At 34.3% G+C, this 57,297-nt stretch overlaps 4 protein-coding genes and 1 long non-coding RNA gene across 6 annotated transcripts; 3 read left to right on the top strand and 2 right to left on the bottom strand.

Moving 5' to 3' along the window:
• Positions 1–1,907: 1,907 nt before the first annotated feature.
• LOC132645853 (uncharacterized) lies at positions 1,908–10,561 on the top strand. The gene is made up of 5 exons (XR_009584191.1): positions 1,908–2,685; positions 3,179–3,229; positions 4,519–8,410; positions 8,904–8,954; positions 10,244–10,561. It is a non-coding gene; the product is annotated as an uncharacterized LOC132645853 (long non-coding RNA).
• Positions 10,562–32,153: 21,592 nt separating this feature from the next.
• On the bottom strand, positions 32,154–34,707 carry LOC132645851 (probable purine permease 11). Of its 2 annotated transcripts, none has more exons than XM_060363087.1 (2): positions 34,440–34,707; positions 32,154–33,417 (listed from the first exon to the last, which is right to left on the bottom strand). In XM_060363087.1, exons 1-2 carry the CDS (start codon positions 34,444–34,446, stop codon positions 32,318–32,320), a joined length of 1,107 nt encoding a protein of 368 aa, XP_060219070.1. In that variant the 5' UTR covers positions 34,447–34,707; the 3' UTR covers positions 32,154–32,317. The 2 variants fall into 2 exon arrangements, with proteins under 2 accessions (XP_060219070.1, XP_060219071.1); XM_060363088.1 differs by having other exon boundaries at positions 32,154–33,414.
• A 2,226-nt stretch (positions 34,708–36,933) lies between these two features.
• LOC132645852 (ras-related protein RABH1b) lies at positions 36,934–42,716 on the bottom strand. The gene is made up of 6 exons (XM_060363089.1): positions 42,314–42,716; positions 41,219–41,289; positions 40,622–40,710; positions 40,376–40,487; positions 37,747–37,837; positions 36,934–37,375 (listed from the first exon to the last, which is right to left on the bottom strand). The coding sequence occupies exons 1-6, from the start codon at positions 42,428–42,430 to the stop codon at positions 37,229–37,231; spliced, it is 627 nt and encodes a 208-aa protein (XP_060219072.1). The 5' UTR covers positions 42,431–42,716; the 3' UTR covers positions 36,934–37,228.
• Positions 42,717–46,022: 3,306 nt separating this feature from the next.
• On the top strand, positions 46,023–48,899 carry LOC132600075 (vesicle transport protein GOT1-like). Its single transcript, XM_060313202.1, has 5 exons — positions 46,023–46,109; positions 47,198–47,326; positions 48,282–48,373; positions 48,479–48,559; positions 48,666–48,899. The coding sequence occupies exons 1-5, from the start codon at positions 46,079–46,081 to the stop codon at positions 48,765–48,767; spliced, it is 435 nt and encodes a 144-aa protein (XP_060169185.1). The 5' UTR covers positions 46,023–46,078; the 3' UTR covers positions 48,768–48,899.
• Positions 48,900–50,409: 1,510 nt separating this feature from the next.
• Positions 50,410–55,370, top strand: LOC132645849 (acyl carrier protein 1, mitochondrial). The gene is made up of 2 exons (XM_060363085.1): positions 50,410–50,697; positions 55,061–55,370. The coding sequence occupies exons 1-2, from the start codon at positions 50,506–50,508 to the stop codon at positions 55,235–55,237; spliced, it is 369 nt and encodes a 122-aa protein (XP_060219068.1). The 5' UTR covers positions 50,410–50,505; the 3' UTR covers positions 55,238–55,370.
• Positions 55,371–57,297: the final 1,927 nt, after the last annotated feature.

Below are 57,297 nucleotides of genomic sequence, written 5' to 3'. Positions count from 1 at the left end.
CTGAACAAATGGAAAATTTGGTTCAATTATTTTTCCGAACATCCTAATTGAAAATCCTTGATCCGCCACTGTTTGTTGAATGAACCGAATAGTTAAAATTGGGGATGTGTTATTTTAGACCGAAAATTAAATGAGAGATATATTTAAACTATTTTTGTACTACAGGGTATATTTGTTTCTTTTCTCCCCACAAGAAGTTTTACTTTTAAGACCAAAAAGCACAGATGTATATATAGGTCATATTACTATTTTGATGTTCCAAGAGCTCAAGTTTTCATTTCATTCTCATCTTTTTTCATTTTAGTTTTGCACCCGATATTTATAAGGGTGAAGGAGTACTCACCTTTCTTTTCTTCTGCTTGTGAGATCGTATATTGTGGTTTGACCTTATAAGACTTCATTTAAGATATTCATTTAATTTCCAGTTGTAACTTCTCTTGATATATTTATTTATGTGCTGGGGTCGCATACTTGCATTTAACTTACAACGTCTAAGTAGTGCTAATAAGTGGGAGGATCGGATCAAATAGAAACAGATTGAAAACTGGTTATAAGATTATAAAACAAATGAATTATTTGATTCGCTCATATTTAATACAGATAAAAAAAATAAAAATTATATCACTTCTTCACCCTTAGTCGTAAAACGCAATCAGTATCATTCAAAGAAAAAGGGAGTGTGATACAAAAATTGAAACGTAAAATCCCTCATATTTTGGAAGTCCCAAATGTAGATTGCGTGCCACTCTAATAGAGTGTACAAAGCAAGATGGTACCACTTTGTTTTGCTTTGCGGTAAGTGACAGAAGGTGTAAATGGAGTGAGCTGTATTCTGCACTGTTATAAATGGTTTGGTTCCACTTGTTAACATGAATCCAAATATTGACAGCCGACCTGATTATGCATTTTTAAATCTTTCTAATCCAATAATAAATAAGTAAATGAATAATGATAATAAGCGTGTCCACAAAAAAAGAATATTGATACACAAAAATAGGTTCTACTAATTAATCCGTCACTTTTTTTCTCCTTTTAGGAATACAACATCAGAAATTTACTAGTCCAGAATAATTCATAATTGAACCTAGTAATTAAGTTTATTAAAGGGGATAAAATGTTTCAGCAAAAGATTTGTAAGTCTCAAGCTCATGACACGTAATTTAAGCTTCTGGCTAGATAGGCCTCACAGATTTGTTCTTTGATACGCCATCATTGAGTCCAAAGGTTTGTATTAGTCCTTTAGTGACCATGCAAGATATAAACGGTTGACTGGTAGGTTGAATTAGCTCACAGTAATTTGGGATGATATTGCCCTTCTGGTGAATGTTGTAAGCTAGTTTATATACGGATGCGTATCATGTGTGTTTATCCCTCGAGCTATGCTATCTTCACTTTCTTCTCTCATACTGATGTGAGACTGGCCTGTCTTGTGCATTCTTTTTACAAAAGTTCGAAAGGCATTTAATTCGACCCGCCTTCATCAAACCGCACTCTGGCATGGGCATCATATAAAAGGTTTTCCATTCCTATCCCTAGCTAGGGCTCAAATTTTAAATAACTGGTCAACGGATCTAGTAGAATTCCGACTATCCCTACCACCACATCCCACGGTGGTTATACTTGATCTCATCTGAATTACTTGATATACTCATTTTAATTACTTCCTTAGTTTTCAAAAAATGGTGTTTTAGGCCTTTTATTTTGTTTCAATATAAGTGATGCTTTAGAATTTCAAGAAGAAATTGATCTTATTTTTTCATAATAACCCTTTACATAATCAAGAGTCATTAAGTAGCTTTTCTTTTTCTAAACATTTAATTAGGGGTAAGTTGGTAAAAACACTCATAATTTTATAGGAGTGAGCACTGTTACATCCCGTAATTTCGTACGTGGAGTAGCATCGGAAGATCGTCGTCATAGGATTGAAGAATGAGTTTTTTTTTCTCATAAGAAAAGAAGTTATCTTTTTACCATTTTGAAAATGTATAGCACAAAATTTGTACTGTTGAGATAGATTGAAAAAAAAATTGTAATTTTGGTAAAAATATATTTTCTGGATGTTTTAATCATTATGCAATATTAGTATACGTGTTAATTTTATAAATCCTTTTTAGGATTTGGGTATTTCATATAATAATAGCATATGATAAACCTTATCTACGGTCAAACTAAGTTCCCAATTATGGTAGAGAACAAAAAACATTGTTGCCTAAATTTTACTAATAAAGTAATATAAATATGACTATAGTCTAACCTATGTTTGTGTGCTAGATAACATTTATTCTGAATAAAAGTTGTCCACCGCCATTAGACTTTATCCTTAATGTTATCAGCAATCAACAAGTGTCTTTCTGGAATAATACCACCGCCTACTTTTTATGTTACAATAGATAGATGTCCTTTTCTTTATCATCAAATATCTTTTACGTAGGCAGGCAAACATAATTGTTGGTCTCTCTCTTTTCGTTTTAAGAATACCAATGCAGCAACACTAGTTCATGTTCTCGTCTTCTCCAAGAAATTCATTCAAGTCCCTCAAAGTAAATTTTAATTCTAAGTTGAAACATGGCTATTCCTCCATCAATTTCATAATTATAACGTCAGTTTCTTCCGGACCCTAGCAAGTCAGAGAGTTACTTCATAGTGAGGGTAAGGTGGAAGGAAGATTAATTCCTGGCATACAAGGTAATAATTCTCCTCTCCTATAAATATTTAAATTCGTCCAAGTCATAGTTAAATTGTGAGATGAGAATTACGGAATTAATTGCGGGAAATCGGATAAATCTTAATCTTTATTGTTATCATATGGACGGTTTGGTGGTTGTTATAAATTGTTTGGTGTGCTGGAATATTGTGGAATTGGCTGTGGTTGTTGTGGTTGTGCTTGTGGTTATACTATGTATATACGAAAATAAAGAAGTGTATACAAGTATCGGTATAGGAATGTATATTGGGCTGTTTTGGAGGTGAGTTAAGAATGGATTTGATTCTATTGGGATATGTATTTGTTGATATCGTTATTGGTATTGTGATCGATATTTTGGATAGATTGAAATCGTGAGGATTATTATGTTTTTTTTAAGGGAGATGCTGCCCAAATTTTTGTAGAAAAGTGTTGATTTAAGATTTAGGTCCTAAAGTCTTATGGTTAACATTTGGTAAATGTGACCAATTGTAGATTTTGGGCGAAACGGGAATTGAATTTGGAAAGGCGTAAAGAGCGTATAAGGTATGTAAAGCTACCCCTATTATTCTTTTGGCATGTCCTAGGTGTACTAGGATCGGATTTGAATCTCGGGAAGCGTTCTATTCATCGGAATCAGCGTTCGAAAATGCCCTTTATCATTTAATGGAATTGAATCCTTTAAGGATATTTTGGTTGAAAGAATTATGTGAACTTTTACAAATTGTCTAGAAAGTTATGGAATGTCCCTAGGACCTCTATAGGTGATTCCATAGGCATAATATACGTAATTCGAGCCCTTCGCTTCGGTTGTCCCGAGGTGGACCACTATTTCCGATTTTACCCTTTTGTATCTATGATTTGTCTTCGAGCGGTGCTAAAGAAAATATTTTAACTACTCTTCTAACTACTAAATAAAAATTGTTTTAAATGCTCCCTTAAGTCTTATAAACTATTTTGGAACATGGAAACGATCGTAGAAAGGTTATTTCTCCGTAATCCATTATGACATCCGAAATACACTCACTATGATTCTGTCCGATTTCATTATTTCGATTTGTCATCCGATAGGTCTTATTGAGTCTCTGGAAATATATGACATTCGTTTGAATTATTTTGCTAAGCCCCATAATGTATTTTGAAACATGAAAATGATTACAAAAAGCTTATTTTGACATATGCTATTGGGGTATCTGAAATGCATACACTATGATTACTGCTCCGCTTCTGTCATATGGTTTGTCATCTGAATTATGCTACTGAGTCTCCGTAAATGTGCTATATTTTATTTTGCATTAGTTTCTCACTACTCCATTCGTGGATGCCTCAACGTTTCCTTCACTGAGCCCGGGCCAGGATATGTTCTCAAGCGTATTCCACTGCATTGTTCGCCGTGCCTCGATGTGAGGGGGCAGGTATACATGTACATGGGTTGTGGAGTATGCTGTGCCATGTACACACATTCTGATATATGATGATATAATATGATATGGCCATCTGATATGTTTGACATGTGCACATTCTGATATGATATGATATGATATGTTACGGAGTTATTCCCTACTCTGGAGTTATGCTGTGTTGTGGCGCCAGTGTCGGGGTGGCGACCACGTTCTGTTTACCCAGTCCCGTAATGGGACCAGATATGACATATGTTTTCTGAATGCACTATTTATGCATTATGATCAACATTTTGCTATTCTGGATATTCCGTTCATTTTCTGTACCTTCTGTTTCGGTTATGACTTTGTCTACTACGTTCCGTGCTTTACATATTCAGTACATTTTCCGTACTGACCCCCTTTTCTTCGGGGGCTGCGTTTCATGCCGCGCAGGTACAAACGACAGATTTGCTGATCCGCCTGCTTAGGACTATATTCTGCTATCTTGGAATGCTCTATTGTTCAAAGCATACGTTTTGGTACAGTCTTTTGCCATTGTACATATGCATGCTATTCAGGGGTATGACGGGCCCCTGTCCCGTCTTATGATTCTAATGTGTTCTGTAGAGGTCTGTAGACATACATGTGGGTTCTGTATATGTTTTGGGTTGATATGATCTGTGATAGCCTTATCGGCTTCCACGTGCTATATCTGTTCATCTATGATAACTAGTAACGCCAACTGACTTTTATATTGATACATTCTGCTAATATGATGATTTGGGTTATTGGGTACGTATGGGTGTCCAGCACGGACACTAGTCGCGGCCTACGGGGTTGGGTCGTGACAAAAGTGGTATCAGAGCGGTTTGTCCTCGGAATGTCTACAGGCCGTGTCTAGTAGAGTCTTGTTTATCGGTGTGTTGTGCACCACATCTATAAACAGGAGGCTACAGGACATTTAGGGTGTTACCTTTCTTTGGATCTTAGATCGTGCGATAGAGCCCAGCCATAAGAAATGAAATTCCTTTCTACTAACCTTTAATTTCAGCTGGAGAACGGTATCGACATAAGAGAGTGGCTGATTATATTGGAAGCTACACAGTACACATGTAAGCAATGGTATGAAAGATGTATGTCGGGTAAGGTATTTTGAAGTACGATTGAAACATAAATTTGAAAATTGAAAGGGAAAGTAAACAGGAAAGTTTAACAGGTGCAGTTTGAGTTGAACATGTGAGGTAAGTCTCGACATCTTTATACTTTTATTTGAAATTGTTAGCCCTGTGTGTGGCTATGATGCGATATGATATGATATATATATATATATATATATATATACGTATGTGTGTTGGCCCTGTGAGGCGCGATTGGTATTTCCTGTGTGCAGGTTTTGGGATAGTAAGAAATACAGAGGAACCTCTGCCCAAATATTTCCAGAAATATAAAAAGGAGAACGAGATATGAGTTCTTAATATGCCTTGAAAGTTGATACCGATAGGGTAAATCTATTATGTTGGATTAAAGTTTAAGAAATTTCCTCCATGTCATTCGTAAGAAGCATCATCCTTATTTGGGAAATCTTATTTCGAGAAAGCATATATGAGCAGCAAATTCGTAATTCATTTAAATGGACCAGAATACGTTCCAACCACATTTTGCTTTAGAAAAGCCTATGTTGAAGGGCAAAAATGTCTGGCGATTAAGTTTCACCTTATTGGAAGGATACAAAGCGTATGACAAGAAGTTGGGAATTAAATGATTGTCTCACGGCTCAAAAATAAATATGGAGGTAAACTATGTGAATCAAGCACTAAGAAGATCTATGGTGCTTGTCGGACTTTAGTTTTCTTCTGCTGGTGGTTGGAGAATGCCTCATAGTAACATTTTATCAGTTCTCATCGACTAATTAGAGATGGAATTTGTGGAAGAAAAACTTAAACTTGTGGGCTGTCTAGGATCGTATATTTCATGTGTTGTTGGTGAAATACTAAAGATGATCTAGGAAAAGGTGGCAACTAGTAACAGAACATTTTATTGAGGTATCGAGTGAAACGATAAGCAGGGATAAATTACGACGAGTTACAATTCAAAAGAGTAACAATATGATTGAGATAAAAGTAAAGAAGAGGAAGAGTTATACCAAATCTTGAAGGTGTTGATAAGACAGCTTGTGAGATATTAAGGATAGGATTGATCAGAAAGGGCGAAGGGTCAAGCACACCTAGTCCGCAGAGTGCAATTAAAACATAGAAGAATCATGATTAAGATTTAGAAGTATTACATTATAGGATATATTACGAACAGGATGTACTGTGAACACCATAAGGATTGCTATAGAAACGAGTAAAACCTAGCAAGAAAGTGACTAAAGGAGATGGTGTAACTAGTGTGAAATGGTAAAGCAGATATAGAACGAATAAGGAAGAACTTACAAGGTCCTACAGGAAAAGTTCAGAATAAAAGTCAAGTGGTAACAAAAGTGAAAGCGCGCACAGGAAGAGAAGGGGTTAATAGAAGGAAGAAGATAAGAAGAAAGCGAGCGAGATTACAGTGTAGCAATGTGTTATGACGTGTATAGCTGAGAAAATGAGTTATACAAGCGACAGAATTGTGAAAGACCGAACCAAAGGAAGATGAGCAACAAGACAGAACAAATACCAGAAATGACTGGTGTGATAGGAATAAAAAAAAGAGATAAACAGAATATGATTTGAAAATGAGAAAGGGCTTGTGTAGAAGTTGTGTTTTCTGAAAGATACGGGAATAGCATGAGATTCCTCGTGCAGAAAATAAAAGATGGACGTAGACTAGAGAAATGAGAGGAATACTAAAGGAATTACCCAAGACATACGTAATTAATTGAGTATGAGTATAGAATAAAAGGGAAACATATAGTTATGGACTTAAAGATGTAGTGCGACGAAATGATGATAAGACAAGACCACTATTAAGACAAATTCAACATGATTCGAGTAAGTTAGAAGTTAGCATTTGATATACAACAAGAGAGAAAGAGTATGAGGCATAAAAGAGTACTGCGTATATGTGACTTGACCTCGGGAATAGTGAAATCTTTAAAGGACAGTGATTGTGGGTTTGCGAAACAACTGACGTATTGTGAATTTATTAGAAGAAAGAGATGATATTCGTTGGGATAAAGATAGTGTTATAAGAAAATCTGGGACATTTATCATTAGAATATAAGTGCTACCTAATGGAGAATTTGAAATGACTATAAGTACTAGCTAATTACTGATCGGAATAAATGGAATGTGGCCTCGGATAAATTGCTACATTAATTACAATGCTTGAGTACCAACCATCAGATAAGATTTTGTACTATATAATCGAGAGTTCTCATCGCCTCGTGATTTTGTTAAGGTCTCGTTCGAAGATAATCAAGTTATAGATTATAAAGAAAAGGCATGGATATGATATTAAGTTAAGCAAAGAGAGGCACAACATGAACGAGTACGGGTGCATGACCAACATTCGAGGACGAATGTTCCAAAGGGGAGAGTGATGTTACATCCCGTAATTTCGTACGTGGAGTAGCATCGGAAGATCGTCGTCATAGGATTGAAGAATGAGTTTTTTTTTCTCATAAGAAAAGAAGTTATCTTTTTACCATTTTGAAAATGTATAGCACAAAATTTGTACTGTTGAGATAGATTGAAAAAAAAATTGTAATTTTGGTAAAAATATATTTTCTGGATGTTTTAATCATTATGCAATATTAGTATACGTGTTAATTTTATAAATCCTTTTTAGGATTTGGGTATTTCATATAATAATAGCATATGATAAACCTTATCTACGGTCAAACTAAGTTCCCAATTATGGTAGAGAACAAAAAACATTGTTGCCTAAATTTTACTAATAAAGTAATATAAATATGACTATAGTCTAACCTATGTTTGTGTGCTAGATAACATTTATTCTGAATAAAAGTTGTCCACCGCCATTAGACTTTATCCTTAATGTTATCAGCAATCAACAAGTGTCTTTCTGGAATAATACCACCGCCTACTTTTTATGTTACAATAGATAGATGTCCTTTTCTTTATCATCAAATATCTTTTACGTAGGCAGGCAAACATAATTGTTGGTCTCTCTCTTTTCGTTTTAAGAATACCAATGCAGCAACACTAGTTCATGTTCTCGTCTTCTCCAAGAAATTCATTCAAGTCCCTCAAAGTAAATTTTAATTCTAAGTTGAAACATGGCTATTCCTCCATCAATTTCATAATTATAACGTCAGTTTCTTCCGGACCCTAGCAAGTCAGAGAGTTACTTCATAGTGAGGGTAAGGTGGAAGGAAGATTAATTCCTGGCATACAAGGTAATAATTCTCCTCTCCTATAAATATTTAAATTCGTCCAAGTCATAGTTAAATTGTGAGATGAGAATTACGGAATTAATTGCGGGAAATCGGATAAATCTTAATCTTTATTGTTATCATATGGACGGTTTGGTGGTTGTTATAAATTGTTTGGTGTGCTGGAATATTGTGGAATTGGCTGTGGTTGTTGTGGTTGTGCTTGTGGTTATACTATGTATATACGAAAATAAAGAAGTGTATACAAGTATCGGTATAGGAATGTATATTGGGCTGTTTTGGAGGTGAGTTAAGAATGGATTTGATTCTATTGGGATATGTATTTGTTGATATCGTTATTGGTATTGTGATCGATATTTTGGATAGATTGAAATCGTGAGGATTATTATGTTTTTTTTAAGGGAGATGCTGCCCAAATTTTTGTAGAAAAGTGTTGATTTAAGATTTAGGTCCTAAAGTCTTATGGTTAACATTTGGTAAATGTGACCAATTGTAGATTTTGGGCGAAACGGGAATTGAATTTGGAAAGGCGTAAAGAGCGTATAAGGTATGTAAAGCTACCCCTATTATTCTTTTGGCATGTCCTAGGTGTACTAGGATCGGATTTGAATCTCGGGAAGCGTTCTATTCATCGGAATCAGCGTTCGAAAATGCCCTTTATCATTTAATGGAATTGAATCCTTTAAGGATATTTTGGTTGAAAGAATTATGTGAACTTTTACAAATTGTCTAGAAAGTTATGGAATGTCCCTAGGACCTCTATAGGTGATTCCATAGGCATAATATACGTAATTCGAGCCCTTCGCTTCGGTTGTCCCGAGGTGGACCACTATTTCCGATTTTACCCTTTTGTATCTATGATTTGTCTTCGAGCGGTGCTAAAGAAAATATTTTAACTACTCTTCTAACTACTAAATAAAAATTGTTTTAAATGCTCCCTTAAGTCTTATAAACTATTTTGGAACATGGAAACGATCGTAGAAAGGTTATTTCTCCGTAATCCATTATGACATCCGAAATACACTCACTATGATTCTGTCCGATTTCATTATTTCGATTTGTCATCCGATAGGTCTTATTGAGTCTCTGGAAATATATGACATTCGTTTGAATTATTTTGCTAAGCCCCATAATGTATTTTGAAACATGAAAATGATTACAAAAAGCTTATTTTGACATATGCTATTGGGGTATCTGAAATGCATACACTATGATTACTGCTCCGCTTCTGTCATATGGTTTGTCATCTGAATTATGCTACTGAGTCTCCGTAAATGTGCTATATTTTATTTTGCATTAGTTTCTCACTACTCCATTCGTGGATGCCTCAACGTTTCCTTCACTGAGCCCGGGCCAGGATATGTTCTCAAGCGTATTCCACTGCATTGTTCGCCGTGCCTCGATGTGAGGGGGCAGGTATACATGTACATGGGTTGTGGAGTATGCTGTGCCATGTACACACATTCTGATATATGATGATATAATATGATATGGCCATCTGATATGTTTGACATGTGCACATTCTGATATGATATGATATGATATGTTACGGAGTTATTCCCTACTCTGGAGTTATGCTGTGTTGTGGCGCCAGTGTCGGGGTGGCGACCACGTTCTGTTTACCCAGTCCCGTAATGGGACCAGATATGACATATGTTTTCTGAATGCACTATTTATGCATTATGATCAACATTTTGCTATTCTGGATATTCCGTTCATTTTCTGTACCTTCTGTTTCGGTTATGACTTTGTCTACTACGTTCCGTGCTTTACATATTCAGTACATTTTCCGTACTGACCCCCTTTTCTTCGGGGGCTGCGTTTCATGCCGCGCAGGTACAAACGACAGATTTGCTGATCCGCCTGCTTAGGACTATATTCTGCTATCTTGGAATGCTCTATTGTTCAAAGCATACGTTTTGGTACAGTCTTTTGCCATTGTACATATGCATGCTATTCAGGGGTATGACGGGCCCCTGTCCCGTCTTATGATTCTAATGTGTTCTGTAGAGGTCTGTAGACATACATGTGGGTTCTGTATATGTTTTGGGTTGATATGATCTGTGATAGCCTTATCGGCTTCCACGTGCTATATCTGTTCATCTATGATAACTAGTAACGCCAACTGACTTTTATATTGATACATTCTGCTAATATGATGATTTGGGTTATTGGGTACGTATGGGTGTCCAGCACGGACACTAGTCGCGGCCTACGGGGTTGGGTCGTGACAAAAGACTTGATCTCATCTGAATTACTTGATATACTCATTTTAATTACTTCCTTAGTTTTCAAAAAATGGTGTTTTAGGCCTTTTATTTTGTTTCAATATAAGTGATGCTTTAGAATTTCAAGAAGAAATTGATCTTATTTTTTCATAATAACCCTTTACATAATCAAGAGTCATTAAGTAGCTTTTCTTTTTCTAAACATTTAATTAGGGGTAAGTTGGTAAAAACACTCATAATTTTATAGGAGTGAGCACTTTCTCAAGGGGTGTGCATAAGCTAAAAACCCCACTTATATTACGAAACAAAGGTAGTCTATTGTGTGACCATTTAAGAGAACTTGGCACAAGGATCACTTCTAAAAATCACTATTTTCTCATTGAAATTTTCCCTGGAAAATGTTCTGCGGCTATTCCCACTGAATGTCGGTGAAGAAAACCTAAATAGTAGTGTTTTGACATGAAAAAATTAGACAGTTTTCCAGCGTTTCAATAAAAATTTGTTTCCAATCATGCATTTTAATTCGTAGTGAGCTGATTTCGATAAGAATGAGATGAAAAATTTATATCTTATAGCACAATTTCCTAATGAATGTCAGTAAAAAAAAACCTATGTTTTTAGTAGTGAGTATTCCCACCTAAAAAGGGAAGAAGCTTTGACTAGAGAATTGGCTTTTGGGAAAGAGGGGGAAAGGTGATATGTGATAAGGATATTTCTTGGACTCCATTAGAAAATTTTAGTGCTTGGAACTTTTCTAAGATGTGAACCTAATTTTGGTCTCTTTGTTCAGATGCAAGGGCTCTAAACATATGCTGCGGTGGTTGTATTGGATTTTCTTATGATCTAATTTATAATCATTGTGGTTGAAAATATTGTTAAGAAGTTGGCGACTTCCTATTTGTCCTTTATGCACTTATATTGGTCGCTTTCTCTCTTTTTTCTTATTGAATATGTAACATATACTGACCCTGTATTATGTGGATTTAATGATTTTTTTCGGGGTTAAGAGTCGTGGAGTCTCAATGTAATAAGTTCCTTATTTTTGAAATCTACAACAACAACATACCCAGTTGAATCCCACAGTGTGAGGTTTGGGAGGGTTAAATGTACGCAGACCTTACCCCCACTTTGGTAGGGAGACTGTTTCCGAAAGACCCTCGGCTCAAAAGAAAACAAGAAAACAAGGGGAGAAAAGTCAGATACCGATAGGCAAATTAAAGCAATGCGAAAATGAGAAAAAAACAAGGGCAAAGAAGTCATGATAAAACAGCATGGAGAGACAAAACCCAACACATAAAATCAGGAAACATAGGGCAATAAAAAGTAGAGCAAAGCTACGCCTACTAGTGTGACAGAAAAGCGAGACTACCTACTAGCCTTCTACCCTAATCTGAGCTCTCCACAACCTCCTATCTAAGGTCATGTCCTCGGTAATCTGAAACAACGCCAAGTCCTGCCTAATCACCTCTCCCCAATATTTCTTTGGCCTTCCTCTACCTCTCCTAAAACCGTCCAAAGCCAACCTCTCACACCTCCGCACTGGGGCATCTATGCCTCTCCTTTTCACATGCCCAAACCATCTCAACCTCGCTTCCCGCATTTTGTCCTCCACCGATGCCACTCCTACCTTGTCCCTGATGTCCCCATTCCTGATCCTCTCTCTCCTAGTGTGCCCACACATCCACCGCAGCATTCTCATTTTCGCGACTTTCATCTTTTGCACGTGAGAGTTCTTGACTGGCCAACACTCTGTCCCGTACAACAGAGTCGGTCTAACCATCACTTTGTAGAACTTGCCCTTAAGTTTTGGTGGATATTTTTGAAATCTACAATTGGTGGATATTTGACAATTACCTTTCTTCTTTGGGAAAATTTCAATAATGTACAATCTAGCATACAAAATTACATTTGCGAAGCCATAGTTTTAAATTACACCCACATAGCCACTTCGTCAGGGTATACAACATTATACAATAATATACAACTTTATATACCCGGAGTAGAAAATGTATCAATCTTGTATAAAAGTGTATAAGACGTGTTTATACACACTTTTACACTAGGTATACAAGATTACACAAATCTACACAGAGGTGTAAAACACTTTTACACTAGTATACACTAGTATACAAACTTATACAAGAGGTGTTTATACATAAGAGGGGTTTATACATAATGTATAAGAGGTGTATATACACACTTCTACACCGTATACAAGTGTATAATTATGTATAAGAGGTGTTTATACACATTTTATCCTTTTTTTTAGCAACCGCTAAGAAACTTAGTGGGATTATTTATTAATAATAAACAAAAGCAAAAAAAAACATAAGTTCAAAACAAATAAAGGAACAAAAAAGTCCAACAGTGCCGACACAACAAAAAAAACCAGGTGAAAGCCTAAATTATGAAAGTAAAGACACCAGTGCTCGTCGGCTAAATAACGGCTAACGTGCGTAAAAAATAAAAAGTGGGCTAAACCGTGTAACTATTTTCTGCTAATTGTCATACAGTGTTATTTTCCCTTCTTTATTTCCATCACTTTTTAAAGCAAACCCGAAACAGATTATTAGTAGTATGATACCGACAGAAATCAAAAGCCAAGTCAAATATGGCTTATTGTTAAAACTGCTACTATTAGGTACAACTTGAACAATTTGTCCTCACAAGGACGGACTCATGATTATTCAAATCATAAACTACGTGTTACGAGTTTAAATTCAATGATCTTTTGATTACTGCTGTTCAATTAAGTTTTTTCTACTTTTCGTTTTTACTATGTTAAAAATATAAACTTAACCTCTTGACCAACACAAAAGAAAAAAGAAAAGAAAAAACATACCAAAAATATTAAAATTTGAAATCTTAGAACGCCATTTAGGGATATGATGTCAACGCCTGTTGCATTCCCTTGATATTTTTTATACGGAGCCACAAGGAAAAGTACTACAACTTGAGGGACATCTATATTTCTAATTGAGTCGGTCAACATTTCAATTAATATTCAGAATTTTCTAATTTTTATTGGTGTTGTAAAATGAACCGCACTTAAAATAATTCAAAGTACCATGCTAATTAAATTGTTTTATAATCCTTAGACAATTTTGATTGGGGATATTCTTGGTGGATAACACATTCTTTTTATTTATGAAATTTTGTTTTCGAAGCACAATTCTTCTCCAATGTCATATATTTATTGAATACCAAGTCGTCGATGTTTTAAAATATAAACTATTTCAACTTATCCATGTGGCCATAAGAAAGTTAGGAAATAGCGACAAGTGAAATAACCTAAGTTTCTTTGAATTTATATCTTAGGCTCCAGCTTTTCAAGAATAATGATGAAGTGACCACAAGTTTAAATGTCAAATATTGCTGTAAGGAAAACATTGAATTGCTTGCTTGAAGTTCCACATGCATTAATAGAGCCCTTCATTTGCATAGCATTAATTAATTATCATTGACCATATAGCTCGAGTTTCTTTTTTATTGTAAATAAAAAAGCAAAGTGCACCAGACACGTTGTTAACTTGTCAAAATTTAGGTATTCTTCACCCGTGGAAATATCAAGAATACAAATGATTTGTAATTTATAAAAAGTTAAATCGTAAAGAAATATTTACTTGATTGTGTGTCAACTATATGTAAATGCTTACATTAAGCATGAGTTAACATTTTAAAAAGTAGAATCTATTTTGTTAGTAATTATACTATCTCCGATTCATATCATACGGTGCTTTTAGCTTGACACACCCATCCACTCACCTCTAAAAGAAAGAGGTATTTTCATTAAATTACCCTTAAATAAATAAGAGTCTCTATTTAATATGATTTTTTAGTTATGTATAAATTTAAAAAATAATAATTAGTATCTTCTTGATTATGTAAAAAATTACTAGTATTTATTTTGGACTGAATGTAACAACATATAATATTACAGTACTGAACTTGTCAGGAAGTTTTTAATTGTCATTTGTCAATGCATAAAATTTTAAATTATACAAGTTATTTCTTCATTCATTTGCTTGTTTTCATTATGAAGCCTTAATGCATTTAGAAAGAACGACAAGAATATAGAATAATAGAATATAGATGAACAAAGGTTCATCACATAATTCTTTAGTTTAAATTTATGACCCGGTGTTCAATATTTATTTCAATTTTCAGGGCTGACTAATTTGAGTTCATGTCAAAAAGTCTTTAACTTTTGTGGATACCCGCTACAGATTAATACATTTCCAGGCCATCGAACCATTTAACTAATTAACATCCTTCTTGTAACGTGTTCCTGAAGCGTATTAATCAAACAGATAATTAATGAGAAAGAAACTTGTTAGTGCAACGCACATATGGAATCCTTTGATTCTAACAAAAGCCAACTTTAGTATATTTTGTGGTCCAGTATTCATTAGATTTTCTAAGTTTATGATTAATTTTAGGTAAACGACCATTAAACATCCCATGTTACCGCATGTAACGATCTTTACTTTCTTTAAAATGTGTGCTCGTATTTGGACTAGCTAGCTTGCACCCACTTTCACTATCTCATCAAATATATGTTATTTTCCTTTATATATGTATCAAATAATTTTTTCCATAAAATATAGACAAATTTAAAGAAATCATTTATATAGAGCAATTTTTTTTTCTCTCTACTAGAAATTAAATCATAATCCTTTATAGTTTTCATCTATTTAATAACTGCTATATCACTGTCTTTGGTGTACTTTGGTCCCAAGGATCTGTATAAGTGGCTGACTTTATCCCATGTCCACAAAGTGTGTGCGCCTCACATAATAATAGCAATTGCAGCATATATATATGTATTAGTCGTGCGTATGTATGCTTCACTCTCTTCTTTTGGGGCAAACTGTTAGCCACATACTACTGATCATTAATTCATAATATTCAAAGCCTACCTGCCTTCGAAGTTATTTAATGTAACTTTCTGGTCTTAGATTTCACACTAGGAGTCTTCATTTTCAATAATGACAACTCTACTTCGCTTAACCTTTAAACATAAACCTATATATATATATATATTTTTTTTTTATTATTATTATTTTTTTAATAATTATGGTGTTTTGAATTTGAACCAACTTGCACGTATCTCTACTGATTTAAACTCCGATCGATTTTTTTTACCTATTTTATCGAACAACAGGCCACACCTTTAGGTAACACATAAACCTATTTTTTTTAATTATTATTTTGTATTTTGAGTAGCAATTATTATCCAGGTACTTTTACATATTTAAATGGAATTAATGCACTTAGAATTTTTTTCCTTCCTTTAGTTTGTTCATTCTGAGAATTCCAAAGCGGAAAATAAATAAAATCCAAACTATTTATAAAAGCACATGCATGGACAATCTCCGCTCCATTTGTTATGAAATTTTTATCATCTGGGATAACTTTAGAGATCTCCCTCGAGTTTTGCTTTGTAAACACTAAGAGCCATCAAGCTGAGAAGACCCATTTAGATGACTCAAAGCTTTTTTCTTCATGTGGTTGAATCCAATCTTGCAAAAATTGATAGTTCAACCAATTAACATTCTTCTTGTAATGTGTTCCTTAATTCGGCATATTATTCATAGCAATCAATTCATTGAAAAACTTAACCTCCGGATTAACTACAAGGCGATTTGGTAGTGCAAGGCACAAGGTATATATCCATTTTAATTTTATTAAATTGAATTAATTATACTTCGTGGTCCAATATTCCATCAATCAGATTAATTTTTGTTTATTATCTATTATTTTTTTAGGTACAGGACCCTTAACCTTTTACTGACCACACATATCGCTCTATTTTCTCCTTTAAAAGTTTTAGTTTTTTTCAGAGATTCTTTGATTCTAAGTTTGCGTAAATAGTTGAGTTTGTCCCATGTCCACAATGAGTGGTTTTGTCCCATGGTCACTTTCTTATTTTGGGACAGATTGTTAACCACTTTCTACCCATATACTCATTACAGCCAATAAATTCAGGGGATCTTAATGTTTTTAACCATCCAGCTATATAGTCGTAATAGTGTTTTTTTTTTCTTTTTTCATCCAGTATTCGAGTTGAGGCTGATTAAATCCGAATTTGGGCCGACAAATCCATCATTGGGGGTAAAACACTCCCTAACAAACGCGACCTCGTACCCAGGGGAACTCAAACCTGAGACCTCTCGTTAAGGAAGAAGGAGTACTTATCACTCTATCACAATCCTTCTTGGCCTAATAATTTATTGATAGAGGTGGAATCAGGATTTGCAATTATAAAGTCAGGAGTTTAGTTCTTTAAAGTAAGTGATTTTTTGTTCATTTTCAATGAAATTTTTGTTATAAAAATTTAAAATTTGGACTAAATTAAAGTTATTGAGTTCGGCCTAATCCGTATGCGAATCGCTAGCTCCGCCCCTAAGTTTAAGACTATCGTAGGTGTATATTCAGTATATAACAAGTGTATTACATTAATTATATACTGGCGAAAATTTATAGAAAGTACATATCGGTTTAAGTTATCTTTTATTGTGGACCATTAAATTTTGTTAAATTGTTGTGTAATGTAAGAATTCTAATATATTTTCCAACCCCTCCTTTCCAACTTAGCTCATAATAAGATATTTTTGCCCTTACATTCGATATTAGATGTCTTCATAACAAGAAAGTCGAAAATATTTTAGCTTACGCTTTACGCCAATATAAGAACTTGTATATTCTTACTTATTTGTTCATGGCAGTTGTCCAAATACTTTTAGATTCGTGAATATGAAATGCACTTAGATTCCAGTTACTTTGTTTATCAAGATATTTTTTCTTCTATTTCTTCCAACTTAAAAATTATGTTTTACTATTTCTTTGTAATTCAGTTAATAAGAGGTGAAAGTCATATCCACCAATTTTATTTGTTTAATCCAATTTTATAAAAATGAAAAAAATAATTTAATGTTAATTCTAGATAAAAATAATAATTTCCAACATGGGAATAACCCACCACGTTTATTATTGTTTGAAAGTCACATTGTGATTTTGAATTTCAAACTTTTCAAAGTACAATTTTTTATCTTTAAAAGTTTTAATATAATGTATTTATCTCACTTTGAAAATGATCTGGTTGGTTGATCATCATTAATCAAAGGCATGTGTTCATTAGGGCCAGGAGGCATACCTCAATTTCTGAAATTTGGAAATTGTATCTGATTATGCTTCGAAGTCATAATAATTCAATAAAATTCATAAAATTGATCATTACGAGTTTCACATTTTATTCTATATATTGATCGGTCCAATCGAATTTTAACCTCTGGGGACAACTCAACTCATATAGTCATATTCATGCAGCCAATTAGGCTCTATCAATAAACACAAGAAGAAAGGGTTAAAGCACTCCACTTCACGAGTCAACAAAATATAAATATTAGCTAATTGCTATTTTCTTCCTCAATTTCATCACTATCAAACATGTTCTTCTTCTAAAACTATACTGAATCAAAATCCCAGAAAATTCAACTAATCGTACATCAAACTAACCATTAATCAATTAGTTTTCAAATTCCTGAGCATATCTTAAAAAATATTCTCTTCATGTGAATCATTGTTAATTAAACCTTATTTTGGAACATATGGATCAACAATAAACCTAACAACTCACTATAGCATTTATAAAATGAAAGAAATGATCAATATTCATTATAAGACAAACTAAACCGTATACAATTGAAAAGTGGCTCACGTTATTTTATGAAAACAGTTGACCTTTTTAATTTTTTTTTTCATGAGTTGACCTTTTTATATGTTTAGACAAAATTCGGCTAGCTGCACATGAAGTAGAGTTTGATTTTATTAGAATGACTGATTCAATTTTCAAGGTAAAATAAAGCAATATGAATTGAAAATCGAATGAAATTTCAGAAAATGATATCTCTTCGAGAAAATTTACTATTTCACAGCATGAATTTGGAAAATTAGAATTTTCGGAATTGGAAATCTTGTTGGTGTCCAAACGAAACAAAAATTATTTCCTTTCGAAATCCCAATTATGTTCTTTTAAGTTGGTTTTCCATACAAAACATCATCTAGTGAGTCCATATATATTTCATTCACCGTGTAAAATAATGTACCGTCAATATAAAGGGAGATTAATAACGTAAAAAATAAAATGTCATACAAGGTTTAAATACACAGATAATTAAATTACACAATCTGTATATATGAGTCTAACCCATAAACCTATCATGTTGAAACTTGATATTGCGCTTTCTAATTTAATTTGAATGAAACAAGCCTAAGTCAAAATTGCACTTTACATAATTAAATTAAGACAAAGTCCTTTTACAAAGTCGGAACATTGAAGTGCAAATAACTCTTTCAGTCACGTCAGAATTATAAATTAGATAATATGATGTACTAACAATTTGATTAAAAAGGAGTATTAAATTTTCATAATCAATATTATTATGGCTGATTGATTCTAGCATCCAAATTGCACGTACTTAATTATTTCTTTTGCTGTTTTTATTGTATTTTTAATTTTTAGCCCAACCATGGTGGATGGGCACTTAAAGGTGTGTCACCATGAATTTAACATTTCTCAATTGAAATGCTTAAAATTCATGGCAAACACACCCATGTTGGGTGTTTTTATTGTATTATCAAAGTTAACCGTCAAACAATAAAATATTCTCTCCCTGTACTTTTTTTTCTTTTATAATAAGTATTTATGCAGATTGATTCACCTCTTATCATGTACTGCAAATCACAGAAGAATGATTTATCATCCCTCAATACTGGAATATCAAAACTAGGAGGGGAACTGAAAAAAACTCAAAATTTGTTTACATAAAAGAAATGGAGGAGAGAATTCAAAAATAGTAATTGATGCTTAATGAATGATGGCGATAACAAAGGATGTTTTAGTTTAATTGGTATAACTTGGTAGGTCTATTTAAAAATAAAAACTAGATTGTCAAACGCTTCGTTGTCATTTTAGAAAATGATTTAGTAGTAGCGAATGAATCAAATTATTAGTTCTATCAACAGATGAATGCATGCGTACTTGCACATTATTGTTTTCGTCTTGAGTAAATAACAAAAATTAAAGACCAATTCATTTGAAGGGAAACACTGCAATTACTTCTTCACATTTCTGGAGAAAACAATGGGCCTAAAGGTGACCACGTTTTACTTTTAAAAAGTCCATAGCGATTACCGCACACGTTGAGGGCCCAAAAGTTTTCTTGTGACGTCAACTGAAACCAAATTTTTATAACCTGGAAAACAACCTTGTAGGCTACATTTCTGACTCTAATTAGCTGAAAAAGATAACAGTTACTGTAAGTATATCAATGCGGGAAAGTCTGAAAATGGTGATGTACAAATAACTGCAGTTGTTATAGTATTTATTGATTGTACCTCACTCTTTTGAAAACAACTCTCGTGTTATAGAGATATTAACATATATATATATCATGAACAACGACAAATAACTATAACAAAGGCGTTAGTAAGAACTATAGTGAATTGAAGAATTTTATGCAAAATTGTACTTGCAATGACAACTTTACAAAAGGTTCAACAGTATATGTGCCTTAGAGAAATAGTTTCCATGGAAAATATCTTTTGTATTTTCTTCAAGCGCTATATATTTCGAATATCACAATAGAATACTTCAAAAGGGAATTCTTGAACACTTGACCTTCCATGCGAAGATGTCTCGATTGTTGTTCGACAAGTTCCAAAGATTGTACTGTTTTCTGCAGTTCTATTACGAATATCACAATACAATATTCTTACATGGAATTTTCGAACCCTTGACATTACATATAAGATCTAAACCTCTTGCCTTATGTTCCGATTACTTGATAATGGTCGTGTTTACTGTATTTGGTGATCTGACACTCAATATTTCATCAGTTTGAAGAAATTATCGGTTTTAATTTTTGTCCTTCAAAATTGAACTTATGCCTACGGAGCATAACTTGTGAGATATAATGCCCCGCGAAAATGTTGTTTGCTCTTGAGGGGCCAAAATGAAAGAGCAACACAAAATAGGGACAAAACTGCAGAGGACCTTGTTCTTGAACATAAAACTTTTATTAAGCAGATATGGGTTGAAGTAATAAATTGATCTACCTAGAGGTTATTGGGTTGAAATGGGTTGCGTCGAAATTGCCTAAAAAATGGTTCACAACCCAATCCACTCAATACTGCCAAGTTTTATACTCTTTGTTTGTTTTCTTATAATTTGTTAATTAGCTAATATTTTTTTTTTAATTTTTATATTACGACTTTATATAAAATATCAAATAAAAAACAATTTGACAAAGTTTCTCATTGATGAATCTGGGTTACATATCAATTCAACTTTAAGATGAAATCAATTAGGCAGATTATAATAAATTGAGTTAATAAATGGACGGATTGCTTGAATGAATTGGATGAGTAAATAGTCTAATTTTACCGCACATAGTAGAGATCATAAAAGGCATACGCGACTAGGAAGGTTTGAGTTTTTACCTTCCGAGGATCCTTATGAAACTCTGATGTGAATGATATGTAAATGATGGAGATTTATTGCTCTTCTACGTGCAAAAATGCTGCCTAATCAGTCAATACAATAGCATTTTGGCCTGGAATGATAAATCTAATATCCAATGTGATGTACCTCTTTTCCTGCAAGACACAAGTATCACATTTGTTGGTGGTAGGGACATGAAAAATAAATATTCCACATGAAGTGGGGTTTATCAGAAATTCGATTTTAAGACGGTGGAAGTTGGGCATTTGGCTTCTTACTAGTACAATAGAAGAGTTAATGGTTGAATGATGGTTATATTATGAGACCAAACTTTGCGAATGGCTTAGTGCGTCATAAGTGGGTTCTGTAGGAGCAGGAAGTGAAAGGTGCAATGTATGAAGTCTATGCATGCTACCAAATAGCAAGAAGGCTTAACATTACTACTACTGTTATAAAATAAAAACTATAAAGTAAATACACGGAAGATATATGTAGAGAGAATATTTAGAGAGATATCAGATTATATTGCTCTTCATTCAATTCTACATATGACCACTATTTATAGAGGAAAATATATACTTAATGGTTAAGTAGCTTAATGGCTAAGTAACTTAATGGTTAAGTAGCTTAATGGCTAAGTAACTTAATGGCTAAGCCATTTAGGTGGCTAAGTAACTTAATGGACAAACATACTCATAACACTCCCCCTTGGATGTCCATTAATTAGATGATGTGCCTCGTTAAAACCTTATTAGGAAAAACCCTGTGGAAAAAGTCCTAATGAAGGAAAAAGAGTGCACATATCTAGTAATACGCTTTGAGAGCTGCCTCATTAAAAACCTTGCCAGGAAAACCCAAATGGGACAAAACCTTGGTCAAGGGAAAAAGAGTACAGCGCGTATTTCACTCCCCCTGACGAAGACCAAGATTCAGATGTCGGAGTCTTCACATTTCAATCTTGAATATCATCTTCTCAAGAGTTGAAGTTGGCAAAGATTTGGTGAACAAGTCTGCAGGATTGTCACTTGAACGGATTTGTTGCACATCAATATCACCATTCTTCTGGAGATCATGTGTGAAAAATAACTTTGGTGAAATGTGCTTCGTTCTATCTCCTTTTAATTGAGCTATGCATGCAGCATTATCTTCATATAATACTATGAGTATTTTTGTATCACACTTCAAGCCACATCTTTCTCTGATGAAATGTATCCTGATCTCAACCACACACATTCTCTACTTGCTTCATGAATAGCGATTATCTCAGCATGATTTGAAGAAGTAGCAACAATGGACTGCTTTGTCGATTGCCATGATATAGCAGTACCTCCGCATGTAAATAGATAGCCTGTTTGAGATCGAGCTTTATGTGGATCAGATAAATAACCTGCATCTGCATAATCAACAAGATTCCGTTCCAATGTCTTCGTGTAGGAGAAGAGCTATATCTTGCTAGCAATTTAACAGAGAACGCTAAGTCAGGTCTTGTAGCTTTAGCAAGATACATAAGTGCACCAATTGCACTAAGATATGGTACTTCAAGACCAAGAAGCTCTTCATTTTCTTCTTGAGGTCGGAACGGATCTTTACTCACTTCAAGTGAGCGAACAACCATTGGAGTACTTAAAGGATGCGCATTGTCCATGTAAAATCGTTTTAAAACTTTCTCAATATAGGCAGATTGATGGATAAAGATCCCTTTTGCGAAATGTTCAATTTGCAGACCAAGACAGAGTTTTGTCTTTCCGAGATCTTTCATCTCAAATTCTTCCTTCAAATATCCAATCGCCTCTTGGAGCTCTTATGGAGTTCCAATGAGATTTATGTCATCAACATAAACAACAAGTATAATGAATCCTGATTTTGTTTTATTAATAAAAACACATGGACAAATGACATCATTTATATATCCTTCATTTATCAAGTACTCACTTAGGAGATTATACCACATGCGCCCTGATTGTTTTAAACCATATAATGATCTTTGTAATCTGATTGAATACATTTCCCGATACTTTAAACCAAATGCTTCAGGCATTTTATATCCTTCAGAATTTTCATATAAATTTCATCAAGTAAGCCACATAGGCTGTGACAGCATCCATCAGTATAAATAATGTGACATTTTCTGATGTTTGGACTGCTGGCCCAATAAACATTACGTTTACCAAGATGCATCATTTTACTTGGTAATTATTTCTACATCAACATGCTTTAAGAGACGTAGAACTCAGATCCTCACAATCTTATACAATATTGCGCGCCATATTGTATCAAAGATATCGTCGACAAGATATCATTTTGTATCGGTTCGCAATTCGACATAACTTACTAAGATCTCAATACTTAATTATTTTCAGGTACCTGAACCTCGCATAAGGTTTCATGAAGTGTTATGTCGTCGGCTCTTCAAGGGCACTTTGCCTCCTTAATATGATCATTTGCTCCTCCCTTTTTTTCAAGGATTATTATATCTGGAACCGATTGGTCTACCATGCTCCATGCATGTTGTAGACTCTGTCCTTCAGGGACATTAGGAGCATTTTGCAGATGAAATATGAAATAGTTGGGTCAGCAAATGCTTCTAGCATTTGACTTGAATTATCTGAGGATCATACTGATGATAATTCACAACATATTTCTTAGCTGCTTATTCTCTCCCCCTTATTTTAGTGACATATGTCCCCATTTTCTTTGGGAAAATCCATTTGTGTGCATCATGGTATATCCATTAATCATGTACCGCACATCAAATGCTAAAAGATGGAAATATCTAGTTCTTGACCCTGAACCAAATATGAGGGGAGAATTTATCAAAAATTTATTGATCTGAAGCATACAAGTGCTGTTGTATGCAATATATCATATCTCAGACCAACATCTGAAACTCTGTTCTCATAAGCAATGGTTTAGCTGTATTATGGAGGCATCCAATGCCAAACCAACTTAGATATAAACCAGCATTATCAAGATGATTGTCTTGATTACATATTCTGAAAATTGTGCTTCCAACTCAATCATTTTGAGCAAGCAACTTCGTAAATGTCAAACTGCCAGTTGACAATAAACATACATGTGACCGTCTCATAGATGCATCTATTTAAGACATCACATTACAGATGAAGGGGCCCACATTCACCTTTAATATTTTTCAGAATTTTGGGGATTCAGTCCCAACATTAGCTGGTGTAATCAACTTATCATGAGAACAAGCAACACAAACAAATTCTTGAAGAATCTTCTAGTTCTTCAATATGTTTTTAATACTCAATTAGCACATCAGATTTAAATCAGGACGATCAAAATAGTCTTGTCAACTGATAAAATTATCTGTACCCGTAAACTTCAAGTTTACTATGACGAGTGTTATTTCTTTTAATAAACTTCTGGTTTACTATTGCATGAAATTGTATATCAATAAACTTCTGGTTTATCGTGGTATATGATCTCATCATGTTCGGGTAACATTTCACTTGTGTATTTCTTACCCGTAGTAACTTGAAGATATTTAATATTCCGATCATTTGTAGTCTCAATATGATAATCACTTTTATTGTTAGTAAACTTCAGGTCTACTACAGTGTTCCGATCGTACCAATTACGATCTACAATGAATGGTATTATCATATATAACATCTTCAAGAGACTTCAATTTATATATCATGATCAGATATTATTTGGACACTGCTAGTGTCATGATACTTGCAAATAAATAATTAGCTCTTCTGGAGCCTTTGATCATTAATTTCTATTACCAAATATTTCTTAAATACTTTTGGTACCATGAAAGTAAATTTCGACACTACTGGTGTCACGAAATAAATATTGAATTCTTAACTTCAATATTTTAAACATCTCCTTCAGGGAGATTCATCATTAGCATCTGAACATTTTGTATCAAAGAGGCAACCACATAGTTATTAATTCCTTCAGGGGAAAATACATTAATTGTTATTTCCTTCGAGGAAATCAATAACAACTAACCATAATGTATTAATGTGGTTATAGCAGAACCATTCTACTCTGCTCTCTTTTCCTTAGAATGATACTTTGATAAAATTATTTAAGATGTTTCTGCGTACGACAGGTACGTGTTGCTATGTCTTAATTTCATACCACCAAAATAACATGTATATTCCTTGTATTTTATCTCTCCAGGAGACAGGTTGTGGTATTTCTTCATTCACTTCGGGGAATGAAATCTGATTATTTAAATGTGCTAGAAATACGACGCTCATCAATAGCTCGTTATTTTGCTCAAACACAAGAAGACATTGCTTCAGAGTATTTCTCAGATATTTTGGTAATTCTTTCTGCTTCAGGAGTAAAGTTTCAGAGTTTTACTGCTTCGGGAGTAAAGTTTCAAGTTTTACCACTTCGGGAGTAAAGCATATAATATTCAGAATATTTCTTCTCAATTATTCTACCTCTTCTGGAGATGGATCATGATATTTTCACAATCAAATGCACGTTTATATTTATAGGCTTTACTACATATTATCACATTCACTTCAGGGAATGGATCTATATTTATAGCTTATATCAAAAGTTCTCATTCTTCAAAAATGGAACACAATCATCTGAATGTGCAGGCCTTAAGCATATCAAATTGTGATAGCTTAGAATTTCTTTTAAGATATTGCTACTTCAGGAGCAAATCGAGGCATACATACAATTTATAGAATCTTTCTCTAACATATCTTCACTTGTTGCTAGTACAAGCCTATGAAAATATTATCACTTCTAGTGATTAATGAAGACATGATATTACCACTTCTGATGGCTGTACACATGATAACATCACTTCTGATCGTGATGTTAATAGCATAATATTTCTTGATTTCTTATCACGTATTGCTCTTCAGGAGTAATTAATGCTTTTGAAATTTTAATAGCGTGAAAGAGATTAAGACAACATACAAATCAAAATTTATAAATTGTTAAAGAATCATACCTGCAGGTAGCAGGTTGCCAACGAATCTTATATGCATATGCATATGTTAGTATCTTTTTCTTTAAATGGCAGGAGCATAGCAAATCATGACTTGTGATATCTTCTCGCATTATTTTTGTTCTCCGTAGCATTGTAACACTTTGATCTTTTCAAAATAAGTGCTCAAGATAGAGTCTCGTGCTGATAACGTGTTATAAAATAAAAACTATAAAGTAAATACACGGAAGATATATGTAGAGAGAATATGTAGAGAGGTATCAGATTATATTGCTCTTCATTCAATTCTACATATGACCGCTATTTATAGAGAAAAATATATACTTAATGGCTAAGTAGCTTAATGGCTAAGTAACTTAATGGTTAAATAGCTTAATGACTAAGTAACTTAATGGCTAAGCCATTTAGGTGGCTAAGTAACTTAATGGACAAACATACTCATAACAACTACATATAAGTAACAATCAAGGGACTTTTGTAGTCCTCACAAATATTTCCAAATTAATGCTAAACTTTTCAATTTATTACTTTTAGATCCTTTTTTTTTTTTACCTTTTAGAGTCAAATTTACTTTTTAGTCCTTATAATGTATTTTCAAAAGCTGTCGAACCTCCTACCTTATTTTCCATGTTACTTTCTTCTATCGATCTTATCTATTAACCTAAAAAATAACCATTTCTTCGCTAGATATTTTACTTCTTGTTGCTCTCTCATTTTCTCCTTTTTCATTTGTTGCTTATTATTTTCGGACGGTTTTTTCTCCCGTTGTTGGTTTGTTTGGTATAGATTCTTACATGTAGGCATTTCTTTTAATTTATATTTGCATTATGAAATTTGAGAATTTCTGAAAACTCTTTTACTTACATGTGGGCATTTTTTTTTAATTTATATTTATACTTTAATGAGCTCATATGTGTTTTTTTAAAAAATAGCTTTAAATATTATTTAGTCTTTCTGGTCTATTTTATCTAAAATATTTGTTATTTTAAAAAATAAAGATAGAGTTAATTATTTTTTTCACCTTTACTCGCGCTCTGATAAATATGAAGAGATGTGGTGAAAGAAAGATTAATAGTAATTGAGATATATAAGATAATTTAGTTAAATTATGTTTTAGTTAAAATTTCAAGAATGTAATTTATCCGATTAAAAAAAATTATGGACAATTTTATACGTCGCCTTTGAACTATCTATGATTTTTCATAAATACATGAATAAATTTATTACATCATGCCATATAGTGTTGTAATGAAAACAATGTTATCCGTCAAGATTGGAGTATCTTTAAAATCTCTTGTTTGGTTAACTAAATTTAATCTTTTTAAGTATAGAGTATATATGAAGAATACAATTTTATTGATTCTTGAGGTTCATTTAATAAATATAAGTTATTTCTTGAATTTCATCTAAAACTAAGGTTAAAAATCACATTTAACTAGCATAAACACTTGACTCAAAATAACAAGCGAAAATCTAGAAATATCAAAACAAATTGATTTTTATCTATGAATAAAATCACACGCTTACAAATTCACAAAAATACAAAACTATTTTTTGATTTATGAGCTTCACAAGTTGTATTTATTACACTTTATCTTTATTATGTTAGTAGGATGTCGAATCACCGTGTCCCTTTGAGATTTGCTAATTTTTTTACTTAAATAAAATTTTCATTCAAATCATCTAATTGTGTGACGAAGAATTTTAATAATTTTAAAAATTATCAACAAGATATCATTAACCTGCAAATACGTTAAATTAATTATGCAGTAGAAAATGTGACACATTATACTTATTTAATGGAAATTTCTAATTCTATATTTTGAGTTTGGGCCCGGGCTGAGCACGGGCCTTCCGTAACTAGTACCTAGTATAATCTTACCAGGTGAGGTTTGGGGAGGGTAGAATGTACGCAGACCTTACCCCAATCTTTTGACGAGCAGGGAGGCTGTTTCCGATAAACCCCCAACTTAAGGAGAGGTTAAAAAACATCATTAATAATAAACAGTAATAACACAAGATAATAGGACGATATAGTATAAAAAAAAAAAAAGGAATCCAAAGCAGTATAGCAAGGCATGACAAACTACTATTAAAGACAGAGACCTACGAGAGTAATACTACGACCATCAATATGCAAGGATAAGTAACAAGTACTAACTAACCTTGTACCCTAATTCGTGTCCCTTGTTTACGTAGTCTAAACTTAGCAAATGATTTTGCTACTGACTAAGAAGCTATAAACTATAATATATACTCCTTACTTATATTTCTATACTTAGGTTGTCTACATCACATCCCTTGGGTGCGACCCTTCTTGAACCTTGCTAATACCGAGTGCTTTGTGCGCCGGGCTGCCCTTTACTTATATTCCCGTGCCGTACGAAATCAATGAATGCTTTGTGCGCCGGGCTACCCTTTAATTATATTCCTGTGCCAAACGAAATCAATGAGATTCACTATGGAAAGATGGTTATCTAAAGAATTTTACATGAAATGAACTGCTCTTGAGCACTTCTCTAACAAGCCCGAAAATAATTTTCTGTCATTCTGAAGCAGCCCTTTTAGATGGATCACCACACTCCTTGATGGTACACTTTCTCTTTCCCTCTTCCTCCTATATCCAAACAGAGAGATGTACCAATTTGGTTATTTCCTTTTTATTCGTCTGCAATAATTTAGCTCCTTACTAAGATCTCATTTATTTTTATTAAGATTAAGACGTCTGAATCTAAATACACATTTGAATATTAGTATGTGCATTAAGATCTAGATGTCTAGATCTGAATGTAAATCTGAATATTGAGATGTGGTTTCTAAATCTGAACACTGAATCATTAAGATTGTTTGTTTTCAATATCTGAATGTGCACGCGAAATTACACTATATCAATAAAATATTACAGTATAAAAATCTCATTGCAGCATAATAATTTATATTTTTTAATAGAAAATAATATTTTGAATATTTATATTTGATAAAAAAATTTAGACCATCTGAAATGCAAACTAAAATTTATATACCATATAAAAACTACTGTAACAAGATAACATGATTTTTTTTTTGAATTCAACATAACTTAATCTTTTAAATAAAAAAAATCATGCAGCTAAATAAAATCTTTGTTCACTTACAATTTTAAAAAGTAGTGGATAATTTTTCAAAGTTACCAAGAACTAAGCTGACAAAATTTCAAGAATTCTTACCCAGATGAGAAAAACACAGAACCCTTCTCTACTTAAGATGAAAAAACGAACTTCAACATAATTTCAACAGTTAATTCAACTCTGTAAAACTTCAAAATTGAGCACAAAACTCATAAAATTTCCAGCAAATTTTCAAAACTTCGCAGTTCAAAGATATTTCTTTTCTTAAAAAGATCAAAACTTTCTCGAGACTTGCTATAAAACATTCCTGCTCTGCTTTAATAGTACAGACCCAATTAAAAAGAGTACCACAAAATGCCACAATCACATAGAAAAGGACCTGCTTGTTGTGATTGGTGCGTTAATCTTTTCCTATGGGTTTGAGTTTCTCAACTAGAACTACAGAATGGTATAATACATATTATCAAAAAACCTCAATACTAGGCAGTAGATTGATAGACATCTATACACCCAAACATATTGTGAATGTAGAAAATACTAAGTATACAATATACTTGTAGTGATTATGAAAGTCCATCAGTTCAAGAGGAAATTTGTGCCGAGAAAAGAAGAAAGGCGTGAAAGGCTGAGAAGAGAAGAAAGAGGCGTGAAAGGTGAACAACCGTATTAATTTAATGAGTCTGAATGGAATAAGGCCTCATTTGTTTTAATTAAGATTAAGACGTCTGAATCTGAATGCACATCTGAATGATTAAGATGTTCTCTCTAGATCTGAACACTGAATCATTAAGACTGTTTATTTTTCACTATCTGAATGTGCATAATGTATTTATTTAAACATAATAAATATACAATTCAAATTAAAAAGTAACTAAATAGTAGCAAAGAAATATAAATTTAATAAAATAAAATATTATTTTATAAAAAAAATGAAACATTTATGTTCACTAGTAATGGTGGAAATGTTTTGTTGTCGTGGTGGACGGTGAGTGGGGGTGGAGGGGTGAGTGGGTGGTTGGGGTGGGGTGGGGTTGGTGGGGCGTGGGGCGTGGGGTTGGTGGTGGGAGGTGGGGGTGGGTGTTGTGGGGTAGGGGTTGGTGGTGGGGAGTGGGGGGTTGGAGTGGAGGGTGGGTGGTGGGGTGGGGTTGAGGTGGATAGGTGGGGTGGGAGTGGAAAGTGGGTAGGGGTGGGGTTGAGGTAAAGGGTTGGGGTTGGGGTTGGGGTTGGAGCCTGTGATAAAAAAGTTTCATACAAAAATACCTCTTAATGATATTAAGACTTGGTTCAAGATCTTAATGATTAAGACCTATTCAGACTCAATAAGTGCTTAGATCTTAATGCAAACAAATGCACTTAATGACTTAAGGTCTGAACCATTCAGATTCAGACCTCCAGTAAATGCAAACAAATGAGGCCAAGACTCTCTTACAAATCTGATTTATTCAGATCTCAACTGTATTAATTTAATGAGTCTGAATGAAACAAGACTCTTTTACATATCTGATTTATTCAGATCTATTCAGATCCATTAAGAGGTTTTATAAGGAAACAAAACAAATGTACTTAATGGGCTGAATCTGAATAATTAAAATTCAGACCCTAAAAATAACTTAATTGGTTGAATCTGAATGATTAAGATTCAGATCTCCATTAACCGCAAATAAATTAGTCCTAAGTGTCAAAATATCTTGTGAAGTACTGACTTGGAATATATTCCAATATTATATTTGTCGTTTTTCTTTTTATAACTAAAATGCGTCAATGAAGTAAAAAGGAATATCTCGAAGGAAAAATATTCTCATAATGAGGGGTGGTCAATAGCACCACGGCAATCTGGCTGTTTTTCAAGAGTATCAGTCAAAATCAAAGCTTTATTTTGTGCTGCTTTCGTTTAAATAGATAGTGCGATAAGAAGACTGAAATAAAATTATTGAAATTTTGTCTTAGCCCAAGTTGAATCTCACATTACAATTAACTTTGTAGAATAAAATTGGAAAAATCAATTAGATTAGATAGCAAAAAGAATTCCAGGTTGGTGGCGTAATCGTCATTTTCCATTTTGTTTCTTCTTTGATTTAGTGTGATGTTTTTCTTTTCGTGCTAGATTTGATAATTGTAAATTAATCAAGAATGCAAAGTGGTATAGAATCTGCTTATTTGATATGGGTATATTCCAGTTTGCAATGGAGGATAAGTACTGTTTGCCTTAATTTCATAAAAGATGTCAGGACGATAAAATTTCATATACTATCACCTATTGATTTTTTTTGTCTCTCCTTATGTAGTTGTAATGATTCATATAGTTTTCCAACAAATGTAGTTCATTCATTGTTTTTACTTAAATCTGATTGTTTTATAACTTCAGTGGACAAGAAATCTAATTGTTTATAACTGTGATTCGGGACTTTGCCTTAATATAGTTAATATGTGATCATAGTTGATTGTATAAACACTTCATAGCCTTGATAGAGCTAAGACGTGATCATAGTTGGATCGTGTAAACCACTTCATCTGAAAATTCAAAACTAAAATGGCAGGAGCCACGTTTGTTTGTTTGTTTGTTGTATCTGCAAAATACGCCCCTTCACATACGGTCCTAAATCATTTTCGTGGACCCATTATGTTTTTATTGATGTGGCAATGAGCCTGAACTGTGTAAATCGCTTTAGCTTATTAGAGATGATATTAAAAAAAAAAATATTAGAGGTGATACACGCTTTTTATTGATTATTTATTTTATGTCCACAGGACTACAACAATCCTGACAAGTAGTACCTTTCTTTATGCCTTTTGAAAATTGCAATCTGCTTGTTAGGCTTCTGTTGAGTGCTACTACAAATATCAAAAATACAATATTTTTACCAGGAACTTTTGAACGCTTTGACCTCATATTCAAATTATGCTAATCAAACCTCTTCTATCCCTGAAACGGCTCATGCTTTTAATGACATGAAAATCAAGAATTTGCTACTAAATTGTCATTGCTATTAACAGGCATTGATAAATGATAATTCCAAATAGAGCAAAATTCCTAACTACAAACAAGTATTTAAAGAATTTTAGCTATGAGTGCCAGGAACTCTAACAATTCAGTCTATGCACTTGCCTGGCCCTAAGACTTCAGCAAGATCTTGACTGGCGTGGAGCATCATCAACAGCACTTGGTGCATTTCTTGCCTTAAGATCATCGACATAATTCTGGTATATGTAAGTACAGAAGCCCCAAATGGCCATCAGCATGGCGATTATTTTCACACCGTTCATCTTGTCATGGAGGATTACCACAGCAGCAATAGGGGTGATCGCCAAGGAAAGCGTACTAATAACATTAGAGAACAATGAAGACACCACAAAAACCAAACCTACAACCCCAACTGAGCAAATCTGCCAAGCTATAGCTGTCCAAACCAGAGTCATCACATATGCAAGTTTTCCAGCAGTAAAACTACCCATTTCCCCTTGCAAAGTCTTCCATTCTCCGCTAGCAAAGAGACCCACTATAGAGACCCCGGTGGCTACAAGTGCTGTGTATATTTGCATCTCCAGAACCACAGAAAACGTTTCTTTCTTTAGAACCTTTTGGAACGAAAGCTGCATAAGGGAAAGCAAGAGAGCGTACATAGCTGAAGCGGCAAGAGTAGCTAGAAATCCAATGACATATTTCGACTTAGTTACGCCCACAGGCTTATCAGAATCGTCGTTAACAGCAAGAAGAGAAGCAGATAAAGAGAGCACGACCACAGAATTCATAATCAATGCTGTGAACTTTTGATGGTTCAGGAAGAAAGAAAGGACTGCACTGAAAACCAATTGAGTTGCACAAATAAGGGAATAAGTAGAAGCAGAGAGATACAATAGTCCGATGGAATACAACATGTTGTCTCCGGCAACCAGTGCACCAATTACGAAATAGATTATGCTAACCGTGATGATAGAAGATCGAGTGGAGCCTTCTGAATGATTTTGAGGAGAAGAAATGAAAAAGTAAGGAATGAAAAGAATTGGAAAAGCAGCTGTCTGGATGACGGTGGCCATCCATTTACTATTTCCACCCTTCTCATAGTAAAATCTTCCCAAAATTACAGCAGCAGCTTGACCAACGAGAAGGAAAAAAATGTTAAGTGCCACCAGAAGCCAAAAGTGCAGACGGTTCAGCTTCGCCAGCGGATGCTGCGCATTTGAGGTACTATCTTTTCGCAAAATTGGTTGCTGATTATCTGCTGTTACAACAACAATCATAAACATACTGAGTTTGGTATCACCAAATACAAAGAACACAACCAATGAAGTTATCAAAGGCACAATGCAAGAGAGGTTATAAAGCCACTTGTCCTGTCTCCTCTAATATCACATATCTAGATACCTCAAACTAATATACCTCAAATTCATAGTTACTTTGTGCCAAAAAAAAATAAAAAAATCTTTAACAAGCACAGACAGCTATTCAGGGACAATTATTGAGAAGTAATCCAAGAACAACAACTACTACTATGTCTCATTACCAAACAGAAGTATTCCAACCTTTTCTTAAATTTCTTAGGTTTGCAAAAGATGTGAGGACTCTGTGGACTAATATGGATCAATTTCATTGGCAGTGCTGGTTACTTCAGCTAAACTTTAATTCTTCACCAAGAAAAGAGAGAGAGAAAATAAAGCTTACCCCACAGTAACTTGAAGTGTATGAAGCAACAATAACTCAGAGCTGAAAATGTAACAACTAACTCATATACTTGACACAATGGGGAAAAAAAAGATATACTTTATCATTTCTTCTTTCTAAATTTACGGTTTGATCAAGAAAAAGATTTACACTTTTTTCTCAAATTTATGGATGATATCAGGGCGCAGGGGTTTATCAACAGAAAATTACACTGTTTATACCTAGTTAAAATTATTATTTTTATGTATATACAGTATATATTGAACCGTTTGACCTTTTTTATGTGTTTACTTATTCTTTATTCATAATAAGGGAAACAAAAATCCATCCGCATGGAAACAGCAAAGATGAATCCAATTAATCCCCTTATCCAAACACAACCCACAATACTAATAACTCAACAACATAGTGATCAGAAAGAAACCAGAAAATCAAGCCACAGAAACCCCAAGAATCCCTTTTTCCATTTGAAACAACCCAATGACCATAAATAAACGAAATCCCACAAAATATAAACAAAAAATGAATAGGAATATCACATGTATTTATGTAAAAATACAGATAAAAGGAGAAAGGGATGACCTGTCATGGTGGAAAAGAAGGAAAAAAATTGGTCAAGCGGCCACAATAGCAGCCTTAAAGTCAGTGAGAAGAACGGAACTTCAATAAAATACAATTATACAAATGTAGTAACCGAATCCAAATTTAAAGGAGAGAGTTAGATGGAAAGAGGATAGCTGAATTTACTACTACACCCCCCCAAAAACTACCCCTTAAATATTACGTAAGAAAAAATAAAAAGAACGTTGGAAATTGAAGGCATATTTCGAAGGGTCATCAAACGAAAATGAATGGGAAAAAAGTAGAAAACTGATGACGATTGAAATTGGCGGTGCCTGGGTATTCACCAATTGGAAGGTGAAACGTGGGGACAATTATTTGAGAGACCCGTGACGAATAAATGAGAACATAGTTTTTTTGTATATATGTTTGACTTGAAGAAAGCCAAGAAAGTGGTGTACGTACTTTTTAATTGGATTGGATAAAAGTGATTAGATTCACCATCTAAAAGGTGAAAGACCGAAAGGTATGAGAAGGGTTCGTGTTGCGTAATGTCTGGGGCAATTTGCACGATTGTCCTTCTTTGGGGGTGGTCTATAATTTTTGTCCCTCAAATTGCGTCGGTCTTTAATTTTTACTCCTTTTTAAAAAGGTGATTGAAAATATCCTAAAGTTTTGAATATTTTTTAAAGGCAAAAATTAAAGACCAGTGCCTTTGAAGGGCAATCATAGCGAAAAATTGTAATGTCTGTCAATTAGGACGGCCAATTTGCACGATTGTCGTTATTCGGGGGTGGTCTTTATTTTTTGTCCCTCAAATTGCTGGTCTTTAATTTTGTCTTTTCGCTTAAAATACTCCGATGTTTTAGGTTCAAATCCCGGTTCAATAAAAAAAAATCGCAGGGCAGAGTTTCATAGAAAAATTAGGCTTGTTCGAACAAAAGGTAAGGCCTAACTTTTATAGAATCCCAGCAGAGTAAAAAATATATATATATTCGTAAGGCAAATTATGTCTTAAGGCATAACTTTACCCCTCGGCCTGCATAATTTTTGCCTTAGGCATAATTTAAAATTACAGGAGTTATGCCTAATAAGGCCTAACTTGAAACTACAGCATAACTAGGCCTTAGGCATAAAACTACAGTTAGGCGGATAAGGCCTATCTTGAAACTATAACATAAAAAAATGGGCAATTTGCAGGATTGCCCTTCGTTGGGGTGGTCTTTAATTTTTGCCCCTCAAAATGGCGGTCTTTAACTTTTGCCCTTCAGGCAGAATTTATACATGGGCAGAATTTGCAAATTTCTACCCATACAAATTCTGCCTTAAGGATAGATTTGCGAAATTCTGCCTTGCGATTTTTTTTTTATTGAGCTGGGGTTCGAACCCACAATCTCAGGATATTAGGCGAAGAGCAAAACTTAAAGACCACCAATTTGAAGGACAAAAATTACAGACCACCCCAAATGAAGGGCAATCCGCGCAAAAAAAAAAAAAAGTAACGAAATTAGGTCGTATAAGGCCTAACTTTCGCGAAACCTAGCCTTGTAATTTTTTATTATTATTTTTTTTTACCGAGCCGGGGTTCAAACCCAGAACCTCGAAGTATTTTCGACCACTTTTTAAGACAAAGGGGAAAAATTAAAGACCAGCAATTTGAGGGACAAAAATTAAAGAGCAGCGCGTTTAAAGGACAATCTGTGCAAAAAAAATAAAAATTGGGACTAATGGCTGATATGGTGTAAAGCGACATTTGGTACAAAGAGTAGTTATACAAGAATCTAATTTTTTTGGTCAAGGTGTTTGGGCGACAGCTTACACCCAACTCAATTATTTTATCGAATACTTGTCACCTTCCATGTATATGTATTTCTTTTCTAAACTTGATCCTAGAACCTCATGATATTCCTCTCCCTTCATTGATCACAAAATCAGAACCTTGAGTGATATATAATTAACGAATAATGATAGAATGTTATAAGAAATTGATAGTAACACATACTTTCACTGATTAGTGTTTATACACACAGGTGAAAAGAAAAAAAGAAATAATCAGATTGAAGAAATTAACTTATACAGATTTCATACTATATCATACCATCATAAATTTTTATTTATCTTACAAGAAGCCTTTCTTTAAAAGCATTTATGTCATTTGACATGCTTTTAATGAAAGATTGTTAACACGAGCTGATCATTCATTGATAACCCGAAGAAACATATTGAAATTGTGCACTATGGTCTAACTAGAGTGCCGTTTTTGTACCATTTATCTTAACATACACAAATTTCCAGACAAGGTTTGAAAAGACTTACTGAAACATGTATCGAAACCAATAGTGTATAGCAACACAGATTGTGTGAGATTCTTTTTGTTTCAGAAATTGCGGACAGAAAAAGGTAAAATTTTGGCTCAACTAATTTTTTGTAAAAGAAAATAAAAACTCACACAGCTTGTATCAATTGTGTGAGACACAAAATAAAGTTCCTCACATTCAGCCATTACTCGCTCAAGAACGGCCAACCAAAATTTCCGATTACAGAATTGCAATGAATCAGCTGATAACATGCTCTTAGAAGACTTGTTCCATAAGGGGGCTGCTAAATAGCATAGGTCTAGAGACTGATACAAATAAGTCACACATACTACGTCTTACTCAGCTAGGATGACAAGCTCCTGTGTCCAACTTTAACAAAAACAAAAAATTCAAATTTTACGGTTGTCAACGAAGAACTTTACAGACAATAACTGTTGTCGAAAACAAAATAAAAGAACTGAGTCGAAAACTATAGAATTGCAAACCATAAAATTAACAAGCACATCCTCCTGATTGTGCCTGTGATTGGGATGCATTTGTGTTGCTTGACTTGAGGTTGACATCAACCATGTCTTCTTGCTTAGCTGAAGATAGTGTCTCCATTCCTGGCAAAGCTGCCGCAATTTTCCTAAAAAGAGGCTGCAAGAGTTGAATATGCATCAGCAACAAAATAGCAAGTGGGTGCAAGAAAAGCAGTTGAGAACAATAACTCAGTAACATCAGAGCACTGATGTTCTTTTTTTTTTTTTTTAAATAAAAGGGAACCCGCAGCCGCTACCCTTCGGGTGCGTACAGGGTAAACCCTACTCCAGTGTAATAGCCAACAAATCACACATGAGAGACAAAATGCACTAGGCAAGCCCCGTGCGACGAGCTCGACCCACAAAGCATGCTCAAAGCACTGATTTTCTCGCATGACAGCACAAATGATGCAGATTGTTATCTTCCATACGAAAGATAAGACTTCCTCACATTTTATTGAAGCAAATTATAAAACTAACATCACTTACTTTAATATTGAATCCAGCTTTCGCACTGGTTTCAATAAACATCACATTTAGTTCGCGAGCTTTCGCTTCTCCTTCCTCAATTGAGACTTGCCTGCAATTTTCCACAGGACCAAAGAATGCAAAAGAATTATATGTCATAGGTATAGTAATTTTTTATTTTTTTTATTTGATAGGTTCATAGGTATAGTAATTATAAGAATAACCATAACAACACAGTACTCCAGTTGTAGATAGCACAACACAAAGCTCACTAACATTTAACCATTCCTGGGGCACAGAGCCACAGACTACTTGTTCCCTATAAATCTCTACCATTTCTTCCACATAGAATGGAACTTGTAGCAAATATTTAACCATTCCTGGGGCACAGAGCCACGCTACTCGTTCCCTATAAATCTCTACCATTTCTTCCACAGAATGGAACTTGTAGCACAGATCAAGAAAGTGGCAGTTACTTTATCACTCCATGAGGAAATGCAGATTACCTCTATTACTGAACAAGATAGGTGAAAAGGTTACAAATCCTAATACTTGAGCCCCGGTGCATTACTAAGGAACTTTCTATTTAGATCAGACAAAGCTTAAACTACATTCCTATTCAGCAATTATAACATACTGAATGATCATGAACTAACGATAACTAAAACAAACTCATTGAAGACGAAGAGTTTCCGAAAGCACCCATACAGGTAGCTAGTCAAACAATCACATAAATGTCAACTCACTTCTGCTGGTCAACAGTACAACCCAGACCAAACTAGGGCATCCCAACAACTAAAGCCTGAATAAGATCCAGAGCACCAGCGGAAAATAAGAATCTCATCTACCCTAATAGTTTTCCACCCCAGCTTAGTCAAGAGCTTCATACTTCATAGTTCCTGATATGGCTGAATAAACTAAATCTTAATCACTATTAAAGGATAAGTGTTGACAGGATTCATACTGTAAGTAAAGATGTGTAGCTAAATAAAGAAAACTAGCAGCTCAGTTCAGTCGCTATATTACACAAGTTTCAAGCACTTTTAAATGAACTGAGCATTTGTAAATGGAAATCATAGCTCATTTCTTGATATTTCCTTTGAGCTAGTTCTGCGACCAAAGAATATATCGAGACCCTACGTTTTTCAGTTCGACAATGTCAATTCATATCTAGATAGGTTTTGTAAGCTTAAGGAAAAAATGTTGGATATCCAAGCAAAAAGAACACATGAATGCAACGACAATTATATTCAACTAGGCTATGGGTTATGCAATAATAAGATATCTTCAAGTCTCCTTCAGATAAAAGAAGGGGATGGTCAAGAACTTCAAGCACGGTTTCTGTGGCTTAAAGCCCACATGTTTACTGTACAAGAATTACAACATCAAGACCCTACTATTCAAAGCTGGCCATGACATTTTCAAACTTAGATGCTTCCATGATACGTCGAATCTACAACCAAATACTAGTCATTTCGAACCCTTTAAATTTTTCCCCACATATATTTATCCAACTTTTTATACAATAATGTCAAAGGCTCGCCTGAGGCCCCCTTAAACTCTCAAGTTATGTTCAAACAGGCCGAGTAAGTCGCCTCGCTAAGCTGACGCTTCATTTCAAGCATCAAGAAGCTAAGGCATCTGTCATCACCTATAGGCTCTACCTTGAAGAGACCGCGAAAAAAGAACTATATCACTTAATATTGTATTTTTTTTTTTTAAATTCCTTTGTCATATAGTAGTTGCTTGTGTTTACAGCTATTATCCTTAAATGAAATATGTTTTTTTTCTTCATTTGTGTCTTTCTTCGTTAAAGCCTCACTTTATTTGCACTTTGCGCTTAAAGCTCCAAAAAGGATACAACTTTTTTTGCTTTTTGCCTTTGATAACATTGTTCCTATATTTGCCGTGTTTAGCCCCATTCAGAAGCATAGGTTCTGGTATTTGAGCCGAGGGTCTCTCGGAAACAGCCATCCTACCTTGGTAGGAGTAAGGTCTGCGTACATTATACCCTCCCCAGACCCCAAGATGTGGGATTTCACTGGGCTGTTGTTGTTGTAGCCCCATTCAGAAGCATAGGTTCTGGTATTTGGCAGGAGAGTTGCTAAAACATAAAAATCCAGCAGTAGTGATAAATATAACAGCAGCTGTCCAGTCATAATAGTTTGTCCTCTACTCCGAAAATGCATAACAAACAATTAGTACATAATGTAGAATCCATTTCAAATTATTCAACTTTTAACAATTTAGATTTTAGAGCTCTCAGTTTACTTTAACATCTTCAAAAATAAAATTTAGAGCTCTCAGTTACTTGAATGCAAATAACTGGTGAACAGGATGATGTTTGACATCAATATGATTCTCAATCCCCTTCTATTTTCATCTTTTACATAATATCTGGATATCACCACCTTTTTAAGGGGGTAAAAGTGGGGGTGTTAACCATCAAGGAATTCTGTTAGTAGAGACCTTGACATAACATAACCAAAATGCAGGAAGATAAGACCACAAAATTGAATGAGATGAGCTAAGAGGACAAAAAGGAAGGTGAAGATTCCACATCACATCTCCAAAAAAAAAAAAAAAAAAAAGCTTCTCTAACTCTCACACATTGCGTAAAGGAAAACAAGAATGAAAAAATTAACACTACCTCTTCTCAACAAGATCAGTTTTGTTACCAACAAGGACAATAATAACGTCACTGCCCCTCTCAGTTCGAACCTCCTCAATCCACTTTGAAGTGTTTAAGAAGGACTGCCTGCCTGGAACCAACAAGAAAAGTACAGTGTCACTTTAGCAAGGGATATGTCGTTGAAGTAATTCTTCTCCAAGCAAGGATAAAAGATAAACCGAGTATGATCAGAAAAAAACTGCACAGTATTGAATAGTGACATACTTGCAACATCATACACAATGACAGCAACAGAGGAGTCCCTAATATAGCTTGGTATCAGACTCCTAAATCTCTCTTGACCTGCAGTATCCCTGAAGTGTATCATGAAAAGGCAAATTTTAGAGCACTTCAAAATGTAAAATAATGCTACATCCAGCATCAAATGAACCAAACAAGAATCCTGGCATGAATTTTTTTCCGAATTAGTGAAAACATGTCACAGAAAATTTTGATACCATGAACTGGTTTCATAAGAATGTCTTTGTCAGGCCGGGGCATTTTCATAATATGGCTAGAAGTTTAATAATTACTCATAATCCAACTGGAAGGCATAGAGGAAAAACATAACTAAAAAACCCGTTTTAGCACAATATAAGAACTGACCAATTGTCGTCCTGATATATGTTACACCCATATAAAGGCTAGCTACATCACTTTTTCATGAAATAGGGTAAGTCAAGGCATAACATTTTACTGTTACTTGTCTTACCTCGAATGCCTCCTTAACAACATTCACAAATGTAAAGTACTAAGAATATTGTTAAAACAGCGTTTATGCTCATCACAGCAGGCATTGGCTCATCAAGAAGTATATCTTACCATAGCTGCAATCGTACTGTACGATCTTCAAGGTACATAGTCTTTGACAGGAAGTCAATACCAATTGTAGCCTGAACAAAAAATTCAATAATATGAGGATACCTGATAACATAACTTCTACTTTGAAAATAAATAAAAAAGGAAAACGGCTAAAATTTGGAAGAGAAGAGGGAGTTGTTCCTTCAAATGGAAATACTTCCCTAGAAGAGGGGAAGCAAGGACTAGAGTCTAGATTAAAAGCAGTTTCACGGTCAAAAAGACACATAGGAATCCTATTCCATCAAGGCATGGGAATTGAGGCTTGTTTTAATCATTTGTCTAAAAGTCAGCAAATCACAAGATAAAGTGAATCATTTACTTCAGACCAAACAAAACAGTCAGCCACAGTAAAGGAAACATCAAACACTTTATCCAGAAAAAAGGAGGGAAAGAAAGATTTGAGAATTTATAATAAATTTCTGAATCTACGTTGGTCGAACTTAAAATATTAAGTTCAGATTAGAGAATACATTCTAACTGTATCTTCGTGAGACTAATCCCTATGGAGAGCTGGTTTTTCAGGCATTATTTGATGTAACTCATTTACATACATAACACTCCCCAGAAGGTCCTGTCACCTGTGGATTATCTTGTCAACAATGTTCAAGGAGAGCAGTTTTTTCGGGTTATTAGAGAGTGAGGAGACGCATGATAATAAGCCACTACTTATGCCCATTTTCTCTATTCCTTTTCTTAATGAGAAAACCTACACTTTTACTAATTGTATATCACGAGTGTCCTAAATGCTTTAAAAATTTATCAGTTATTAAGGCAACCAGCTTCCAGAGATCAACCTAAAATTCGCAAACAGAAAACTGACATATAGTCTTCAAATAATGTATTCTACTCTAAGCAAATAATATGACCAACAATGCATTGTGAAATATCTATTATCGTATGCATTGATGCACACATCGAACAAATTATACATACAAGTGCCAATAGATGTGCTTTACAGATGACGATCTCGACAAATTACTAGTAAGTCCTTATGTAGCAAAACGAACAAACAGATCGGCAGAAAGAAAAGGTAAACGAATTAAGAAAGCAGTATACCTGATAGGTGTTATCGAATTTATCATACATGAATCGGGTGATAATACTGGTCTTGCCGACGGATTGATCTCCTAAGAAGACAAGCTTATACTTAGCAAGAGCCGAAACCGGAGCCATCTAATCGGATCTTTTGGTCTAACGTGGCGGATCCGATCAGGATTTTCCGACAAGAGTATCAGAGATCTCGCCGGAAAATGATCAGCAAAGGGGAGTGTAGGCTTAGCGAGAGAAATTAAGTGTTTGTGTGTTTGTATTGGAAGAGTGCGTAGCGCGTGAGGGGTGTTTTTTAAGAGGGGTTTGGGTTTCGCCGAAACACGGACTCTGCATTTTGTAACTTGAATGAGCACATGGCATTATGGTGATTTGCTGGATCTCATAAATCTTTAAAAAAAATCCGCTGCGTTAGCAACCTGACTTGCCTTACATGTGCTCTACAGGCCGTCAAGCTGGCCTATATATAATAATAAGAAATTTCTTTCTTCCTTTTTGCTGTATTTCGTGTTCTTCTCTTTTCTATTTTCTGTGCCTTTTTTCTTTTTTCCAAGTTGCGTAAATATCTTACAAGCCATTGCAAAAAAAAAAAAAAAAAAGGATGTAACACACACAAGCAGCAAATCTTACCCCTATTTTGAGAAGATAGAAAGTTTGTTCTTGATAAATTCTAAACTCACACAAGCTAACACTATAAATTTTGGTATGCTCTAGGTGAGTGTAAATATTTCTTTACTGCAAAGACTTTCTACTTTTTGTTGTTACACAATTAAGGAAAGAAAGCAATTTAATATATTAAAAGAGTAAATTTTAACTATGTCGGCAAGTTATACTATTTGTAAGTAAAACGAAAGAAATCCACCTGGAGCCTGTGTGATTTATTAAAAGGGAAAAAAGAACCATCTGTCTATGATTTCCTTTTTAATTTGCAATTTGCACCATGCATCTCTAGTCCAAAAGATTTGCTTATGCACGTTACTTTGGTTAAATAAATCATTTATAATCCTGCCCCAAAAAATAGTTGGCTTGAGATGAGTTCAGCCGAGATGAACTAAACAATGAATAATAGTTCAAAGCCTCAAACTGTTCAAAAGGAATTTTTCTATTAACTATCTAAAATAACGTCAAATATATATATATATATATATACTTGTATGGGTAAAAATTGAGCCTTGCCTAAACACATGGACCAACATTTGATTGACACGTATCAATTAAGACAACAACGTAGAAAGAACTAACGGTAATGCCGAGCACATCATCTATGAAGAGGTAGTTGATACCGACGATTTGATCAACGAAGAGAACATCAACGGAAACAACATATGAGATCCTCTTAATTGCGCATTAAATAGAATTAATGCAGTAACGGCGAAACGGTTTCTGACAATTAGAATCAAGAAATTAAATGACAATCATTAATTCAGCAATTAATGATTGCCGTTACATACACCTAACGGGAAAGGCACCAGAAAGGATCAAAGACCTATAAATAGTACTTTCTCTTGCATATCTAGGCATCGAATACTTACTGAAAAATACACAATTCTGGATTACTTTCCACTTATTATTATTATTATTATCATTATTATTAGGCTTAATACCCAGATGGACCCTTAAACTTGACATGTTTTGTAAGATAGGCATATAAACTTACAAGGTGATCAGATAGACACTTAAACTTACTCAAAGTGTATTTTTCAAGTTTTCCAGTTATTTTGAAAACAAAAACTATATTTTTCAAACACTCACAATTTTCATGGCCAAACAAGCCCTAAATATAACACAAAATATTTTTTTTTAAATGCAAAAATAAGGCAAACGCATATACATGAGACTATAAATGTGCACTTAAACCAATAAATACTTGCTAATCGCAATTTTGCAGCTTTCAATTAACTCGGGTTTTTTTTTTTACACTTGAATAATTAAAAAGCAATAATTTTAAACCAATAAAAATCCTTAAAAAAAGAAATTTCAAATTAAGAAATTTCTAAGTTCAGTATTTCAAGTGTAAAAGAAATTTCAAATTAAGAAAACTGTAAAGCCGAGAAGAAAATCCTTAAAAAAAAGAAATTTCTTAATTTGAAATTTCTTTTTTTAAGGATTTTTATTGGTTAAAGTTATTGTTTTTTAATTATTCAAGTGTAAAAAAAAAACCGAGTTAATTGAAAGCTGCAAAATTGCGATTAGCGAGTATTTATTGGTTTAAGTGCACATTTATAGTCTCATGTATATGCGATTGCCTTATTTTTGCATTTTAAAAAAAATATATTTTGTGATATATTTAGGGCTTGTTTGGCCATGAAAATTGTGAGTGTTTGAAAAATATAGTTTTTGTTTTCAAAATAACTGGAAAACTTGAAAAATACACTTTGAGTAAGTTTAAGTGTCTATCTGGTCACCTTGTAAGTTTATATGCCTATCTTACAAAACATGCCAAGTTTAAGGGTCCATCTAGGTATTAAGCCTTATTATTACTATGATTCTCTGATCATGAAGCTCTCACTCATTCTTGGCAAAGGAGAAATCCATTACTACTATTCGCCACAATTGGCATAAGTTTACTTTTTCTCTTTATTTACTTAATCATATTCAATCTTGAATAACTTGCTCGTGTTAATTCAATCATTTTTATTGAATTGCTACCGACTGTAGTTAACCTTATTTTACTTTTAACACAAATTTAACTATTTGGGCAATGTACGATTTTTGACTCAAACAATACTATAAACAAATCAATTAAAACATAATTACAATAATTTTGCTTAATAAAAATAAAATTAATAATATCTTAGCATAAAAGTAGCATGCCATAACACGTTAACCATGACGCTATATTAGCTACTTAATTGAAAACAGAAAGAAACTTGAACCGCGCCTTTTCTGTTGAGGCTCTTCTTCTTCATACAGGTAAACACTCCCCTGCTCTCTCTTCTGTATACCCATTTTGCTTTGCACTTCACAAGCATACACAAATCGTGAAATTACGTATGTATCATGGATTTTCGCAAAAATTGTTAATTCTCTTAGATAAACTTCAATCTCTCTTGAATTTTCTATTGTCAATTTACTACTTCGTGTCATTTTCAACAATGTGCGGTTCGTATGATCACAATATTGCTGAATTACAACTTTTCTCTTACTCACATCTACTTGGATGTATGATTGACAGCGTTAACCGTAGGAAATTTGACGAACTACATTGCACTTTCAATATCGTTAGTTGCAATAGCAATGGCCGTTGAGCAGATGGCTTCGGTTCTCCTTATATTTTCTATCATTTTTAGGTTTTGATCTATAAATCATGTTATTTCTTAGTTTAACATATCTATGATCTATGTAGCAGTTAATAGGAGTATTTGTTAGTCGGAGTGAGTCGGTGCAGTATCCAATACTCCTTACATCCTAATTTATGTGATACTTTTCGCTTTTTGAGAGTCAAATGAATAAACTTTGAAGCTAAATTGGATTAGATTAACTCAATATTTTAAGACTAAAACATGTATTTTAAAAATATTTTAAAAATACTTGAAAAGTACTATAAGTTGCATGAAAAATGTACATCTTAAAATGTTGGTCAAAGTTGACTGCATCTCGGGAAGCGAATTTGGTACAGAGGGAGTATATTTTATGCTGCTTAACTTATGTTTGGTTTGTGTTTGAAAAAGTGTCACCGAAAAGATGAGTACTGATGCAATAGTTGATTCCATCATCTAGTGTTTTTATTTTCAGGTTATTTGGTAATTGAAGTTTCAAGTTCTGGTTAACAGGATGGCTTCATTTGAAGAAAATGATGTTAAGAGTGAGTGCACTCCGCCCTTCTATTCTCATAATCGTAGGTTTTCTTATTTGCTGTAATCCTGTAATGATGTTTTTGAAATGGTTCTTCCATATGGTCGAAGTACCATACTGAGTGTTCTGATTTGCATTAAGTGCATATTTTTGTTCCTATACATGTTAGAAGTTTTATGATCACCTAGGTAATATTTCTTTAATTGTTGTTATTTCTTATTCTATCTTTTTAATCAAAGAATTGGTCGATCAATTTGCTTCCATTGAAGATCGTACAAACTTGTCTCTGTTTATATTTTAGCCTTGATGCAGTATGTTTTGCCTTTCTTTATCTGCATCACGGTGGTGTAGTATATATTGAAAAATTCAACTGCTGGTTCCGGTGGCAGAGCCAAGAATTTTAATGAGGAGATTAAGAAAATGAAGAATTTCTCACACGGGAAGATTGTACAAACTTGTTTCTGTTTATAGTTTAGCCTTGATGCAGTATGTTTTTGCTTTTCTTTATCTGCATCATGGTGATGTAGTATATAATGAAAAATTCAACTGCTGGTTCCAGTGGCGGAGCGAAGAATTTTAATAAGTAGATTAAAAAAAATGAAGTTTTGCACACGGGATTCGAACCTTCAGCTGGAACAATTTCTGAAGCACTTTTTCCACTACAACGAAAGCTTCCTTTATGACAAGGGAATTCAAAAGATTATATATATACAAAATAAGTGTTTTTGTTCTATTTGCAGTAACTTCTTGATGATGGGGATTCAATTGATTCCCCTTCACTGGTTGTGGCTCCGCCACTGGCAGGTTCTGTCATGTATATTATGGCTGTATGATATCGAATCTCATTATCGAACACTTTACACTCTACGAGCTTTGTAACTGCTGCTTTACAAATTCACCATGATGCTGATTGGTGCAGGCTTGCTTGATGGATTTCTTCTTATTTCTTTCTTCATTTTGCATGAGATGTTAATACACTGTTGTTTTGCAGATCAAATATTATACGTACATTAACTTTCCCGAATTATGATCTCTCTTTTTCCTATCTCTATCCCAATGAGCCGAAAGTAAAAGCTCTTATTTTCTGTCGAGTAACAGTCATAGTGGGAGCTTTTGGAGATCTAGATGGTCAAGAGCTTAGGAAGAGGGAAGAACAAGGAAGAAGATCTTACTTAAAAGAAGACGACTCCAAAAGAAAGTCAAAACGGGGAATAGGATGCCTTAAAGGTGAGTTTGAACAATTTATAGAAGTTCCCCCAAAATTGGCAGTAATCAGTCCCTGTCTAATAGCAATTTCACTCATCAGCAGTGAACAACATCCATTTCTTAAATAGTGGATAAAGTTTTTATCTTAAAATCTGCAAGTAGTGTTACCAGTAATGAATCCTAAAGCATCTCCAGTACGTTTTATTTGATCTTGCTTCTGTTATTGATTTGATTTCAAACTTACACCAAAGTATATGGCTTTCTGGTCATTCAATTTTGCTGCAGAACACTTAAGTGAAGCGGTTGGCTCTTTTCTGGACATTTGAAAGTTGAACGGCATATGTTTTTCAGGACACCGTTGAAAAAAATTATGTTTGCAGAGATTTTGACATAGCAGTTCCATATGCATAGTTCTTCAATGATAGGAAATCAAAATCTTCATTCTCATCTACGATCTGAAATTGTATAATGGTTCCCGAGAACGATAAGCATGGATTTACTAATGAGTGTTCTATGGTCAAGAATAATTAGTAAACTACACTGTTGAATACAATAAGTAAAGTATAAAATTCTTGAGCTCACCACGTAAACTTATCAAATTTTAATTTGCGGAATGTAGACCTTTTTAACTAATTATATAAGTTTCTTTCCTTGGATGTGCTGGGATTAATCTTATCTCCCCTAAGTAAAGCCTAATTGTCAAAAGTGACATTGCTTAAAAAAAGGGTATGCCTTGGGATCATCTGGTGCTCTAGTGTCATATTTTGTTATGGAAACTTCTCAAGAAGTCATATTGCACTGTGTTAAAGTCTTGTATCTTTTCTTGAATATGATTTTACATACCATATCGTTAAACAATCTCCTCACTGTTCTGAATCAACTGAAACTTACGGTGGTTTCATGGCTGATTTAATATGCTGTGACAATGTTGCCTTATTTGCTGCCTCAAGTTCTTATTTTCTCTGACATGTGACAGAGATTGGGCTAGGATTGATTGGATTTGGTGTAATGTTTACTCTGGTCGGAGTGTTTCTCTTCTATGACAGGAGTTTCGTTGCCATTGGGAATGTGAGCTTTTCTTTCTCGCGATCTGATCACCATTTTGTAGTTGTCCTTGTGTCCTTTAGTATGTTTATTTGCATAATCCTCAACGATGCTTTCTTGTGTAATTAGATCCTCTTTCTGTCTGGAGTGACCTTAACCACTGGAGTGATGTCTACTCTGCAATTTTTCATGAAACGGCGAAATTTTAAGGTTCCACATTGCCTCTCCATGTCGCAATTCATCCTTTGATTTTGCTCTTACCTTTTTCCCCTTGCCGATCCCCTTGTTCATATGCCAAACTTTAATTATTTGATAGGGTTCTGCCTCCTTTTCTGTTGGTTTCTTCCTCATTATGATGGGATGGCCTGTGCTAGGCTTGATTGGAGAGATCTATGGTCTTTTTTTGTTGTTCAGGTAAAACCTATTTCTTGCATCCTTGTGACTCACTAAGAATAAACCTTGTTCGCTAATAAGGCGCACTATATAATGCAGTGGTTTTTGGCCCGCATTTGCTGTTTTCCTAAGGAAGTTACCTATCATCGGTGGATTGTTTCGCCAATCATCTGTATCATCGGTATGTTTTATATGTATTTTCTGCAGTAGCATTAAAAGTTAGGTGCGATGCATCTTATTGTGGTTGTCAACTAGTTGCGCTGTAAGGAAATTTGTGCCTTTGTTGGCTTCCTGAAATCCAATTCTGATAGTTCATAGATTAAGAGTATAGAGAAGTTACTGTCGACTGATTTTCTATTTGCAGCTTCCAATTGTCTTATTAACAGATGTTAGGCTTTAAGAATCTTTGCTCTGTGTGTTTACACTGTCAGAAGCAAAGCGTTGCATGTTCATTAACGGGCAAAGCATTTCGGAAATTGAAGCTAAGAACTGTTTCCTTATGTTTGTGCAGCTCTTTCAACGTAATTACAGGGTTAACATGGGCAAACGAATCGCCGTTTGAGGACTGTAGCTTAACAGTAAATGAATTCTGAAACCAGAAAGCTTTACAATGAGAAGCATCTGATCAATCAAAGTTCTAATGAACCTGGCTCATAGTCACTACTGACTTTGTTGAACAATGAAAATATTATGCAGGATATGTACATACTTCTTTGCTGCTAAAGTTTGAAACTTTAGCTTGTGGATAAAACATTAGTTGTCAAATTGAGTATGTGATATTGTATGTGTAGTACTTGTATCAGTCAATGATGTTCGGAAGCAAACAAAAGGGAGCCATATAGGACAGCACATACAAAAGGGAGCCAATTTTGTGATCAAGTCAATTTGGTTTATATCTTCCCTTTATTTCTCTCATTTAGCTTTGACGTGGAATGAGCTCTGTTGTCGAATTTGGTTCCAGCAAAAGTTTACAGTTTTGTGTCATAGCTGAAAGCCTTTCCCATAATAAGTCTTGAGTTCAATTCTCATTGTCTCCCTCCTTTTCCCCTTGCCTTATCATCCCACACAGTAGAAAGAAGTTGAGTTCCGAGATTATTTAAATGAATGTGTGAAACATAGATATAAAAGGTCTTCTTTATTTTCTCGAAATAGGAATAGTAGCGCGAAACCTTAGCCAAAACTAATCCAAACACACTTTTTACAATTTGTTTTTGGAGAAAATGCAAGTTTTAATGAGTTATTTTTTCTAGCTTCCTTTAGACAAAATTTTGAATATCACTTGGAGGTGGATTAGGTTTTGAATCAGCAGGGAATTTCCTTTCATTTAATTTAAGATAACTTGACAAAAATATAAATTGAGTTTTCATGTAACTTCTCTTTAAAAAAGTAATCACTGAATAAGATTTGACTAAAAGAAAAATAGAAGTATAAAAAGAAGAATATAAAGTACACAAATGAACATGAGAATAGCAAATTCTTATTAGTAACTTCATATTCAACATATATTATTACGTTATTAACAATAAAAGAACAATTTAAAGAGTGAAACTATTTAAAATCGTAAAATAATTTTATTAAGTGATCTGGAATATCCATTTCGAAAATTTACAAGCCTTTGAGAAATACGAGGATATTCGTAGATACACAAGTCCCTTTTTATTTTATTTATTTTTACTAGTAGTCTAATTCAACACTTGTTTCAGTCGCAACAAAGCTAAACAGAAGAGGTATACCAACAAAGAAAAACGAGAACAACAACAAAAATGGCGTCGGCGTTGAGATCTGCTATACTCCGACACATCCGTGTTCCTGCAGCCCAATCCCTATCTTCAAATGGATCTAGGCTAACAGCTGTCAGATTGATGTCATCACACGATGACCATATCACCAAAGATGAAGTCATCAACAGAGTCCTTGATGTCATCAAATGCTACCCTAAAATCGACCCTTCCAAGGTCTTTTCTCTTATGGAAGTCATTTATTTTTATTTGCTTGATATATGCATTTGACGAATTGAATTAGATCTGAGAAATCCGACTGCAAGTTCAATCAATGCTCTATTTGCTTCGTAGTCGTAATGCGAGTTGATTTGGGTAATTAGGGTTTCGTTTAGCTATAAGCTTCTTTTTTAGCTTCGAGAATCCGTGAAAATAGCTACTCCCTCCGTTCCCAAATATTATTTTAGTTACTATTTTGACTGTCAAATGATATTTTCTTTCACCATAATTTTTTCAAATTTTTTGAGCTGTTAACTATTGTATTTTTATCTAGTTTCTAAATATGTAAATTAAAGATTCTATGTCCGAATTCACGTTGAACTATAGTTAGTTTGACTCTCGTAATCTGAAACATGGCAATCTTTTTGGGACGGAGGGAATATATGTTTATCAAAATGAATGATATGGGTATCTATTTACAAGGCATGAACAAAGTTAAAAGAAATTTGGTATATGTTACATGTTATCAAATGGTATGGTTACCTATTTGATGCCAAAAAGAGATTATATAGGTATTGGTTTATGCCAATAACAACATTGATCTGAAGCTAATTGGGTCACCTATATGAATCCACACTGTCATATTTATCAACTTATATAGCTACTACTCACCCAGTACAAAAATTAAAGGAGAACATAGAAAGAAAATATTGGTATCCATGGCAATTTTAGTGTAACATTGTCATTCAAAATGCTTAATTGTGTGATCTTTGTCTGGGTAGCTTGATAATTGAATTAGAAGTTGCTCCCATTTTTCTTATTTTTCCCGTTTCCTGTAGGGTTGATGGCAAATGTTTATTCGTAGCTGTAGGTGACATTAAGACTGGAAAACAAGTAACTGAGAATTTTCTCTAGTCACCTGCTGAATGCTATGTTTTGAACTTAATTTTGGAATTATTTACTCTTGATGAATATCAATCAAACTTAGGGTAGTTTGATTCTGTAGAAGAGAAGTCATCTATCTATTAGACTATCTTTGCATTGTGTTAGGTTATGAGACCCAGTGTTATCAAAAGCGAAAAGCGCAAAAAACTCTAAGGTCAACTGGGGCTTTAAGCGCAAATAAAGCGTGGGCTTTAATGAAAAAAAGCGCAATGGTGCAAAAAATACAAATATATATATGTTTAGTCCAAGATTGATAATAATAATAAGCATAAATAACAAATATATGGACAAAGAAATTGTAAAAATATTAAGATAAAGTGAAATATCAATCATCTAGTGTCACCTCTCCAAGAGAGGCTCATTGGCAAGGAAAAGTATGTCTTAGAGCCTTGATGATGACACTGAAGCCCACATAAAGCGAGGCTAAGCGGTCAACATGTTTTGAGCCTCGCTTCAGGGCTTAAGCGCGCTCCGTTGATAACACTGATGAGACCCTTAGCTGCCCGTTCATGTTCAAGATAAATCAATTAATTGGTTTAATGAACGAAATTAAGGGGAAATGTAGGTTTATAAGTTAAAAAAGAAGAAGGTAGAATTAAGAATAGAGGATGCACATGAATCTCATAGTATCACCAACCAGGAAAGTCTCCACAACAAAGTTTTTTTTAAGTATATTTAAGATTATATTTGGGAACAAATTGTAGAGAATAGGAAATATTTTAGGGCCCAATGGACTATAATTTTGGTCAATGAAGGTTGTTCTATTAGAAAATATATATCTGAAACAGGAATATGATGCTTTTAGAGCTCCATTGTAAGATGTATTGGGATAAATGTCTGTCGAGGACTCCAAAATTAGGTGCAGGGATATTCCAGCAGGCATTTATATGTGCTGCCTCAATCCCATGATATCGAATTTTATTCTACTGCTTTCCTTGTGGGCTTGTTAAGTTTGTTACTTACTGGAAAATGCTGTTGCTGGCCATCATTTCACCCTCGCAAGATGGACTACGTCAAGTTGGTTCAGTAGAATTGCACCCTTGGTTTGGCAGCTGTTGTTGTAGTCTTGTTGAATGTCTCTTGGTGCTAATAGAAACGACGTCTGCGGTCAGTCTCTACCTGATAATAGAAGCTTATAATAAAGAAGTAGAATACTAGTTTGATATTGGAAGAATTTTGAGGAAGTGACAGTGAGTATATTGTTTGTAGTGGTATTGAGCGTAGGTGAGGGGACAGAGAAGGGGCAAGCTTTGGGGTCCATATGATGAAGGATAGAGATAAAAAGGAAGGAAGGGAATCTTGGGAGTGCAAGGATGCGTTTGGCAGATTGGTAGGGTCGTGACGAGAGTGGAGAAGTGGGCAGAGGTGCAGCTTCATTACAAGTGACTTCTCTCTCTCTCTCTTTAGAAGGGTCTTCTTCTCAAAAGACAAAAGTAAACAAAAAATAGAAGAAAGCCAAACTATTACCATATAGTTTCTTCAAATTCTAAGCTAAAAAGAATGGATATAAGATGTTTCCTGTTACCGAAAGAGCATCAACTTTATAGTACCAGTTTCAAAAAAAAAAAAAAAAAAAAAAAAAAAGAACATCAACTTTGTAATATTAATATCCTAATCACTGTTATAAGTTACTTGTTCTGCATAAGAATCCAGCAAGTGTTGGGCATAGTGTCTTACCCTAGAGGTGCTAGATCCTAAATATTAGTATGACACTTATCTATATTTTTTGGATTTCATAGGTATGGAAACTTTAACGTGAAGTAGTCATGAAACAGCTGTTTATGATTTGATGGAGTATATCCTGTAGAAAAGAGAGAACAAATAGCAATCTGCAAGGGGAAGACATCCTTTCTGGAGGTTGTCTTCAACTGAAAGTGATCTTGCTTCTGCGACACAAATTTGACATATGTAAACTACAGTATGAATTGCCTTGGACTTCTTTGTTTGAGAGAACCAAATTGTTTGCTGTATTTTGCTGTAGATGACTTGCTTATTAGGGACAAAATATGCACCTAACTAAATTTAACATAAATATAGCCTTTTAGGTTATAATCATTCTATCTCTTTTCTGTTCTTGCCTGCATAAATGTAGTTAACCAAGTATATGCCAACAGGTGTTTCACTTAGGTGTTTGCGATTCCTCTTGCACTGGCCTTTCAGTGTGATGATGGACTATGCACAATAGTCAAGTTTACATGCAAGCTTTCGGAATAGATAAAGAGAATAGGCTAATGTAGCTTCTTCTTTTCGACGATGATGTCACACATCGTATTGGTGCAGGGTGGATGAAATGGAGGCTCGCTTTCGGAGTGTTGTGTGACAAGAAAGTGCCATTAAAACTTAAGGGCAAGTTCTACAAAGTGGTGGTTAGACCGACTTTGTTGTACGGGGCAGAGTGTTGGCCAGTCAAGAACTCTCATGTGCAAAAGATGAAAGTCGCAAAAATGAGAATGCTGCGGTGGATGTGTGGGCACACTAGGAGAGATAGGATTAGGAATGAAGACATCCGGGACAAGGTGGGAGTGGCATCGGTGGAGGACAAGATGCGGGAAGCGAGGTTGAGATGGCTTGGGCATGTGAAGAGGAGAGACACAGATGCCTCAGTGCGGAGGTGTGAGAGGTTGGTTATGGAAGGTTTCAGGAGAGGTAGAGGTAGGCCAAAGAAGTATGAGGGAGCAGGACATGGCGCAATTTCAGCTTATCGAGGACATGACCTTAGATAGGAGGTTGTGGAGGACTCAGATTAGGATAGAAGGCTAGTAGATAGTCTCGCTTATTCTTTCGCACTAGTAGTCGTAGTCTCCCTTTGATTTTTGCTTATATTTGCTGGGTCTTGTCTTTCCAAGTTGTTTTATCATGACTTTCTCGCACTTGTTATTTCTCATTTTCGCATTGCTTTGATATGCTTGTCCTTATCTGACTACTTTGTCTTGTTTTCTCTTGAGCCGAGGGTCTTTCGGAAACAGCCTCCCTACCTTCCAAGGTGGGGGTAAGGTATGCGTACACTTTACCTTCCCCAGACCCCACATTGTGGGATTCCACTGGGTATGTTGTTGTTCTTCTTCTTCTCGTTAAAAAGGAGAAGTGACATGCCAGTAGACAACTGAGTCAACCAGATGTAGGTTGAGAATTTGATTATAGTGAAATCCACCCACCTCTCTCCCAAAAACGACACTTTATCTCTTTCTCTATCGCCAGTTGGTTTTGTCACAGAAATAGTGTCAAAAGAGGTAACGTTGTTGATATATTCTGTTGGTAGCGTTTGTTGACTTAATTGATTCGGTTCAAATGCAATTATCTCTTTCCGTCTTTCCTTTGTTTGGACAGTACATAAACTGGTGGTAAAATAAAAGGCTTGAAAAAGTAAGTGGATAGTCTTTCATTATGCCAGCAGTCATTATGTGTGTTTTATGGTTAATGGTTATATTTTATACAGGTGACCCCTGAAGTCCACTTTGAGAAGGATTTGGGCTTGGACAGCTTAGATACAGTAGAGATTGTAATGGCTTTGGAGGAAGAGTTCAAGCTGGAGATTCCAGACAAGGAAGCTGTCAGAATAGAGTCCTGTGAACAGGCAATTGAGTACATTTATAATCACCCAATGTCGAGTTAGACTCAATGCATCTTTGTTGGTTTGAATTTGTTCATCATAATCAAAGGTACACTTGGCCCTTGTCATTTGACTAGTTCAAGGTTGTAGGATTCTGATCCTCTTTGACAGGCAATAATCAGACTTTTAAAGACAAGTCGCGCGAGCTTTTCCCATTGAGGATTATATCATCCTTTTGTTGCCTTTCTTGAGAAAACGACTAAGTATTTATTTCATGGATGTCTTTCCCGTTATAATATTCACATGCCACAAAATTTCAAGATTGCTTCAGTTGTTGCACTGATTTGAAGCATCTATCTAGCCAGGTTACCTTTAAAGTTGATGCTGGATGTTGGAGCTCTGCAATTTCTCCGGCTTATTATGAGTGTAAGTTATCATTTGCAATAATACTTCAAGAATTGGAGTGGATTAGACCTCCGTCACTCTCTCTTTTTGGTTAGAGATGATTGTGTTTTCTTTCAAAGATTATCTCCCTAAGGTGATATAAATTGGATTATCTACTCTGTCACAAATTGATTAATCTCCGCTCTTGCTTCACTATAATTATTTCGGGCTTAGTTGGAAACATAAGCCTCAAAGGCACAACTCGCAGATATATCGTCTGTTTCAGCTAGTCTGAAAGTAGTTTTATGCCTTTTTTCCAGCGGCGAATGAAGTAGGACGATAGGTTGATGAATTGTGATAGCCACTATATTGGTACATTGCATATTAAACTGTTATTTTGACAGTTTGCCTCTGTAGACTGATAAATCCGTTGAGAGCTATGGTCTACACAAATTTACAGTGGATCATGGAGAAAATATAACTATTGGAATAGCAAAAGTACCATAAAAATTTGTGTGTCTTATTGTTAATTTCTGGACTAATGTTCACAAATGAATATTATTCGGAAGGTTACTAATGAGCATTCAGCTCAATGGTAAGAGTAAGTTCGACTCCAGTCGCCCACTATTTCTTTTCTCCATTCTGTTAACAAATAAAAAAGAAAAGTGAAAAACTGAAGGTCACGAGATGGACCATATTGCATAAGAACAGGTCCAGAGGAGATGTGTTTGAATTTTTTCTCATCCGTCCTACCCCATCTCGACAGATGATTGTCATCTTGCATAAGAATGGGTTGCAGCAACAGGCTTCAAGTTATTTAATTTTGACGTAAGATGCTCTAGTCGTGCTTCTAAGAAACAATATTCCAACACGAAATCGATAAAAAGGAAAAACCAACTGAGAAGAAAATATTCGGGAAAGAATAATTTAAGGGCACATACAAGGTACGAAAAAGCTTTGTGCCAAATAGAAATTTATGCCTATTTTGACTCTCTCAGTACGATTCTTCTTCTGTGATTAGAAAAATAGATTGTTGTACATACTTGTCCTTATACTTGTCCCGCAGAGTTATACAGTAGTATATAATTACATGGTTTTTTCTGTTATTTAATATGTAAGAGTTCTTTAAAAGTTCTCATCTTTGTCTCCATAAATTTCTAGTTTGACTAATCAACGGGACCGGCTGCTTGTCTTCTATTTTAAAGTAGATTAATATGTGATATGATCTTGGATCTTGATAAATTATCAAGCCATTCATCCTCGTGATTAAATAGATATTTTATTCTATTAACTAACCAAAAGTAGGACAAGTATTACAAAATATGGTTCTTTTTTTCAGCTGGATTTTGCATCAGCAAATAAAATTAATTAGGTATTCGAATATCTTCGAGTATTACTTCACATGACACGAGAAACTGAGATGTTTGAACTGATAAAACTTTAGTTATATGACGGTGTATTTGTATATTTACTTACCATTTATATTTTCTTTTATTGAACATAAGAATCACGTCATACGTCTAACATGCTATCTGTTTAATTCGTTCTTTACAGGAAAAAATAAATACTTTTTTTGCTACGTCAAACATTTATTAATATCAGTTATTGAAACTATACCCACGTGAAATTGTTTCTATGGGAGTAGAAATTAAAGACGACAAAGTAGTAGTATATAAGAAAAGGATAAATGAGCTGTTTCGATTTTTTTTCTTTTTATATGTCAAACTCTTACCTCTATC

This window comes from Lycium barbarum, chromosome 6, assembly GCF_019175385.1.
Source record: "Lycium barbarum isolate Lr01 chromosome 6, ASM1917538v2, whole genome shotgun sequence".
Taxonomy (NCBI): domain Eukaryota; kingdom Viridiplantae; phylum Streptophyta; class Magnoliopsida; order Solanales; family Solanaceae; genus Lycium; species Lycium barbarum.
The sequence above is the reverse complement of the archived record's forward strand: the minus strand, read 5'-3'. Positions and strand labels throughout refer to the sequence as shown.

What these genes read in the sequence shown, in the direction of transcription:
- LOC132645852 (XM_060363089.1), bottom strand. Translation starts at nt 42,430, where the DNA reads ATGGCTCCGGTTTCGGCTCTTGCTAAGTATAAGCTTGTCTTCTTAGGA. An exon ending in ACAGTACGATTGCAGCTATG is followed by an intron (nt 40,711 to 41,218) that starts GTAAGATATACT and finishes GATACACTTCAG; the next exon opens with GGATACTGCAGGTCAAGAGA. An exon ending in AAGCTGGATTCAATATTAAA is followed by an intron (nt 37,376 to 37,746) that starts GTAAGTGATGTT and finishes CAACTCTTGCAG; the next exon opens with CCTCTTTTTAGGAAAATTGC.
- LOC132600075 (XM_060313202.1), top strand. Translation starts at nt 46,079, where the DNA reads ATGGCTTCATTTGAAGAAAATGATGTTAAGA. An exon ending in TGAAGAAAATGATGTTAAGA is followed by an intron (nt 46,110 to 47,197) that starts GTGAGTGCACTC and finishes GTCGAGTAACAG; the next exon opens with TCATAGTGGGAGCTTTTGGA. An exon ending in TGAAACGGCGAAATTTTAAG is followed by an intron (nt 48,560 to 48,665) that starts GTTCCACATTGC and finishes ATTATTTGATAG; the next exon opens with GGTTCTGCCTCCTTTTCTGT.
- LOC132645849 (XM_060363085.1), top strand. Translation starts at nt 50,506, where the DNA reads ATGGCGTCGGCGTTGAGATCTGCTATACTCCGACACATCCGTGTTCCT. An exon ending in CTAAAATCGACCCTTCCAAG is followed by an intron (nt 50,698 to 55,060) that starts GTCTTTTCTCTT and finishes TATTTTATACAG; the next exon opens with GTGACCCCTGAAGTCCACTT.